Genomic DNA, 72,089 nt, shown 5'->3' on the forward strand with positions numbered 1-72,089 from the left:
GGCAGTCACACATACAGCCCGAAGCTAATTGGCTGGCAGCCTTAATTGACAGAATTAACAGATGGTTGTAGAATGGCCACCTCCCAGCTTCCCCATGCTGAAGGTCACCTGACTGCCCTCACCCTGCTTCCCATCATTATAATTTGGCCAGGCCCATATAGGCGTCAGCATGAGGTGGGTGGAACACTGTACCAGCGGTGCTTGAGCCTCGGGCTAGGGGCCTGGGGCTTCTAAATCACAATTAATTCTTTACACTCTGTTGCCTGTACCTCATGTTACCAGGCAGGGCTAAAATACTGTTGACATCTGATTTGCTTGGTCTACATTCATTCTGAGCACTCAGGCTCCAAAAGTCCATTTACTAGAGGTCAGGCTAAATTCAGATCCCTGGGTGGATTCATACTCAGATCACTCACTAGGAGTCTTCAAATCCATCTACCAGAGCTTCAGCTAACTTCCATTCCCCTCGGCACAACCTGTAGGCTTTTGGCTATAGAGGAGTTAACTGATATTGGCTCTTATTCCTGATCACTATTCTATCTGGTATCCTTTTTTTGCTGGGGTGTATTTGGGATGGTTGGGCTCCTCTATATTAGAATTACCAACATATGTTAAAATGTATACTATGAACATGACCTCCATTTGCTATTCAAATTTCATCCAAACTTTATAGAAATAGACTAAATTTTAAAAAAGAAATAGACTAAATAATTGATTTCCCCACTTTGTTTAATGGCCTTGTGTTTAAATACACACACACACACACACACACACACACACACACACTATTGAAGGGGAAAATCGTTGTGGAGAAGGGGACCACTTTCCTTATTAAAACCAGCAACATCTGCCGCCAACAGGCAGATGGGGATATGAACCCAGAAATGGCAGCACTTTTACCACCTCCTAAGGCTGTTTCCAGGAAAAATTCTCAGCCATTATCTGGGGGTGGCTCCTGGGGAAAAGGGACCAGCTATCCCCACCAACTGCCAACCAGCTCCTATTCCCAGGGCAGGAAAGACAGCTTAGTTGAAGCAGTAAGGCACCCTGAGAAAAGACAAGAGGCAGTATGTGCCAGGTCAAACCACCACCACCAAGACCACCATTTCCCCTCAGTTCCTGATACAACCTAGCCCAGGACCCTAAACCCAAGAACCCTGGGAACAGCAATTCTTTCAGTCCAGTGTCTGCAGTCATCCTGGGAAGCAATCTCTGGGAAGATGCAGCCTGATAACTGCTCCTGAAAGTGTTCTTGCCATAGCTATTGAAGACCAAGAAAGGAAAGTTCTTCCTACCAAAGACTTTGGCACTGTCAAATGGATTGAAATTAGAAATTGTTATGATTTTATTAGTGGAAATGACATTAAAGAAAAAGGCATGACCATCTGCTTTGCCACTGCACTTGAAGGATTGACTTTTCCATCTGACTTGTAGCTGAAACCTTCCATATGTGTTGTCTCTTCCATTAAAAGGTGAGCTCTTGGAGAGCAGGGACCATCTTGCTTTTGTATTTGTATCCACAGCACTTGGCCACAGTGCTCTGCAGAGTACATTTTTTTTTTTTGGACCATATGAAGGGCAGTGTGGCCAAAGATCTTTGACAAAGTCATTGAAAAAGTTAACAAAAGTATCAACATATATTTACAACTTCCCATAGCACCTGATAAATAGTTCATTTATTATATTTGGCCAATATACCACTTTGCCTCTAAATATATCTTTTTAAGGGTTAAAAAAGGAGGAGGTCTGAATGTGTAATATTATCTTTGTAGGACTCCTGATGTGGAATCTGTTTTAATCAATGGAGATTAGCTGATGACTAGCTAATGTATAATTTCAGAGGGTAGTCTGGGACCTTGAGAGGTGAGGTGACTTGCTGGGGGTCCCAGAGGCAAGTTAGTCTGTATCACAGCCAAGATCTGGATGCAATGACCACCTTCTGTCTACTCTGAGATGCCTTTATTAAGCACTTTGAATTAATAATTAATTATAGTTCTAGTTAATTGGAAATATATTCTGAGCTACAAACTCTCTGTCCCAGAGTTATAGCAGTCTTTGGTGGCAATTCTGGGAAATCTTTAGAACAGGAACAGGAGCTCCAGGTGACAACGATTTGCATCTTCTCTGCAATTTATAAACATAGAAAGTTGCTTAGAGCCTAACTTCTTAAACTGTGGGTCATGACCACATATGGGGTCATGCAACTAATGTAGGGGTTGCAAAAAATTTGGCAACAATAAAAGTATACCTATTTTACATACCTATATACCTGGGGTCACGTAAAAATTTCTCAGGCAAAAAGGGGCCATGAGTGGAAAAAATTTAAGAAGTCCCGGCTTAGAGCGCTGAGAGATCTTAACAATGTCTTTTTTTTAACCTTAATTTTGACCACTTAACATCATTGTTACAAAACTCTTCATTTTAAAGCTTAGAGAAGAAAAGTTAGGTCTAAGTACAAATACATTTTTTCTGCTAAGCAATCTTATTAACACAAGAAAATCCTTGAATATCAAAGAAAATATATCCTTTAACCCAGTGACTAAAAAAAGCCATATGTTCTAGAAATAGCAGCCAAAAGGAAAATAGTACATAATTACAATTACAACTGCTGAGGCATTAAGTTCATTCTGATCAGAATAATAAAGAAAAACAAGTGTATAGCTGAAACTTTTACTCCAAGTAAAAGTCTATCAATTCTTTGAAATTTCCCTTGATCTCTTCATTTCCCCAAACTTTTATCTTCCTTTTTTAAATTCTGCAGAGTTTCAGTGGGAAATTCTCTGTGATGAGGTGATCATCCTGAAGCAGGACCACAATATTAACTTCAAATTCTATAAAAAAGAAAATTTAAAGACTTGTATATTTACTGTCATTCTTTTATGAAAACAAATATAAAAATCTTTGTCAGAATCAGCTGGTTCTTAATAGAAGACCTGACTAATGTGACAGTGTAGTCGTTGTTATTTTCTTGTTTTTGTGTTTAATCTATCATACCCAAGCTTAATCTTTCAGTAAAAACAAAATTCCTATTTTTATTATTCTTTTATAATGACTTCTGGATAAATTTCTATCTCATTTAAGGAGAGACAGTTATTATAACTCAAAAAATATACTCCCTCATCTTTTTACTCTAACAAAAGAAAAAAATTTGTAACATTGGATTCACTTGCATTTTTTTGTTAATTCTGTTTTGTCTTCTGAACATTAATTTGCCATTTCTTTCTGCCCTACTCCCTTTACAACTAGCTTGCAATGGTCTGGGTGGAAATTTGAAACTTCCCATTTACAAATGAGAAAAAGCAATTTCAGTAGCATAACACAATGTAATTTTTCTTCCCTAGAAAATACACTTACATGTAAACAACTTTTATTTAGGCTCTCTTCTTTTTACTTTAAGGAAAAGGAGACCTTACTAGCTCTTTAGATGCTCTAGTTAAAACCTTTCAGATTACAGTGAAATAATATGGTAGAAAATGAACCCATAGTTGCTTCTTACACTGGAAGGAAAAGAAGGGAATTAGAGTCTTAAAAACATAAAAGAAATGTACAATCCAATCCAATATGCTTGAAGGCACTGTAAAATTCTGATCATTTCAATCTTTGAAGCTGGAATTAACCTGATTCTACATTAAGGAATCGTTTTGTGCCTGAAGCAATCAACACTTAATTCAGATACTGATAATACACTCACAGGCTCCCTAATATGGAGTACCCCGAATCTTCTAAAGTCACTCTTCTCTCCCACTAGAGCTAATGCTCCCCATTCTCCTCAGTCTACTTCACCTCTAACCAGACCCCAGATGTACTTCCTTTGTGTTTCAGCAGAAGCAGTGCTGCTTAGGCTAATAAAATCAGTGTTTTTTCCCTAAACATGACATTAAATTTAACCATAATTCTATACTAATCATGTTTCTCTGACCAAAAACCAAACTAAACCAAAGTAAAACTCACCAACCTGAATAAACAGATAATTTTGGGGGTGGGAGGAATTTACAAATTCTACAGCATGAAAACCTCTTATGCATATTTTTTTGCACTGGAAAATATGTAAGAATAAAAGAAATTAAGAAATTGCTTCAAAGCTTTAAATTGTGTTTCAATTTCAAGGAAATACAATTTTGAGTCCATTTTTTGTTGGCACTCAAAACTGAAAACCTACTTTATCATCATCAAACAAAGCTACTGTCATGACTCCATTACATTATGTTCTATTTATACAGCTCTTTTAAAAGTGAAAAGCATGACATAATTAATGATGAGACATTCTGATTAGATATATTTTGACAATGCATATAAAATTATGACCTTAATGAAAACATATTGGATTAGCTACCTCAAAGAATAAACTACTATTAATTGCTCAGTGAAAACAGCAGTAAGAACAATGCAGTAATATTTTCTTGTGACAGATTTAAGTATGCTTTCTACTTAGCATAAGAGGTAGAATTCCAAAGATGAAAGAAATACACCATTCCTTGGAAATTTTCAGTAAGTGTGGTGTGTCAGTTAAAGCCTAAATCTTCAATTATATCTTACTACTACCTCTTTGTCCAATTAAGTTATTAAATGACAGCCAAGTATAAAACATGACATTAAATGGTTAGTAATATAAAGGCAGCAATTCTAGCAACTTGAGGTTATGAATATATTAGTACTAAAGTTTGATAATTTTCTTGCACATGTAAGTTTTTTTTTTTTTTGGTGAGGCAATTGGGGTTAAGTGACTTGCCCAGGGTCACATAGCCAGTAAGTGTCAAGTGTCTGAGGCCAGATTTGAACTCAGGTCCTCCTGATTCCAGGGCCAGGGCTCTATCCACTGCGCCACCTAGGTGCCCCACACGTGTAAGTTATAAGATTTTGGTGAGGATATAGAATTAAAGAGCACAAATGAGGTTTTAATAAAGGGACAACTAAAGTATTGCAGTGATATGTATGAAATATTTGAAAACAAAGAACAACCTTCAGAATTTTGGGTAGATCCTCTCTGGAGGATTTATGGCAGGATATAGAAAATAGCAGCCAAAGAAGGCCCAGATAAATGTGATTTACATTTATGCAAACAATGACAATGAGATCATGGATCCATTGAAGAAAGAGTGACATAGATTATTAAAAGGTAAGAAGCTGCTGATAATAATAATTTGATATATCTATTGTGTATACATATGATCACAATAACCCTATTTTCTTTTTAAAAACATTCATACAAGCTTTGAAATTTTAGATACAAACTTACCAACTTTGAAATTGGTAGTTTCAAGGGTAGGGCAAGTGAAAAGTCTGGGAAATATCATATATATGGGAACAGACAGACTCCTGCAAACATCACCATCAGCAATTTGAATATTTTGAATTTCTGTAGCATCTCTGGCATATCCTTCTGCACAACCTTGAGAAAGGGGAAAATAATTTAACAAAAATAAAACTAGAAAGAAGAAATTGAACCTTTTAAGCAGTATGAAATCTTTAAATAAAATCCCATTTTTTCCTCTAATTTGTTTAACAAAATTCATGAAATGTAAATTTAAAACAGATAAAACAGATAAAACACCCCACCAAACCAAAGTTCTTCTGGATCAAAGGGTATGCACAATTAGTTTGTCCCATAGGTATAGCTCCAAAATGTTCTTCAGACTGGTTGGATCAGTTCAAAACTGCACCAATAGGGGCAGCTAGATGGCAGCTAGTGGATAGAGCACTGGCCCTGGAGTCAGGAGGACCTGAGTTCAAAACCGCCCTCAGACACTTAACACTTACTAGCTGTGTGACCCTGGGCAAGTCACTTAAGCCCAATTGCCTCACTAAAAAAAACAAAAAACAAAAAAACAAACAAAAAAACCTGCACCAATAGTATTGCTCAGTACAGCAGTGTCTCAACTTTCCCACATCCTCTCCAAAATTTATCATTTTCCTTTTTTGTCATATTAGTCAATTTAATAGGTATGAAGTGGTACCTCAGAGTTGTTTTAATTTGTATTTCTCTGATCAGTAGTGATTTAGGGAATTTTTTCATATGACTATAGCTAGCTTTGATTTTTTCATATGAAAAGTGGCTGTTTATATCCTTTGACTACTTATCAACTGAGGAATGGCTTGTAGTCTTATAAATTTGACTCAGTTCTCTATTTGAGAAGTGAGGCATTTATACTTGCTGTAAAGATTGTTTCCCAAGCTTTCTGCTTTCTTTCTAATCTTGATTGCATTGTTTGTGCAAACTTTTTAATTTAATATAATCAAAATTATCCATTTTATATTTTGTAATTCTTTCTTTTGTTTGGTCATAAATTCTTCCCTTCTCCATAGATCTGACAAGTAAACTATTCCTTGTTCTCTTAATTTGCTTATGCCTATCACCCTTTATGTCTAAATCATGTACCCATTTTGACCTTATTTTGATATATAGTGTAAGATGTTGGTTTACACCTAGTTGCTGCCATATTGTTTTTCAGTTTTCCCAGCAATTTTTGTCAGCTAATGAGCTCTTATCCCAGAAGCTAGTGATTTGGATTTATCAAACTTTAGGTCACTATGATCATTTACCACTGTGTCTTGTGTAGCTAATGTATTCCACTGATATACCACTCTATTTCTGTTTTTTCTTTTCTTTTTTTTTTTTTTAGTGAGGCAATTGGGGTTAAGTGACTTGCCCAGGGTCACACAGCTAGTAAGTGTTAAGTGTCCTGACTCCAGGGCTGGTGTTCTATGCACTGCGCCACCTAGCTGCCCCCCACTCTATTTCTTAGTCAGTACCAGATGGTTTTAATGATTTTATTTTATAATATAGTTTTGAGATCTGGTAGAACCCTCAGGCCACCTTCCTTTGTATTTTCTTCATTAATTCCTTTGACATTCTTGATCTTTTGTTCTTCTAGATTATTTTTTCTAGCTCTGTAAAACATTTTTTTGGCAGTTTGATTGGTGTGGCACTAAATAAATAAATTAATTTAAGCAGAATTGTCATTTTTATTATATTGGCTCAATCTAAGCATGAGTAACTGATATTTTTCCAATTGTTTAGATCTGATTTTATTTGTATGAAAAGTGTTCTGTAATTGTGTTCATATAGTATCTAGGTTTGTCTTGGCAGGTAGACTCCCAAGTCTTTCATATTTTCTACAGTTATTTTAAATGAAATTTCTTGCCACTGGGCTTTGTTGAAAATATATAGAAATGCTGATGATTTATGTAGGTTTATTTTATATCCTAAAACTTTTCTAAAATTGTTATTTCTTTTTCTTTTCTTTTTTTTTTTTTGTGAGGCAATTGGGGTTAAGTGACTTGCCCAGGGTCACACAGCTAGTAAGTGTTAAGTGTCTGAGGCCAGATTTGAACTCAGGTCCTCCTGAATCCAGGGCCAGTGCTCTATCCACTGCACCACCTAGCTGTCCCTAAAATTGTTATTTCAAGTAGTTTTTTATTTGAATCGCTAAGCATACCATCATATCACCTGCAGAGAGTGATCATTTTGTTTCTTCTTTGCCTTCAATTTGTTTTTCTTCTCTTATTGCTATAACTAACATTTTTAGTACAATATTGAATAATAGTAGTGATAATGGACATCCTTGCTTCACCCTTCAACTTAATGGGAAGGTTTTTTGCTTATCCTTTTCACAAATAAGGCTTGCTGATAGTTTTAGATAGACATTACTTATCATTTTAAGGAAATCTCCATTGATTCCTGTGCTCTCTAATGTTTCTTAAGAGGAATGGGTGCTGTACTTTGTGAAAAACTTTTGTCTGCACATATTGAGATAATCATATGATTGCTATTAGTTTTACTTGATATGGTCAATTATCTTGATAGTATTCCTAATTAACTGAACCAGCTCTGCATTCCTAGTATAAATCCCACCTGGGTCATAGTGTATTATCCTGGTGATGAGTTGCAGTACTCTCCTTGATGGTATTTTATCTAAAATTTTTGCACGAGTATTCATTAGGGAAATTGATATATAGTTTTCTTTTTCTGTTTTAGCTCTTCCTGGTTGTAAAAGGAATTTGGTAGAACTCCACCTATTTTTCAAAATTATAAATATAGTATTGGAATTACTTGTTCTTTAAATGTTTGGTAGAATTCACTTGTGAATCCATCTGACCTTGGGGATTTTTTCTTAGGAAGTTCATTGATGGCTTTTTCAATTTCTTTTTCTAAAATGGAGTTATTTAAGTATTTTATATCCTTTTCTGTTAATCTGGGCAATTTACATTTTTGTAAATATTCAACTTTGCTTAGATTGTCAGATTTATTGGCATACAATTGGGTAAAATATTTCCTAATAATTACTTTAATTTCCTCTTTATTGGTTGTGAATTCACTCTTTTAATTTTTGATACCGGAAAGCTGGTTTTCGTCTTTCTTTTTTTAATCAAATTAGCCAATCATTTATCTATCTTATTAGGTTTCTCCCTGCCCCCATCCCCAAAGCTCCTAGTTTTATTTATTAGCTTAATAGTTTTCTTAATTTCAATTTTGTTAATCTCACCTTTGGTTTTCAGGATTTCTTATTTAGCATTTAATTGGGGATTTAAAATTTGTTCTTTTTTTAGTTTCATACCCAATTGATTGATTTTTTCTTCATTTTACTGAAGTAAGAATTTAGAGAAATAAAATTTCCCCTAAGTACTGCCTTGGCTATATTCCATAAATTTTGGTATGTTGTTCCATTGTCATTCTCTTTAATGAAATTATTGATTGTTTCTATGATTTGCTCTTTGACCCACTTATTTTTTAGGATTAGATTTAGTTTCCAATTAATTTTTAATCTGTCTTTCCACTGCCCTTTGTTGAATGTAATTTTTATTCCATTATGATCCAAAAAGAATGCACTTAATATTTCTGCCTTTCTACGTTTGATTTTAAGGTTTTTATCCCCTAATACATGGTCAATTTTTGTGTAGGTGTCATTTATTTTTGAGAAAAAGATACATTATTTTCTATCCCCATTCAAATTTCTCCTGATGTCTGCCATATCTAGCTTTTATAAAATTCCATTCATCTCATTAACTTCTTTCTTGTTTATTTTGTGGTTAGTTCTGAAAGGGGAAAGTTGAGAACCCCCAAAAGTATGGTTTGACTGTCTATTTCTTCCTGTAACTCACTTAACTTCTATAAGAATTTAGATACTATATCACTTGGGGCATATATGTTTAGTGTTAATATTACTTCATTGTCTACAGTACCTTTTAGCAAGATGTAGTTTCTTTCCTTATCTCTTAATTAAGTCTATTTTTGCTTTTGATTTGTCTGACATCATGATTGCTATCCCTGCTTTAAAAAAAAAAAAAGTCAGCTGAAGCATAATGGAGTCTGTTCCAACCCCTTACCTTTACTCCGTGTTTCTTTGCTTCAAGTGTGTTTCTTATAAACCTGTTGTAGGATTTTAGCTTTTAATCCACTTTGCTATCTACTTCCTTTTTCTGAGAGAATTCATTCCACTCACATTGTTAAGATTACTGTGTACTTCTCTCCATTCTATTTTTCCTCCCATTTATCCTTCCCTCTCTCCTTTTACCCTTTCCCTGTTCAACACAGTTTTGCTTCACCACCACCTCCAAACTGCCCTTCCTTCTGTTAGTGCCTATGCTTAATCCCACCTCCTTCTCTGTAGGGTAAGATAGATTTCTATACCCAACTGATTCTGTTATTCCCTCTTTGAGCCAATTACAATAAGAGTAAGGTTCAAATGAGACCCTCTCTCTACCCTCCCCCCACTATCTTCCCCTAATGTAACAGGTCTTTCACACCTCTTCATGAGAGATAATTTACTACCTCGACTACCTCTTCCTTCTTTCTGCTCCACTTTAATTTATTACCCCTTTAATTACTATTATTTGGTTATCCCTTTTATGATGATGATATCATCCCCTCAAAAATCACCTTATATCTACATTCTTTATGTATACTTCTAACTGCACTAATAGTGATATAATTCTTAAGAATTATAAGTATCATCTTACCATGTAAGGGATGTAAACAGTTTAGCCTTATTGAAATCCTTATGTTTTCTCATTTCTTTTTACCTTTTTATTGAGTCTCGAAAATTGAAAATCAGTTTGTTTTGGTGTTGTTTTTGAGCTTTGGTCTTTTCATTAGGAAAGCTTAAAAGCCTTCTATTTCATTGAATGACCATTTTTTCCCCTGAAGGATTATGCTCAATTTTGCTGGGTAGGTGATTCTTGGTTATAATCCTACCTTTTTGATGTTCTGGAATATCATATTCCACACCTTCTGATCCTTTAATGTTGAAGCTACTAAATTCTGTGTAATTCTGACTGTGCCCCCAAGCTATGTGAATTGGCTGCTAGCAATTCACATTTTCTCCTTGACCTGAAGGGTTCAGAAATTTGGCTATAGACTTCTTGGGAGTTTTCATTTGAGGATCTCTCAGGTGGGGATCAGTGGATTCTTTCAATGTCTATTTTACCCTGATTCTAGGTTATCAGGGTAGTTGTCTTTGATGATTTCTTGAAGTATTACATCCAGGTCCTTTTTTGGAGTATGGCTTTCAGGTAGTCCAATAATTTTAAAATTATCTCTCCTGGGTTTATTTTCCAGGTGAGTTATTTTTCCAATGAGAAATTAAACATTTTCTTCCATTTTTTCATTAAAAATTTTTTTTTGATTGATTTGTGATGTCTCATGAAATCATTAGCTTCCACTTCTTCAATTCTAGTTTTTGTTTGTTTTGTTTTGTGTTTTTTTGCAGGGCAATGAGGGTTAAGTGACTTGCCCAAGGTCACACAGCTAGTAAGTGTCAAGTGTCTGAAGCCAGATTAGAACTCAGGTCCTCCTGAATCCAGGGCCAGTGCTTTATCCACGGTGCCACCTAGCTGACCCCCAATTCTACTTTTTAAGGAGTCACTTTCTTCAGTTAGCTTTTTTGCCTCCTTTTCCATTTGGTCAATTCTACTTTTTAGGGAGTCATCTTCTTCAGTAAATTTTTGTATATCTTTTTCCATTTTTGTGCTTTTCTTTTTATTAAGCTATTGACTTTTTTTCATGATTCTTGTGCATCACTTATTTCTTTTCTCATTTTTTCTTCTACCTCTCTTATTTGATTTTTAAACTGTTTTTTTTTTTGAGGTCTTCCAGTTCTTTTGGAGCCTGAGACCAATTTACATTTTTCTTTAAAGATCTGCAAGTAGGTGTTTTAACACTGTTGTCCTCTTCTGAGTTTGTGTCTTGATCTTCCCTGTCAGTATAATAATTTTCTATGGTCAGGTTCTATTTTTAGTTTTTTGCTCATCTTTTCCACCCTATTTTATTACTTTTAAAATTAAGCTCTTAACTCTTCTTAGCAATACAATGGTCCAAGATAATTCCAACGGGCTAATGACAAAATGTTCTCCACATTCAGAAAAAAGAACTGTGGCATCTAGAAGCAGATTGAATCATACTGTTTCTACTTTTTTTGGTTTTGTTTTTTCTTTTTTGAGGTTTTTCCCTTTTGTTCTGATTCTTCTTTCACAACATGACCAATGCAGAAATATGTTTAATGTGATTGTACATATATAACCTATATCAGATTACTTTGCAGGGGAGGGAAGGGGGGAAGGGAGAAAAATTTGGAACTAGGAATCTTATAAAAACAAATGTTGAAAACGATCTCTACATGTAACTAGAAAATAATAAAATGCTTTTATGATAAAAAAAAACAACAACATTAAGTTAAGCTCTGCTTCTAGGGTGGAAGGGGCATTGTCCTAAGCTTCTTGTGCTGGGGTTGCAGGAGTCTGGTGGCTTGCCTGATGCTGCTCTGAGGCCTGTAGGGAAGCCTGGTGCTCTGCTGGGGCTGTGGGGGAAGGGAAGGGGCAGCAGGAAGCGGGGAGGGGGGATGGTATTAAATGTACCCAAATCCTCCCATTTCTGCAAAAAACAAAGTGAGATGCCTTCTTTTATCTCCTCTTTGCTGCCAAGCTTGGTCACTGGAATTTCACATCATTCAGTTTTGATTGTTTTCATTATTTCCACTTTCATTGTTATAGCCATTGTGTTCATTATTTTCCTGTATGCTTACTTCACTTTGTATCAATTCATATAAATTCTCTTCCAGTGCTTCCTGGTATACATCACATTCATAATTTTTTTTTTTCTTTTGGTGAGGCAATTGGGGTTAAGTGACTTGCCTAGGGTCACACAGCTAGTAAGTATTAAGTGTCTGAGGCCGGATTTAAACTCAGGTCCTCCTGAATCCAGGGCCGGTGCTCTATCTATTGTGCCACCTAGCTGCCCCCATTCATAATTTTTTTAATAGCATAATGATATTCCATTCTAGACACATCACAATTTGTTTAGCTATTTCCCAAATGAAGGGCACCTACTCTGTTTCCCATTCTTTGCTGCTACAAATATTTTGATGTACAAAGGGCCTTTCTTTTTATCACTGACTTCTCTGGAGAAAATCCTTAGCACTGGTATTGCTGTATCAAAGGGTGTAAACATTTCAGTCAGTTTCTTAGCACAATTCCTAACTATTTTTCAGAATGGTTGGACTAATTCAGAACCCCATTAATAGATTTATCCTTTCACTTTTTACATGTAAGAAAATAATGGGCTTTGCCAATGCCCAAAAGCCCCAGGTTGACTGGATTGACTGACTTCGCTGATTAACATACTTAAAGTTAATTCAATTGAAACCACACCTGCCTGGCCTTCAAGTCTAGTGAACCAATGGATTTGGGTGATGCTAGCCAATTAGCTTGAAGCAGGGGGGAAGGACTTCCTCTCCTCGGGATGTGGAAGAAGGATCCTGGGGCAGTTTGTTGCTCGAACAGGCTGGTGGTGGAGGACTTGAGAACTCTAGGCTAGATAGGTTTTTTCCTTGGTTTATTAACTTTTAAATATAAAAGACTATCTAACAAGAAGGAGCACTCAAATAAGAATGTAGACACTTACCACAAGTTTCCACTCGTACCAACTGCAACTCTATGTTTTTAATGGCAGCTTCTGAGTACTCAACCACCAGCTCCCCTGTTAGTGGCTGTGTAATAATACAGTTGGTTGAATTGAGATGTCCTCTGATTAGAAATTTGGGGAGGGAAGCTCTCTAAGGGAAAATGAAAATAAATAAAAAATGGAGGAAATATAATAAGAAATTCTTTATCTGATATAATCTTTAAAAGGAACCTGAAGATCTTCTGGCCAATGTGGCTGCTTATATAGAAGCATAATGCCCACCTCCCACATTCTTCTTTGCTTTGCAACAGACAGAATGATCAAGAAATACAAAGAGAAACCCCACAGAACCTATAATACCCCAGAACTGCATAAAAATTAGCTAGAGGCCCACAAACAATAGAAAAAGGGGCTACTTAATGAAACAAATACCAACAAAAAAACCCCCTAGCTAATAAATTGATCATGCTTGGATCTTTGCCGCCACAGTCTACTTTTATTTCCATTGTGACAGTACGGTAGCTTATATTGATTTTAGTGAATGAATGGATTGTGGTTGGATTTTGCTTTTGGAACTATTCAATCAAGTATGATTAATTTCTCTTTTTTTGGTGGGTCAATGAGGGTTAAGTGGCTTGCTCAGGGTCACATAGCTAGTTAGTGTCAAGTGTCTGAGGTCAGATTTGAACTCAGTTCCTCCCGAATCTAGGGTCAGTGCTTTATCCAATGCGCCACCTAGCTGCCTCCAAAGATGACTAAGTCTTAACAAAATAGTATTAAAAATCAATTTTCAACTTCACAGTTTGTAATATCAAACAATTATTAAAAACTGCTGTTATAGAGAAATGGAATTACTTTTTTCTTACACCTTGATATGGCACACAGGAAGACATTTCAGTTAGACAAATTCATAATATGTAATTAAAAGAACACTCATTTGCCAAGACGGCAGAGGAAAGGCAGTGACTTGCCTGAAATCTCCCCAAGCCCTGCCCAAATACCTTCAAATAATGCGATAAGACAATTCCTGGAGCAGCAGAACCCACAAAAACAGAGCGTGAAATAATTTTCTAGCCAAAGACAACTTAGAAGGTCAGCAGGAAAGGTCTGTTGTACCAGGATGAGAGTGGAGCACAGCCCAGTGCAAGCTGGACCAGCACAGACCCAGCCCTAGCCCTAGCAAACCAGGAGCAGGCCTTGGGAGCCTCTGAATCAGCAACAAAATCCCAGAGCTCCCAGGTTAAGGAGAAAATATTTCAAGCAGCCAGAAAGACGCAATTCAAGTATTGTGGAGCCACAGTCAGGATAACACAAGATTTAGCAGCTTCTACATTAAAGGATCAGAGGGCTTGGAATATGATATTCTGGAGGGCAAAGGAATTGGGATTACAACTAAGAATCACCTACCCAGCAAAGCTGAATATAATCCTGCAGGGGAAAAATGGGAACTCAATGAATAGAGGACTTTAATTCTTAAACATAAAAAGGCAAAACAGGAAAAAGAAATCATAAGGGATATTAAAAGGTTAAACTGTTTACATTCCTACATGGAAAGATGACACTTGTAACTCATAACAACTTTCTCATTAAGAAGGCACCTGGGTAGAGTATATTTAAACAGAGGGCACAGGTGTGAATTGAATATGAAGGGATGATATCTTTAAAAAAATAAAATTAAGGGGTGAGAGGGGAATGCACTGAGAGAAAGGGAAAGGGAGAGGTGGAACAGGGTGAAGTATCTCACATAAAGGAAGCAAGAAAAAACTTATACAGTGGAGGGGAAGATGGGAGAGGTCCTGAGGAATGAGTGAACATTACTCTCTTCAGAACTGCCTCAAAGAGGGAATAATATACACACTCAATTGGGTGTAGAAATCTATAGGGAAGTAGATGGGGAAGTGGATAAGAGGGTGTGTGTGATAAAAGGGAGGGCAGATTGCAGGAGGGAGCAGTCAGAAGCAAAACACGTTTGAGGAGATAGAGAATAAATTAAATGTCATGGGGAGGGAATAGGATGGAGGGAAATTCAGTTAGTAATAGTAACTGTGAAAAAAATTTTGAAGCAGTTTGTCTGATAAAGGCCTCATTTCTCAAACACATAGAGAACTGAGTCAAATTTGTTAAAATAAGAGCCATTTGGGGGCAGCTAGGTGGCGCAGTGGATAAAGCACCGGCCCTGGATTCAGGAGTACAAGTTCAAATCCAGTCTCAGATACTTGACACTTACTAGCTGTGTGGTCCTGGGCAAGTCACTTAACCCTCATTGCCCCGCAAAAAAAAAAAAAAAGAGCCATTTCCCAACTGATAAATTAGCAAACGATATGAACAGTTTTCAGATGAAATAATCAAAACTATCTATAGCCACATTAAAAAAAATACTCTACCTCATTACTGATCAGAAAGATGCAAGTCAAAACAATTCTGGGGTACTACTTCATACCTAATGGATTGATAAGAGGACAGCAGAGGAAAATGACAAGTTTTGTAGGGGATATGAGAAAAATGAGACATTAATGAACTGTTGGTGGAGTTGTAAACGGATTCAAGCATTCTGTAGAGCAATTTAGAACTATGGCCAAAGGGCTATAAAACCCTGCATACTCTTTGACCTAGTAATACCACTACCAGGTTGGTATCCAAAAGGAGATAAAAAACAAAAAGTTAAAGGACCTTTATGTACAAAAAATATTTATGGCAGTCCTTTTTTAGTGAAAAGAATTCAAAATTGAGGAGATGCCCATCAACTGGGGAATGGCTGAACAAATTGCGGGATGAGATTATGATGGAACGCTATTGTGCTATAAGAAATGGTGAGTAGGGTGCTCTCAAAAAACACTCACCTCCTTAACATTCTGCAAAGTTTCAGGTGTAATTGTAAAATCCACAGGACTTGGAGTTGATTTACCCTTCTGAGGCTAAAATGGGAAAGTAAAGGCAAATAATATTAGTTTAGAACATAAGGAATTCTGTAAACAATAGTCTTCTTTATATGAAAACAAGGTGAGTAAATAATCTTAACATTATTGTGAATGTATCTATTTTTAATTTATTCCGTAAAGAGTCACCTATTCACAAATCTAAACCTGTTTTTCTTAAGAAATCTCACCTTTACAATTATATTAGTAATGACCGTGCCCAAACTACCAATTAGCTTCCAAATCTGAGCTTGTCCTCAATTGCCTTTTTCATTAGATTATAAACTGCTTGTAGACAAGGGACTGTAGTATGCCTCTTTTTCTATGCTCAACATTTAGTATAGTCCCTACCACATAATAGGTGCTTAGTAAATGTTTATTAACTAACTGGCAGCAGACAGAACACTGCAATGGGAGGCAGGAAGACCTCAGTTCAAATACAGCTTCAAATACTTACAAGTTTTATTACTCTGGGCAAGATACTTAGTTAATCTCTGCCTCTAATTCCTCATCTGTAAAATGGGAATAATAGTATCTATCACTCAGGGTTGTTGTGAGGAAAAAATGAGATAATAATAATGATGATGTTCATGATAATAGTAACAATAGTAACTAACATTTATGTATCTCCTACGTGTCAGGCACTGTTCTAAGCACATTATAATTATTATCTCATTTGATCCTGACAATAAATCTATGCAATGGGTGCAGTTCACAACAGACCTAATGACCAATAAATCCAATGAGAACCTACAGTGACTTCTTCCATCCTACAGCTGCAAGAAGTGTCGACCCAATATCAATAGGAAAGGGGGACTACGAGCAAAAGTAGCAGCAGCCCGGAGTAATCTCCTAGTGAGATCAAAAACACCAAGTAGCTTATAATGCTGTGTCCAGAAGACTGAACAGATCCTCCTGAAAAAGTCTTAGGGTGGGAGCAACAGGTCAGATCAAGTCACTCCAGGCCAGGAGATCTACGGTGCCTGAAGTCCCGAAAGGCAGAAGAGTCCCTGAACCCTCTGGACCTCAAAGATCTAGGGAACCCTAAATTTAGAAGTTGGAGGTCATCCCAGTAACCCAGGTGATCCACAGCAAGACTAAACAGGACCAAAGCACCTTGCCCCAAAACTCAGTAGTAGGTATATTCTGGTCTTGGTAGAAAGCCCTAATTTGGGAACTAAAGAGGCAGAGATGAGTAAATCACAAAGAAAAGACTAACCAGTCTTAAACATCACAAATTTAGAGACTTATAAAAAGGAGAGAATAACTAACAGCAAGTAGAGACTCAAAGGAAAAAAGGAATTTTCAAGGATTACATGAATATCTGGAAGAAATGAAGCAAAGATTTTTTTTAAAAAAATGAAACAGTAGATAAAGCACTGGCTCTGGATTCAGGAGGACGTGAGTTCAAATCTGACTACTTGACACTTACTAGCTGTGTGACCCTGGGCAAATCACTTAACCCCAAAAAAACCCCAAATACTATGGAGGAAAGAATTAGACAAATAAATAACTTAGAAAAGAGAATGGGAAATTTATCATAGAAATGAACTCCCTAAAAACTAGAACAGTACAAAGAAAAATCAAGGGCAACATGAAACAACAAGAAACATTAGAACAAAATGAACAAAGTGTGATATAAACACACACGTGTGTGTATATGTACATATTGTGGGGACTAATTTTTAATTGGGCAGTGTTAGCTAAGCGGCTCGCCGCAATATTGGGGCAAGGAAGGAGACCAGCAGCCTCCCTCAAAACAGAACAGGATTTATTTTAACAAGAACGAACTTAAAAAAAAAAAAAAAACCACAAACAGGATCAGTAGGATCAAGGGAAAGGAAATAAAATGGGGAAAGGGAAATCATACAACTTGAAAAAATACCACCGCCCAGGAATCAGCTGAGAATACCCAGCCTCACTCCTGTCACCTTCCAGCTTCCAGCTAGAATGGTAAATTCTCCTCCCCAATCCCAGAAAACCCCACACAGCCCCCAGCCAATTGGATGGCTGCTCTGACAGTCACATGACTGCCCTCACTAGGCTTCCAATCATTATAATTTTGCCAGGCCCATGTAGGTGTCAGCAAATAGTGATGACATGAGGTACCAGCACCATGGCAATGGCTATAACCAGTGGGTAGAGCACCATGTAGTTTGCAGAGCCCCAGGCCAGTGCGCACCAAGGCATAAAAATCTCAAATAACAATTAATTCTTTACAATATATACATATCTATATATGCGTGTGTGTATATGTATATGTGTGTATATATATACATACACGAACATGTAAAGGAATATCACTGTGCCATAAGAAATGATTAAAGACTATTTCAGAGAATCCTAGAGTTAGCATGAACTGATATAGAGTGAAGTGAGAAGAACCAGGAAAATAATTTATGTAAATATAACATTGTAAAGACATTAAAAGGTTTAAGAACTTTGATCAAAGCATTAACCAATCATTTTTTCTGGAGGACCTATGATTAGGCATGTTACCCACCTCCTGACAGAGAGGTGACATGGACACAAAGTGCAAAAGGAGGCATACAATTTAGGACATTATGATGACTGTATGGATCTGTTTTGCTTGATGGTGCTTATTTGTTACAATGGTTTTTTCCTCCCCTTTCTCTTTGTTGATTAGCGGGGTAGGGTCAAGGAAAGTGATGTTATCAATACTGATTTCCTTCAAGAGAGGGACACTGTAATATATTTTTAAATACCCAGAAGAGAGAAAGTTCAAAAGTAAACAACACAGTTTTGAAAGTGGCATGTGGAATTTATTGTTTTTTAAAGTAAAAGTTTTGAAATGAAGATTCATGGTTTCATATGGAATTTGTATTTTTTTCTTCTGCTCTGTTTATGCAAATACTCTTTTTTGGTGTTTAAGTTCACAGAAAAAAATTGAAAGTTAAAAAAAGTACAAGTGAAGAGAAGAAAGTTAAGAAGGAAAAATAGATAATTTTGAAAGTATGTGTAAAATTTATTGTATACTTTTTTATAAAGCAAGCTGGTATGAAATAGATTCATAGTTTCATAAAAAATCTGTTCTGTGTATGGAAATTTCTTTTACTGGTGTTTAAGTTTAGATTAAAAATAAAAATAACGATGGAAGAACAGGAGGGAGTAGACAAGGAATTCTGAAAGTAATATGTGGATAGTTGTAATGAGTTTTGTTTTTCCTACTTTGTCAATGGATTGGGGAGAGGGAAGTAAAAAGGAGAAAATTCATAACTGAAAATCATATTAAGTTTTTAATAAAAGTATTACTTTTAAGAAAAAATCTAGTGGCGAAATGGTGATTCAAAGTTTCATAGAAAATTCATTCTTGTGTTCTGATGTGTAAATAGAAATGCTCTTTTTTGGTGTTAAAGCTCAGAATTTTAAAATTAAGCTGAAAACCCTCATACACAGTACTCAGAGAATAAAAAAACAAAAATATAATTAGGAGTCACTAAACGTGGTGGCCATTGAACAACATTTTTGACAAAAGAAATTAATTTATAATCTCTTAATTGGTGACTACCCCTTCTATATCACTAAATTTCAGGAAAGCCCTAGCCATGCTTCATTTCACTCCCTCCTCACTGATAAATTCATAATCCTCCACCTCCCTTCTTGCCAACCCCAGTACATATTCTCTCTTCAACCTATTTTGGAACTGTGTTCTTCTCTGACCTTTCAACTAAGGGGTGGAGTGTGTTAGGAACAATATCTTAACCCCTCCTCTCAATTCCCCCTTGCATGTTACGCTTCTATTTTAATAGACTTGATAGCTTGAGTTAGAGCAAGGAAGCTCCACCCCTCAGCTGAAAGGTTTTCAAGTTCTTTCAGAGCAGAGGTGTCAAACTCATGCCTCCCTCCAAACCCTTGAATAAGTCTGAACCAGATTAAAAGATAACTGGGGGGGGGGGGGGTGCCGCAGCTAGGTGGTGCAGTGGATAAAGCACTGGCCTTGGATTCAGGAGTACCTGAGTTCAAATCCAGCCTCAGACACTTGACACTTAACTAGCTGTGTGACCCTGGGCAAGTCACTTAACCCTCATTGCCCCGCAAAAAAAAAAACCAAAACACAAACCAAACAAACAAACAAAAAAAGATAATTGAGGGGCAGCTAGGTGGTGGGTGCAGTGGATAAAGCACCAGCCTGGATTCAGGAGGACCTGAGTTCAAATCTGGCCTCAGACACTTGATACTTACTAGCTGTGAGACCCTGGGTAAATCACTTAACCCTCACTGCCCCACCAAAAAAAAAAAGGTAATTGGGAAATGTTTTTAAAAATAAGTAAAAATACAACAGAATATAATGTTAGTTTATGGTTTTCTAAGTCTATATCCAAGCCCTAAAGGTCTGTTTCTACTTGAGTTTGACCCCATTAGTTTAGAGGACCTTCCACTACTTATGGGCACTTGGGTGGCACAGTAGTAGATTAGCACCAGGAACATCATGGCTATAGCAAAGATGATGAAATTTCCTGTACAATCACCAATATATATCACAGGACAGGAAGAATTGTGCTCTCATAACATTCCCAGGATGGGGAGAAAGGAAATACAAAATTTTTGCCTTACAAGAATACTCTGGGGGCAGCTAGGTGGCATAGTGGATAAAGCAATAGCCCTGGATTCAGGAGGACCCGAGTTCAAATCCAGCCTCAGACACTTGACACTTACTAGCTGTGTGACCCTGGGCAAGTTAACCTAACCCTCATTGCCCCACAAACAAAACAAAAACAAAAACAAGAAAGAATACTCTGAGGGCTTGTCCCCTTTCTTCTGTGGAAGTTCACTAAGCATTAGGGAAAAGAAGAGAATGGCAAGTACAAAGGAGCTGGCCTGGAAGGTAATTCAGGAGTTAAGGGACTGGAGGTCACAGTGCAGATGAAGAATAGGATTTGGTAAGGGAAAGGGAAGAAAAGGTGAAAAGCTGGTAAAATAGGGTCAGAGAAGGGGTTTTGGGAAGATCAAGGTAAGATAAATGCAAGGGGGGGAGAAGGGAGGGTCATATCAGCCTCTGTCTTGGTCTCTCACCTTAGCATACACATAAAGATTACATATACATATTTTATTACTATAAAATGTAACATGTAGCCCCATCTGCCCCAGTAAAATATAAGCTCTTTGGGGACATTATTTGTATTCTTTTCTTTTTATATCTTTTGCGCTTCGCTCATAAAGTCCTACTCTAATGTCTTACTGTAAGGTAGAGGCAGAAATATCCAAATACCCTCATGCTTTAAATACTTAAGTCCTTGTGTCTTAAATACAAGGGATGGGCACTGGCCCTATGAGTTCATTAGAACAGAGAGCTCATGAATGAGAAAATTCTAATAATACCTTTTCTGGTCTGTTCTTTATCCACAACACCATGATGCTCCTCACAGAGTAAACAAAAGTGTTGAACTGAATGACTATAATAAGAAAGTTTCTATCTTCAAAAGTTAATGAAGTTACACCCCCCCACCCCGGACATATCTTACAGTAGAATGAATGATGAATTCACATATCTTCGTCAAGTCCTTGGCCAAAAGAGAGCGTCTCAGGTCACACCGGAGGGTATACTGTAGGAAACAAAATTGGAAGAAAATGCTGCTTTAGGGAAATTTATTTTCAACTTCACTATGTCAGTTTAAAGCCATTTTCTTTTAAAATTTCATACAAATTTTTATGTGCTTGTTTTTCCTTTAATAGTTTTACAAATACTAACAAAATACTTTAATAGAATTTCAATACATAATGACAATGATTTCTTATTTAGCCCGTGTTCTTTCTACCTTCCTTGTCCAGTGTTTTAATATATCAGAAGTCAATTTAGATATTTTTCTACTAATTCTGCTTTCTTCACATTATATGATAAATGCCTTCTATATTTTTTCGTATTCTTCATGTTTACAATTCACAAAAGAATGATCATATCTCATTTAACTTAGTGGTACTGTGGAAAGAGTGCTCGATTTGGAATTAAAGGACCTGGGTTTAAATCTCAGCTCTGTCATTTACTACTTATGTTACCTTGGGAAAGTGACTTAAAATCTTTTGGCCTGAGTTTCTTCACCAACAAAATAATAAAGTCAACAAATACTTATTAAGTACTTACTATGTACTAGGCACAGTACAAAGAGCTGAGAATATAAATAAATACAAGAAAAAAAGAAAGGCATTCTCTGCAGGGGAGATGGAGAAGTCTAGAGTCAGGAGAAAAGCTGGAATAGTGAAGAAACATATATAGTTGGCATGGACCCTTCCTCAAAGTGTAGGCTAAAGGAGGAACTCACAATCGGAATGGGGCCTCAGGAGCAAAGGGATCTTTCAGGGTAAGAAGGCTGCTGGGGTAGGATAAAAAGTATAGAGTTGGACTTAGAGGACTTCTAAGGTTCCTTATAGCTCTCAATCTATGATCATGATATACACAAAATTTTGCTTAAACATTTTCCTACCATTAGATAGCTTTGTTGTTTCTGGTTTCTAATTATTACATCTAAGCAGCTATAAATACTTTTGACAATTTTCAGTTGCTATTTTCTTGATGATGCTCTTAGGATGCATTCTCCCCAAAAGGAACTTTGACTGGGTCAAAGGGCATGATTATTTTCATTAATTTATCAGATGCTGCCAAATTATTTTCTAAAAATATCTCACAAATTTGTAGAACCACCCAAAAAGCACGTATTTGGCCATTTCTTCATATCCCCAACAATTTTGTCATTTTTGCCATTTGGCCATGTGGTAGCATCTTAGTTTTGTCTTGATGTCCATCTCTTTGGATATTAGAGAGGTTTAACTTTGGGAAGAGGAGTAATTATTTGCAATTCAAGATAAACACTAAAGATGACAACATGAAATTGATTCCAGTTAACAAATTATATAAAAGTCAAGTCAACAAGCATTTATTAAGTGTTTACTATGTGCCAGACACTTTGCTAAAGTGTTGATCATAAAAAATTAACATAAAATTTAGAAGACTTAATTCTCAAGATAAGACTATTACCTCCTAGATAAAATACACTATTTTAACATAAATCTTTATTCACTCTAATAGACAACTTAGCTAATAATAATGTTAAACTTGCAATTTCATAGACCTTGTACTTTCTAGTTTCATGGAAAAATCAAGCCAAAACAAATAGCTAACAGGTCTTAGAAATTACTTTTGCAATTCTAGCCATAAAGAAAGACAGAAGAGTGTGTGAGAAAATAATTATTAATAATGAATTTCTAGGAGAAACCCAAACCTGTTAGCGTTAGCTGCTCTCTCCCTCTCACCAGAAACCAGCCTGGGATGAGCCTTCACCTTAACAAAAGGAATGCAGATTGATCCTTCTGATTAGCTAGGGGAAGAAGCACACCTAGATGGTTGGAATTTGATCTTTAGACCACCCCCCAAGTCAAGTCAATCAATGGAACTGAATGATGCTGACCAAATTAGCTTTGATCAGTGTGTGGCAACATGCCTCTATCAAAAAGAGGATAAAAGTCAGGAACACGGGGCAGCTAGGTGGCGCAGTAGATGGAGCACTGGCCCTGGATTCAGGAGGACCTGAGTTCAAATCCAGCCCAAGACACTTGACACTTACTAGCTGTGTGACCCTGGGCAAGTCACTTAACCCCAACTGCCTCACCAAAAAAAAAAAAAGTCAGGAACACAGGAGACTCCTGGCCAGCACCATCTTAGACCTCACTTTTGGGCTGGACTTGAGGTCTGTTGGGGAGTGCTTTCCTCTTAGGCCAGAGTAGGTAATGTAGGGGTTCTGAACTCTGCTGGAGGCCATGTGCTCTCTTAGAGACAATATGGCAATGGGGTTTTTTTGGCTTGTGTTAAATGCCACATGGTCAATTCTTTGCTAACATTTAATATACTTTAATAATAAATGCTTATTGCCTAAACTGGTGAAATAGCCCGTAATTTATAAGTGGCAATGTTTTAGAAAAAACCTAGTCTGGCCCCCAATAATTTAGCTAGAAACAGTTAACCCCCTAATAATTTAAATAACTAAAATGGAAAGGCATTCTCACATAAATTCAATAGATCAACTGGATCTCTGATCCTGTCAACTTACTAGTTTCTTCCAATGATACACATCCCAAGCCAACCATGCCTACCCTTCTTGGATGAATCTTCAAAAAATTTGCGGGCGGTGTGGGGGGTGTAGGTGGTTGGGGGTTCTATGCAATGAACTGAAAGCCTTTTACACTTTCTTCCAATGTCTTAAGAGTGTCAGTAGAACACTCTGCCTGTCCACCTGCTAGCCCTCATTTTTGCCATGTGACCAGTACATCTTCTTTTCCTAGTATTCAGTTCTTTCTGATTCTTGTTCTTATTAGGAGTTCCCCATTTAGCTTTATGTTGTGGCCTGTTCACAATCAACATATGAACTTCTCTGCTGTTTAATGATACTTATTTGCTTCCATAAAACAATATTTTAAGTTTTAGAATTGAAAAAAATTAGCCTTTGCTTTTGTAGGAGGTTTGAGAGTCAATGAAAGACCTTTGCAATCTCTCAAGAGTAATATAGCCTGCTCTCTTCCTCCTGCTCAACTTTATGCTCAACTTGTTGTCCATCTGTATTGTCCATCCCAAATACATAAGGAATTTTTACTTTACATAAGTGGCCCGCTCTGCAAACCTCTATATAAAGGATGATTTTTACATATGCTTTGCCTTGGACTTGGGAAAGGGAAAGAGGGAAACAAGAAGGGGGGCGCATTTCTGTGAAGGGAGGAGGCCAGCAGGAGTGGCCTGGGACAGAGAAGTGAGAACAGGAGGCAGGCTCCCATGTGCCTGACTAGAACCAAGATGAAGACTACGGGAGTGGGAGGTTTGGAGAGAAGGACCAAGACATGTGGGAACCAGACATGGACACAGACAGGATAGGACAGTGCAGGGGCAGGGACAGACAAGGTACCAAGCACAGAGGATGAAAGACAGACACATGGGGGTCCAGACACAAAGGAGGGTGAGCAGTGTGGGGCAAAAGTGTTCTCTCTCAGCTCCAGGAGTTCTCAAACCAAGTCCCTCTGCCCATGTTGGCTAGTGGTGGCTGTGAAATCTCTGCATGTGTCTGTCCTTCTGCTTTCATTTAGAAGGGTTTGTTGGGAGCAGCTAGGTGGCACAGTGGATAGAGCACCGGCCCTGGAGTCAGGAGTACTTGAGTTCAAATCCGGCCTCAGACATTTAACACTTACTAGCTGTGTGACCCTGGGCAAGTCACTTAACCCCAATTGCCTCACTTTAAAAAAAAAAAAAGAAGGGTTTGTTGGGGTTTTTTGGGGGGAGGAATACATATTTCTTTCAGAATTCTTTACATAAAGTTGAATCTCCATAATGAGAATTAATGTCAAGTGAGAACTTTCTATATTACTGAACAATATCTATAGGGCATCCATTTTTTTTTTTTGGTGGGGCAATGGGGGTTAAGTGATTTGCCCAGGTTCACACAGCTAGTATGTGTCAAGTGTCTGAGGTCGCATTTGAACTCAGGTACTCCTGAATCCAGGGCTGGTGCTTTATCCACTGCCTCGTAGTTGCTCTATAGGGCATCCATTTTAATTCAATTCAGTAACAATTTATTAATGTGCCAGGCATTGTGTTAAGCACTGGGGACACAAATGAGACAATCATCAAGGAGCTTACAATTTAAAAACAAAAGACAAAACACAAAAGGAAGTTGATAAGGGATAGGATGGAGCTGGGGGGGGGGGGGAAAGGAGGAGAGAAGGGGTTACCTAGTACAGGTGCATCTTGTTTCTTAGGACTGAAACCAGAGTTTCCTCAAAATGTATTCTTCATTCCCTCTTTTTCTGTTTTTCTTATGATCATCAAGACATAAAGAGAAGCACTCCTGGCACTTGTCTAATTATAATACCTCTAAGACCCCTGCTGATGATAAGGTTTCAGTAGACATGTGTATATCATCCCTCCCGTGTCTGAATGTAAACAGTTTATTTGTGTTTGCCTTTTTCTCTTAACTCCTGCTTGTGCATTTCAGAGTTTCTACACAGTTATGGTCTTTTCAACAGAAATAATTAGAATTTCTCTATCTCATTAATGGCACATTTTTCCCCTAGAGCATTCAGTTTTGCTGAGTAAGTATCTGTTCCTTTATCATGGTGGCTGGTAAATCATGTGTTTGATTTGATTATTTAGTTCTGTCTGTTGTTCATCAGTACTCGAATTCTTCCATTCTGGTTGCTTATAGCATTTTTACTTTGACCTAAAAGATCCTGACTTGGACAATGTTGTTACTGGGAGTTTTCATTCTTTCAGAAAGTGACTGTAGATTCTTTCTAATTCCACTCTGTACTATGGTTCAAAGAGATGTGTGCAGTATTTTTGAGATTTCTTAAAACATAATGCTGAGGTTCTGTTTTTGGTCGCTACTTTTGGGTAATTCCATGAGTCTTAAATTTTTTGTCCTCAATCTGCTTTCTAGATCAGTTGTTTTTGCTGAGATATATTAACATTTTCTTTAATTTTTTCAGTATTTTTGACCATGCTTTAATATTTATGTCTCATGGTTAGCTAATCTCAGCAATACAATGATTCAAGACAATTCCAAAGGATTCGTGATGAAAAATGCTATCCACATCCAGAGAAAGAACTGATGGAGTCTGAATGCAGATCGAAGCATACTCTTTTTCACTTTACTTTTTTTTCATAGATCTTTGTTTTTTGTCTATTTCTTCTTTCACTACATGACTAATATGTGAATATGTTTTTATGATTACATATATATAACCTATATGAAATTGCTTACTGTCTTAGGGAGGGGGGAGGTAAAAGAGAATGAAAAATTGGGACTCAAAAAATTTTTTTAAATAAATGTTAAAAATTGTCTTCACATGTAATTGATAATAAAATATTTTTTAAAATGTATGTCTCAGGGCAGCTAGGTGGCACAGTGGATAGAGCACCAGCCCTGGAGTCAGGAGGACCTGAGTTCAAATCCAGCCTCAGACACTTGACACTTACTAGCTGTGTGACCCTGGGCAAGTCACCTAACCCCAATTGCCTCACCAAAAAAAAAAATGTATGTCTCATAGAATCATTGGCTTCTATTTGGTCCAATTTTAATGTTCAGGGACTTAATTGCTTGGGTGAGGCTTTGCATCTCTTGTGCCAAACTGCTAATCACTTTTCCAATTCTTTTTTTGATACCTCTTATTTTTTTCTCAAGCATTCTCATTTCATTTAAAAAAAATTTTTTTTAGCTTTTTGCTTTTTTAACTCTCACTTTATCTCTTATAAGAATTCTAGTTTAATTTGTGCTGAAGCTGTATTGTTCTCTGAGATTTTTCTTATAGATATTTAAGAGTCATTCTCTTCTTCTGAATTTCTGTTTTGAGCTTCTCTGCTACTTATAATAGCTCTTTATGGTAGGGTTCTTTTTTAGTTTGTCTGTTTGCTTATTCTTTCAGCCTACTTCCTGAGGTGGGATTTCAGGTTAGGGTTAAGCTCTGTAGTCCTTTTGAAGGGAAGGTCTGAACTGGTCCTGCTGTTTCTGTCTTTGGAAACTGAATAGTTTGTTCCTCTGGGTTCTCAGAGACATCTTAGGCTGAGGCCCTGCAAACTTTCTTTCTTTTTTTTTTTCCCCTGAACAAACATTTATTTTATTTTCCATTTACATGTAAGGGTAGTTTTCAACATTCATTTTCATAAGATTTAGAGTTCCAAATTTTTCTCCCTCCCTCCCTCCCTTTCCTCCCCCCACCACAAGATTGCAATCAGGTTATATATGTACAATCCACAAGTGTTCTTTTTATCAGTTTTTTCTATAGCAGTGCATAGTATGCTTCCTCATTAGTTCCTTGGGATTGTCTTGGATCATTGTACTGCTGAGAGCAGCTAAGTCATTCACAATTACTCATTGAACAATACTGCTGTCACTACGCACAATGTCCTCTCAGCTCTGCTCACTTCACTATACATTGATGTTCATTAGTCTTTCAAGGTTTTTCGGGGATCATCCTGTTTGTCATTTCCTGTAGCACAAGTCCATTCCACTACAATCATATAACACAGCTTTTTCCATCATTCCTCAATTGATGGACATTCCCTTGATTCTCAATTCTTAGCCTCCACTAAGAGTTGCTATAAGTATTTTTTGTATAATTTCCCCCCTTTTTTCTTTTTCATGATTACTATTGTTAACTGTTTCCCTTCCATCCTATTCCCTTCCCCATGATATTTATTCTATTATCCATCTTCTTTCATCCTATCACTCTTCAAATGGGATTTGCTTCTGTCTGTCCCCTCCCCCATTCTGCCCTTCCTTCTTTTGCTCCTTTCTTTTTATCCCCTTCCCCTCCTATTTTCCTGCAGGGTTATAGAGATTACTCTACCCAATAGAGTGTGTACATCAGTCCCTCCTGGAGCCAGATTGAGGTTTTTGAGCCAATTTTAATGAGTGTTAGGCTTATTTACTGCCCAGATTAGATTACTCCACCCAGTTGGGTGTGTCTATTAGTCCCTCCCTGAGGCAGCTCTGATGAGTTTAAGATCTTTGAGCCTTTTCTGATGTGTAAAATTCATTTACTGCCCTGCTCCTCTCCTATCTCTTCCCCCACTCCATAAGCCTTTTCCTGTTACTTTCATGTAGGATTTTGCTTCTGCCCTTCCCCCTCCCCCAATGAATTCCCTTCACCCTTCAATTTAACTCTAAAGATGTTATCATCTAGCTAAGTGACACAGTGGACAAAGCATCACCCCTGGACCCAGGGGAATCCCAGCCAAAACCTGGCCTCAGACACATGACAGTCGCCCACAGTATGACCCCAGGTATGTCCCCCAGCTCCAATTTTTTTTTTTAATGGTTCTCTAGGGTCTTGTATTTGAAAGTCAAATTTGCCATTCAGTTCAGGTCTTTTCATCACAAATATCTGAAAGTCTTCTTTTTCATTAAAGTCCCATTTTTTCCGCTAAAAGATAATGCTGAGTTTTGCTGGGTAGGCAATTCTTGGTTGTAATCCCATTTCCTTTGCCCTTTGGAATATCATATTCTATGCCCTCCAGTCCTTTAATGTAGAAGCTGCTAGATCTTGTGCTATCCTGACTGGGGCTCCACAGTACTTGAATTCTTTCTTTTTGGCAGCTTGCAATATTTTCTCCTTGATCTGAGAGCTCTGGAATTTGGCTATAATATTTCTAGGAGTTTTCTTTTGGGGATCTCTTTCTGGAGGTGATCGGTGCATTCTTTCAATTTCTATTTTAGCTTCTTCTTCTAGAATTTCAGGGCAATTTTCCCTGAGAATATCTTGGAAGATGGTATCTAAACTCTTTCCTTGATCATGGTTTTCAGGTAGACCAATAATTTTCAAATTATCTCTCCTGGACCTATTTTCCAGGTCAGCAGTTTTTCCCAGAAGAAAATTCACATTTCCCTCTATTTTTTATTCATTTGGATTTGCTTTACTGTGTCTTGGTTTCTCATAAAGTCACTGGCTTCCATTTGTTCAATCCTAATTCTTAGGCAATTATTTTCATCAGAGAGCTTTGTACCTCCTTTTCCATTTGACTTTTTAAGGGGGGGCAGCTAGATGGCGCAGTGGTTAAAGCACCGGCCCTGGATTCAGGAGTACCTGAGTTCAAATCCGGCCTCAGACACTTGACACTTACTAGCTGTGTGACCCTGGGCAAGTCACTTAACCCCCCATTGCCTGCAAAAAAAACCCCCAAAACCCCCCCCAAAAAAAAACCCATTTGACTTTTTAAACTGTTGACTTTTTTCTCATGTCTTTCCTGCATCAGCCTCATTTCTCTTTCCATTTTTTCTTCTACCGTTCTAATTTTATCTTCGAAGTCCTTTTTGAGCACCTCTATGGCCTGAGACCAATTCGTATTTTTCTTGGAAGCTTTAGATATAGGGGCCCTGATGTTGACATCTTCCTCTGAGGGTGCCCCTTGGTCTTTCTTGTTACTGAAGAAACTTTCTATGGTCCTCAGCTTTCTCTGTCAGCTCATCTTGCCTTTCTTTTACTAGACTTTTAGCTCCTTAAAGTGGGGCACTGTTTCCAGGCTACAGTATCCCAAGCTTAAGAAGTCCCAGGTGGTATGATTTAAGGAGAATCAGGTTCTTCCCTCGCCCAGGCTGTTTCCTGGTCCTAGATGACCCCAGACCAATTTGCCAATCAACCAGCTTTGTGTGTTGTGGTTGTTAGATCCAAGGAGCCTGTGCCCCTCCCCCACCTGGGCCACTTCTACTCAAGCCTACCACCTGGTTCTCAGTAGGGGTGTAAAACCCAAGTTCTGCCTTAGCACCAGCATAAACCCCTGTAGTCTCTCCCCTGCCCAGGGCTCAGCCCACTCACCAGACTGTGAGCTTAGTTCCAGATGACACTGGTGCTTCAGCTGACTCAGAGGCTCTGGGGGTCTCCTTCTATGGTGAGGACTTCCTGAGACTGGATCTGTGTCAGGGTGACTGTGGGGTTGGGCCCATCTCCTGTATCAGCACAGCAGCTCCCTCCTTGTGACCTTCCAAGCTGTTCTTGGTTAAAAGATGATTTCAGCACATTCTTCTGTGAGTTTTGCTGCTCCGGGCATTTTCCTATGACCTTATTTGGATGTGTTTTGGAGCCATCTTGTCATGAGTTCGGGAGCTCACTGCCTTTCCTCGCAAACTTTCAAATCACAGCACTTTCTGTGCCCTCAAAGTGGTCTGATGCAGGGCGAAGTCTGACCAAACTCCCCTGGTCTAAGCTTTCTAAGTTCCTGGTGTTGGTTTGGATCCGAACAACAGAGAATGCTGTTGGACTCAGGCCCAATCTGTCAGTTGGAAAGCTCTGATAGTTCAAAGTGACAGAACTATAGATTCCCCTTTGGCCTGAGATTTCTACACTACTTATTTATTCCTCAGTAGGCTTTGGACTAGGCCAGAAGGTAGAAGTGAGGTCCTGTTCTGCTCCTGGAGGAGGAGAGGAGAGGTCTGAGTCGGAGTCATGCTGTTACTGCTTACTCCTTTCTAGGTAAATTGTCCTGAGCCTCCCGACCCAGGAACACCACCCCAGGCATAAGTCTCCTCCTTACTTTACATTGTCTCAGTGACCTAGACCTGAGTAATGGGTGCTAAAGCTGCTCTTCAGTCCAAGTCCGTGCACCATCCATGTACAGGGATTTCCTCTTGCTCTGGTGCCACAGACTATCTCTGGGCACTAGAGCATTCCATATGCATTGTACTCATAACAGGCCCCATCCCCAGTGTCTGCAGACCTCTCTGTCTCTCTATGATGACCTTGGCTAGACAAGTAATTCAGGGTGATTTTTTCCCATGATTTCCCCATCAGGCTTCAGTCTGGTGCATTTTCTTGATATATTGCTTCCCAGTACTCCACCCTCCAGATTGCTACCCCTTTGCCACTCAATAAAGGGCATAAACATAAAGCAGTTACCTTTAGCTTTCAAGCATACAGATATGTTTAAGCATGAGAGAAGTATGTAAAACACAGGTGCCTTTGTTCCAAACCAATAAAAAACTAATGCACAGTATCAGAGTGGATAGAAAAAATGGTTATTGGCAAAAGGGAAAAAAAATCAACAAGTAATCAGATGCCAGAAATGAAGAAAAAACCTTTTTTTTTAAAAGTCTGTAGTATGGCTTACATTAATAGTGAATAGTAGGACAGCTAGGCGGTGAAGTGGATAAAGCACTGGGCCTGGATTCGGGAGAACCTGTGTTCAAATCCAACCTCAGACAGTTCACAGTTACTAGCTGTGTGCCTGTGGGCAAGTCACTTAACCCTCATTGCCCTGCCCCCCCAAAAGTGAATAGCTGTATTTTGAAATTAGAGTAAAATGAGAAATTAATGTTATATACATTAAGAAACAGGGGAAAGAAAACAGAACCAGTTGATATGTTAAATGAATTTTCCCAATTGTTTTTCAGAAGAAAAGCTGTGAATAAACTATTTAAAAGTAAAGAAAAATCTCACCTGAATGTTGACAAATACACCATGATAGGTCTCATATAAAACTTTGTTGCCCTTCACATGCAGAGGGAACTCAAAAGGAATTTCCGTTTTGCCACTGGGAAATTTTCCTGGCTTCACAATTTCTATTGAACTGCTAATAACTTGGATAGGCTGAAAAACAAAGTCAATTGAATCATTCTATCAACATTTTCTTTATTTTAAAATAAAAAAGAACTTTGAAATGATCAATTTACAAAAGGCCCATTAAAATGCCAGTATCCCCTTAGCATTTAGAGAATATGATCTAGTCTTTGATGAACAGCTGGCCAATTCAATTCTATGAACCTAGTTAGGACGAAGGGACAAGCACAAAGGGTCCCTCACCTTTTTTTTCTATTTCAAGGTAGCTATTGAACAATGTCTCTGTTCTTTTCTGACAGAATATGGGTTTTTTTTTTTGGGGGGGGGTGAGGCAATTGGGGTTAAGTGACTTGCCCAAGGTCACACAGCTAGTAAGTGTCAAGTTTCTGAGGCCAGATTTGAACTCAGGTCCTCTTGACTCCAGGGCTGGTGCTCTATCCACTGCACCACCTAGTTGCCCCAACAGCATATGTTATTACAGAAAAAATACAGGTGTTGGATTTGGTTCTGTATTCTCTGATCTGAAGTCTTTGGAAGGCTAGTTATTGCAAAAGGAGTCAAAGAAATACAGCTTTCAGAATGACCAACTGTTTCAGTCACTGCCCTGTGGCTATCAACTTCTACACATGCAATTTTGATCTGTTACCTCCAGAAAGGAGAGAGGTGATCAGCAGGTATAACTATATTTAGCATGAGGTATTTATTGTGGGATTGAGAGTGAATAAACAAATTTTCATTAGGCACTAGTTTAAAAAAAAAAGTCTACAAATTCTTGTGAATTATGTTTTTAAGACCCGAAGAAGAAAAATGATGAAAATTTAGAGAGCAGAGGAAGTCATTAAAGAACTGAGTTATTAATGATATACTGATATAATGATCTGGACTATAGGATTCATAGGTGGAAGGAACCTTAGAGATCAGTCAGTCAATAAGACTAGGTAAATCCTCTTATTTTAGAGATGAAGAAACTAAGACCCACAAAGATTAAAAGAACTTGTCCATGGTCACAAATCTGAATCCAGGTCAATTAATCAATTAATAAGCATTTAGTAAATTTCTATTATGACACCATACCAAGCACCATGAATTCAAAGACAAAAAAGATAGTCCTTGTCCTCAGGAAGATGATATGAGATCAGGGGAAACATAAACATATAAGTATGCACAAAATATATACAAAATAAATATAAGTGTAAGAGAGGAGTATTTGACTCCTACTTTCCCAGCTCAGTTGATATGATTAATAATGAGCAGCTAGGTAGCACAGTGGACAAAGAGTTGGGCCTGAGCTCAGGAAGACCTTGAGTTCAAATACAGCCTCAGACACTTACTAGCTGTGTGACCCTAGACAAGTCATTTAACTTATCTCTTTTACTTTCCACAAAAGTAAAATGGGGATAATAATAGCACCTACCCCACAGGATTGTTGTGGGGAGATCAAATGAGATCACATTTGTAAACTGCTTAGGATAGTGGCCAGCACATATTAGGCACTATATAAATGCTTATTCCCTTCCCCTCCCCATAGAATATAGTCACAGGTAAGTGCTGATGTGCTAACAAAGTGTTAACACCTTGTTATCTCTTTTATTAAATATGAATATTTATCTCAGATTAAGTCAGAAGGGGCAATAAGACTGGTTGGACTAAAAACTGAATGTGTCTTTGGGGGCTTTAAACCATGGAAAAAGCAGCTGGAGAGTTCTGAGCAGCCAAACATTATAAGATCATAGAATCAGAGCTGAAAAGACCTTTACAGGCCATCAAACTCAACTCTCATTTTATAGATAAGGAACCCAGCGAACAAAATGATTAAGTGACTTGTCCAAGGTCACAAAGGCAGACAGAATTTGTACATATGTCTTCCTGAATCCAGTACTCTATTTACTAAGTCAATGATCTGCCTCTAAGACAGTGCCAGACTGCAAAGAATCTAGCTTTGCACCTCTTAGGCGAAGCCGAGAGAAAACACTTGCCTCCAACAGAAAACACCTCATCCAGCAGTCAGTTCAAGAGAGTCTGAAGAACACCTGAGGTTTCAGAAACATGATACAGCCAGGCATGGATAGAGACACAGACTTGCTTCAAGGATCATGACTTCTGCAGCAGAGAAGAGTTGGCTATGTACTCATAAGAATTACAATGCCCTGCTGGAGTAGACCCTGGGACACCAATTGAGCAACTTGCTCAGCAGAGGCACTACACCCAGTAGGGAGCACAGTGAGGAGGCCATAAGTGAAAAAGGACTTTGAGGCCTGAAGTGCCAAAGGAATGAGCTATCTTGGCCACATGTTCTCTACGTGTCTGATTCACTATTACCATAATATAAGAATTCAGAAAAAGATTTGGTAATTAAGCAGATCCTCAGATTTTAAATTCCCCTTTTGTAACCTTTTCTTCATAGATACCACTAAAAACTCTTCATGCAAATTAACTTTTGAACAATAATTCTTTTTTTAAAAAATTTCTTAAATTTATTTAGAATTTTCCCCAAGTTATAAGTATAAAGGAATTTTCACATTGATTTTTAAAACTCTGTTTGAACAATAATTCTTAAAAGCATTTACTTTACTCCTTAAAGTTTTTGTACAATGATCAATAAAAGTAAATTGTAAAAGAGCACATTAAAAAATGTACAGGGAATCTCATTATAAATTCATACAAATGGTAATAGAGGTGCATGTTGGATACAAGCAGGCTGCAACATGCAAACAATAAAGAACTCTAAACGAGAACAGGAGCAAAAGATGACATCAAAGAATTGTGACAAGAATGGAGGATGACAACCATTTAGAACACTTTACCTTTATCTCACCAAAGTGAGGAAGGCCTCCAGTACTGATGTCCTATAGAGAAGGTTTGGAAGATTGTGGACAAGAGATGCAAGGATGGGCATGCATGCATGCGTGGATCTACTGATAGAGGGAATTCTCAAATCATCTGATAATTTTTCAATGTAATCAAATGAACAGAAAACTTATTTTTCTTTTTTTTTTTTAGCATTTCCTCTTATTGTCAATATTCAAACAACTATATTAACTAGTAGTTGATTTTCTTTTTTTTTTGGTGAGGCAATTGGGGTTAAGTGACTTGCCCAGGGTCACACAGCTAGTAAATGTTAAGTGTCTGAAGCCGGATTTGAACTCAGGTCCTCCTGAATCCAGGGCCGGTGCTTTATCCACTGCGCCATCTAGCTGCCCCAACTAGTAGTTAATTTAAAAAAAATTATTATTTCCAAGGACGCACACGTACAAAAATATTTATAGCAGCTCTCTTTGTGGTGGCAAAGAAATAGAAATTGAGGGAATGCCCATCAATTGGGGAATGGCTAAACAATTTGTCATATATGAATGTAATGGAATACTATTGTGCTGTAAGAAACAATGAGCTGGAGGATTTCAGAGAAACTTGGAGGGACTTACATGAACTGATGCTAACTGAGATGAGCAGGACCAAGAGAACACTGTATACAGTAACAGGAACATTGTGTGATGATCAACTGTAATAGACTTGGCTCTTAGCAGTGCAATGATCCAAAACAATTTCAAAGAATTCATGATAAAAAATGTTCCTCACATCCAGAAAAAAGAACTGTGGATTCTGAATGCAGATTGAATGATACTGTTTCTACTTTTTGACTGTTTTTTTTTTTCTTTTTTGAGGTTTTCCCCTTGTGTTCTGATTCTTCTTTCACAATATGACTAATGCAGAAATGTTTAATGTGATTGTACATATATAACCTATATCAGATTGTTTTCTGTCTTGAGGAGGGGGGAGGGAAGGGAGGGTAGGAGAAAAATTTGGAACTAAAAATCCTATGAAAACAAATATTGAAAACTATCTTTACATGTAACTGGAAAATAATAAAATACTTTTATGATTAAAAAGAATTGTTTAACTTTAGGAAAAGTGCTAACCATGTCTAAGCCACAGGTACAACTTTATGGAAAAGGCCATTCATAGACTTTCTTAAATGGGTGAGATTAGTACATTTTTGGTTTCCCAATGTTTTACTAATCACAAAAAATATACACGTAGTTGCAGTAACATTGCAAAGGCATTTAGACCAAATACTTTGCTGTTTCTTGAAGTAAGCTGGTGACAGAAACTGTAGGAATTATTAAATCAGTTTCTGCTTATGAAAGTCCCCCACAATAATGGAAAATGACTATACTATTCTACTTGTAGTATCGAAAAGACCATTGTGATTTTTTTTTTAACATTACCCCAATCATTCAAAATGTAAGCATTCTTACCTTAACAGAGTTACAGAAAGCTTCAAACATACCAACACTTTTGGCACTGAGCTGCAGGTTCACCAGTCCTTCCATTGTTAATAAAATTCCCTGGTGTTGTACAGCGTCTTTGCTAGATATAACCACCACACCAGAGAGCACTTCCTACAAAGAGAAAAAAAGAGTCACAATGTAAATTAACTAGGCTGCAATCACCTTGACTCATTTTTGCCAAAAATAAAGTTCTAAAAAACAAATCCAACCTATCCACACACCTTTTCACAGGCCTGAAGTATCTCAATAAATGTCTGCTATTATAGCAACAACAAATCTAAACAAGTCCTTCTATCTAAGTATAAAGTGGAAATGCAGTTGGCATCTATTAGTAGGTTATTCTGCCCAGTGGTGAGTGAGCAAAAAGTAAGTACCATTGGGCTCACTGAATGATTAGAATGATACTCAGTAACTGTTTAGTCTGCCTTCCCCTTAATCTGTTCAGAGATATTTATTTACCGATAAGGTGTTTTCATAAATATCATGGGATAGGAATGAAACGTTCACTTCTTATTTACTAAATGATTGTAAACTCAAGTTTTTCACTGAAATAAACTTACATTGTTTTTATTTTTTTAAAAAGAGATAAAAAAATAGGAAAAAGACCCATATGTACAAAAACATAATAGCTCTTTTCAAAATGGCAAAGAATTGGAAACTAAGAGGATGCTCTTCAATTGTGGGATGATTAAAAAAAGTTATGATACATAAATATAATGGAAAATAGTTCTGCTATAACCCAGGAAAACTTGTATGAGCTGATGCAGAGTAAAATGAGCAGAACCAGGAAAACAATCTATAAAATAACAGCATTGCAAAGACAAACAACTTTGAAATAATTAGAAACTCTGATCAACAAACTGACCAATCACAATTCCTGAGGACTTTTGATGAAAACATGCAATCCATCTCCAAATAGAGAGCTGGTAGACTCAGTGTAAATTGAAGAATTTTTTTTTTTTTTGACATGGCTATGTGGGAATTTGTTTTACTTGACTATATGTTTGTTTTTTGGCAGGGCAATGAGGGTTAAGTGACTTGCCCAGGGTCACACAGCTAGTGAGTGTCAAGTGTCGGAGGCCGAATTTGAACTCAGGTCCTCTTGAATCTAAGGCCAATGCTTTATCCACTGCACCACCTAGCTGCACCCACTTTGTTGCCTTTTAGGAAAAACTAGCTTAATACTGGAGAAGGCTGAAGACAAGGGAAACCCTATTAGTACTGGTCCTATTATATTGACAAAATGGATTAGAAAGCAGAATCCAACGATGTTGTTTGTAAAAAGAACACTTAAAACAAAGATTCACACAGGTTAAAATGAGAGGCTTGAGTAGAATCTATTACACCTTGGGTAAATCCAAAAATGCAGAGGTGCCAATCACAATCTTAGTCAAGGCAACGTTAAAATTAGACATGGTTAAAACAGTAGGGAAACTACATTATGATTAAAGGCACCATAAATAATGAAATATCAACACCAAATGTATATGCACCCAATGGCATAGTATCTAAATACCTAAAACAGGAATTCTTAACCTTTGTTTTATATAATGGATCTCTCTGTAAGTCTGGTAAAGCCTAAGGACCCCATCACAGAATTATGTTTTTAAATGTAAAAAAATCAAACAATAAAAATGTATTAAGCATTACTTGTGCCTGGTACTGTGCTAATAAAATACATATTATTACAAAGGAAATAAATTACATTGATTTTTAATTAAAATTTTATTTTTTTCTCCTTCTCAATCCCCCACCATTGAAAAGAAAAAGAAAACTCTTATAAGAAATAGGCATAGTCAATCAAGCAAAATAAATCCCTGCACCAATCATTTATCTTTCTGTACACTAAGTCATCACCTCTCTATCTGCACTGAAATACAATTTTTTTAAAGTTAAGAACTGCTTAAAGAAACATCTAATTGAAACAGAGGAGTTAAATAAATAGCAAAATAATAATCGCTGAGGATATGTATGTACTTGTTTCAGATTTAAATAAATCTAACCAAAAGAGAAATAAGAAATTAAAATTAAATTTGAAATATGAAGAGAATTTTGTAAAAGTTTAATGATAGAATAGGTGACTACTAAATGGAAATCACAATGGGAATATGTGGGAATCATATTTGCCCAGAACCATTACAAAAACTGATGATGATCATAAAAGATAAATCTATATAATTTAAAAGCTTTTTCATATGCAAAATAATATAATTAGAAGAACTTGACAGGAAGCAATTGGGAAATTTTCTCAAATTTTTGGAAATTTCACACCAAGTTTCATTGATAAAGCACTAATATTCAGGACAAATAAAAAATGAATACAACTAAATAAGGACAAGAGACATTTCCTAGTAGATAAGTGGTCAAAGGATTGCAAACTATTAATGACTACATGAAAGAATGCTGCAAATATCTACTAAGTGCCAAAACAATTCTGTTTTCTTTGCATACAAAGCAAATTGGAAAAGATGACAAAAGATGTAAATTGTCAGTGTTTGGAGAGTTATGAAAAGACAGGCACATTTGTGGGACTATGAATTAGTCTTACCCTTCTGAGGAGCAACTGGAAATTATTCAAAGAGAGTAATTATAATGTCCATACTCTTTGACCCAATGATTTCAAAGCTAATTATATACCCTAATAAATTCAATGACAAAAGATCTCATATACAACAAAATCTATATAGTTACATTTTTTGTAGTGGCAAAGAACTGGAAACAAAGTATATGCCAACAGATTGAGGAATAGACAAACTAACTGTGGCACATAAATATAATGGAATATTACTATACTGTAAGAAAATCAATCTACAAGTATTTATTAAGTACCTACTATGTGTCAGGCACTGTGGATTTAATCCACAGTAAAAATAATCCCCTATTCTAATGGAGGAGTCAAATATGTGTATGTGTGTGTATGCACACACATACACATATATTGTGTTTATATATACATATAAATATACACCACATAAATAGAAAGTCAACACAAATATATATTTCTAAATGCAAGATAATCTGGGAAGGAGGGCAACAGCATTTGAAGGGGATGGTAACAGACTGTGAGGAAGCTTGAATATCTTTAATAAAGACAAGGACTGTATGAGGTAGAGATAAAGAGGGAATGTATTCTACGCATGTGGAACACTTAGTGCAGAAGTACAGAGATGGGAGATACCATGTGCCAAGCACCATATTAAGCACTTGGGGGTACAAAAAAGAGGCAAAAGCTTATGGAGATTATGATATATAAATGTAAATATTATTGTGCTGTAAGAAATGACAAGGGGGGCTGTTTCAGAGAAACCTAGGAAGATGTATGAACTGGAACAGAATCCAAAAACAGTTTATGCAATAACAACATTGTAAAAAGAAAAAACTTGGAATAAAGCCTGCCATCCATCTTCCCATAAAGAGAATTACCTGATGAACTCAAGATTTAGAACGAGACGTAGTTTTGGACATGGGCAATGAGGAAATTTGTTTTGCTTGACTATGTATGTTTGTTACAAAGGGTAGGGGTAGGTGAGGAGAGAAAATAAATGCTTGTTAACTAAAAATGAAAGTTTAATACAAAAATAAAATAGTTCCTAAAACAACAATCCCTGGTTGCCAACTGTTGAGTTGGTTGGACTCCTTGTTGTGCAAGTTGAGCCTGACACTCATCTTGACCAACGAAAGAGAGAGAGAGAGAGAGAGAGAGCAAGCGAGAGAGAGAGCAAGCGAGCGAGAGCGAGCACGCGAGCCAGTCAAAGACTGCCTGACCCAGGCAAGGGTTCAGAAAGGGACATTCAAAGTAAAAAGGACTCTGTACTGTACCCCCAAACCAAGTTTAAGTGACAGCAGAGGATGGAACTCAGAAGGAATATATTTTATGCATAGTAATTAAACCAGTCTTGTAGTATACAGATACAACCTTGAGATACACCTGGGGGCTCTACCAGTAAAGCTTGAGGTAAACAAGACCATAATGCTGATGATAAAGATTGTGATCATGCATACATGCAACTAATACAGGTACTGGGTCAGATAGGTCAGCAGGCCACAGGAGAAGGCAGACTTTCCAATTAGGAATCAGACTATCTTATAATGTCACAGGTAAACCTAGTGAAATTGTTACACATATAGTCAGATAAGTATGCTAATGCTTAGCTACATAATATGTACCTTGCATTCACTGATGCATATTTAAGCACATTTATATATGTTTGTTTTATTATTCTCTTTTAATGCATATTTACTTTGGGTATTTAACTGTTTAAAGTTAGCTATGTATGTGTACAGCATATTTTGCAATTTTGTAGGCCTACTGATAGCATAACTGCTTTATGTTATACATATTTGCTTCTGTTTTGATATGAAGTACTGATGTGTTTATGTGTCTGTCATGTATTCTTCAAGTTATTTAGACCTATAATCAGTGATACAGTCTGAAAAGCAATGCTTTGCACTGCTTTGTCAGTATTGCTGATGTCTAATGGCTATGCTTGGCTCTCTATGGTGATTACTTGGGATGTTGGACTAATTATCTATGTTCTGTTATATACTGATGAAAACAAACTTATGGTAAGACAGTCATCAGATGTGGACAAACTAAATCCTAGCATTTTGAAGGAAATGGCAGATGAGAATACTGAGCTACTGTGTTAATGACTTATACAAGATCCTGGAAGAAATAAGAGGATCATATCACAGCCAATTTTCTAAAAATGCAGGAGGGTCAATCTGTAAACTATAGGCCCCTGAACTTAACTTTCATTCCAGAAAAAAATTTCACACTATAATACTAAAGGGCTTGTTTGTGAACACTCAGAACAGAGAGATCATTAAAAGTCAGCATAGTTTCATCAAGGATAAATTATACCACACACATTTCCTTTTCTGACAGGATAAACTAAATGGTGGCTAAGTAGAAGGCCATATTTAAACTTCACAAAATTTTTCATACTGTCTATTCATATGGACAAAATGGAGATAGAGATTAGATAAAATACTAGATCTTAGTTTCTTTTTTTTTTATGGTCTAAGGTAAGATTTATTTAAGCCTTCTCAATCACAAGCAAAATGATAAAAGGTCAGCATATTTGTTACTATGTGATGGAAGTTAACTTAAGGTCCCATATAATTTTCTGATCCACATACAGAGGAAAGGATGGTCCATCAGCTGCTGTGGTCCCCCAGTGCTTGATTAGTATGGTCCAAGTTTTCTTTACTCGTCCTCATAACTGGTTGGGAGAGGATTGCTATGATGGTTATGAAACAGAGTATGGTTTCCATCCATTAGTTTCAAGAGTGAGAATTAAGAGGTCATTTATGAGTTAATGTCAACTTATCGGCTCTGTCTTTTTTTTGGGGGGGGGGGGGCAATAAGTGTTGAATGACTTGCCCAGGGTCACACAGCTCATAAGTGTCAAGTGTCTGAGGCCGGATTTGGAGTCAGGTCCTCCTGAATCCAGGGCCGGTGCTTTACCCACTGTGCCACCTAGCTGACCCCTGCTCTGTCATTTATTACTGCCTTGTATTAATCAACCAATCAACAAGCAATTTATTAAACACTTACCATGTGCCAGGCATTGCACTAGATACTAGTATTACAAGACAAAAATGAAACCGTCTTTGCCCTCAAGAAGCTATTGGGAAAATAGCACTATGGGGAGGAATGCTTGTGTGTGTGTGTGTGTGTGTGTGTGTGTGTGTGTACATGAAAAATATATACAAAACAAATAAAAAGCAACTGAGAAGGGCACTAGCAGCTGGAAGGAATTAAAAAAGGTCAAGTGGAGGTGTCATTTGATGTGACTTTTGAAAGAATTTTAGGGTTCTGAGTCTAAAGAAACAAAGTGAATTCTACACATGGGAGTCAGCTTGTATAAAGGTAAAGTGATGGAATGTTTTCTATGAGTACATGGAATCATAAGATCTTAAGGGGAAAGGAACCTCAGAATCCATCTACTCCAACATCCTCATTTTATAGATGAGGGACTTTAGAATCAAACAGGTTAAGTGACTTGCCCAAGTTCACATAGATAATAAATATCAGAAGCAGTACAGGCCAGTTTAAATGATTCAAAATCAATGGACACCACAATTTTATGATGTCTTTGCAGAGATTTCCTAAAGCTAATATTTTTTAAGAAATATGAGCCACAGCAGAGGCTAGGTTATTTCAGGTTCCCAAAGTCAGGAAACATTTTCAAGTGGTTTTGTAGATCTTTAAACACAGGCAACTGATTCAAAATTAATTTCTCAGCATACCTAAGATCACATTACCTTTTGGAAATGGCAAATTATGGGGCCTGCCTCACTTTAGAGTTTTACCCCTGATAGGAGTGACTGAAAATTAATTTTGTATTATTTTAATCCAAATTCCTTTATTCTGCATGAAAGCATTAGATCTTACATACTCGTTAAACTCACGACCCAGAATTCTGTGGTGGCAACAAAGTATGTGTTTTCTCTAGTCGATCTCAAAGAGTTATGGGTGATATTCAGGTGTTTTAAGTTTTATTATTCTCTTATCATTTAATTTTCTCTATGTCCTTAACTTGAGTTCAGGCCTTGTGAAATATCAGATAGCTACAAGGGAATCTCGAAATAGCACACTTCAATTTTAAAATCTAATAATTAGTTTTGCAGCTAAAATGATTAATTGTAGTCTATCTCAATTTTAATTAACACAATAGTTATCAGTAGTTGAATCTAATTTCTATCTACTTGACCAACTACTTCAACTGAAACATATGTCATAAAATCAGCGGGCAGGGGGCAGCTAGGTGGCACAGTGGATAAAGCACTGGCCCTGGATTCAGGAGTACCTGAGTTCAAATCCGGCCTCAGACACTTGACACTTACTAGCTGTGTGACCCTGGGCAAGTGACTTAACCCCCATTTGCCCTGCAAAAAAAAAAAAAAAATCAGTGGGCAGGCATCCAAAGACTCCCCCTATGGAAAACTGTATTTTTCATTTTTTAAGAATTTAGTATATAATGGGATTTTTCTCTATTGTATTATTCAAGAAGACATTGCTACTTTATGAGTAGTGATAAGAACCTACCCTAAATTATAACTAACCAGATTAATATTTGTTTTTCGAGGTAAACTTCCCGTTGGTTTCCAATTAAGTTTTTTGATGCCCAAATATGGAAAAGGCGAAAACATCCCCATGAGTTTGTATGTTTGCTTCAGTACATCTGCTCTCTTTCTGGTTAGCTCTGGTCTAGAATACTTGAGAAGGCGCTAGGTGGCGCCACAGTGCACAGAGCGCCAGGCCGGGAATCAGGAAGATGAGTCTGAGTTCAAAACTGGACTCAGACACTTACTGGCTGGATGACCCTGGGCAAGTCACTTTAAACCTGTTTCCTCCTCTGTAATATGAGCTGGAATAGAAAATGGCAAACCACTGTTAAAGAAAAAACCCAAAAGAGGTCACGATGAGTCGGACACGACTTCACTACAAAACTTGACATTCTTGCCATCCTAGGGATGGATTCTCGATAAATTAACAATCAGACAGAATCCCTCCCATCCCCACTACGCTGCCACAAACAATGCAGAGATGGTCCAAAGTAGTGAAATCCAACACTCTTCTGGTACAAAACCCGGAATAGGTGTGCAGCCCGAGCATGACTTCCCACACTTCCCCTCCCCAAGGGCCTTCCAGCCCTAGGGGACAAGCCCCCACTTACCCCGGCGTAATATACTTTATTGGCTCTTTTGATCTTGATGTCCAGGACGGTCCCCATGGTTAAGCAGCAGAAGCAACCGGGTCACTTCCAGCCTGGGGCTTCTTAGCGACCTCTCCGGCCTCCTCCCCTTACTCCATCATAGTCTTCTTCCCAGCAGCCATGGAGTCACGTGACAGCACCTCAGGTCACGGGACAGATTCCCCTACTCTTCCTCTTTCTCTTCCCCTTCTGCATGGCGCGCCTCTCGGCCAGTACACGAAGCCCTAAGGAGCGCTGTGTGCGCGCTCTCCCTCACCCCGCCTCGTCCGCCGGATCCAGGGGACTCGGGCGTGAAGCTAGAGGCCCGGGAGCGCGCTTCCCCGTCGCCAGAGCAACGAGAGAAGCCGCCAGCTCCGGAAATGGAGGAAGTAGGGTGGGCAGTCGAGAAGGAAGCCCCGCCTTCCTTCTCTCTCTTCCGGGTCTAGAGAGGAAAGAGGCTCAAGGAATTGCTGAGGACTTGATTAAGAAAGCTGAAGGACGCCCTCTGGTGTGTGATGGGAGCACCCAGGAGGACACCCGACCTCCTGTAGACTCCCAATGTTCCTAACAGCTGCTTCTTTACTAATAGTGCCGCCCCCGCAGCTCCCCGCCCCCGCCCCCTCCCCCTCCCCCGCCCTTCTCCAACTGCCGTTGCTGGAGGAGTTTTCCCTCTCAAGATTTTGCGTAAACCACTCTGTAAAAATAAACGCTACGTGTTATTACGGAAGAGGCTCCTCCCAGTTTGAACTTATCCGTGACTAACTTTTTTTTTTTTAACGTAATAAATATTTTTATGTATAGTTTTGGGTTCCAATTTTTATCCTTTCCTCCCAACCTTCTCCCTCCCTGGGGCGGCAAGCAATCATATGATTATATGTATAATTATGTACCATGTTTGCCATTTTGTACAAGAAAACTTGACTAAAAGAAAAAAATGCAAGAAAATGAAAAATAGCCGGCTTCAGTCGGCTCCATCAATATCAGTTCTTTCTTTGGAGGTGGATAGTATGTTTCATCAATAGTCCTTTCGGATTGTCTTGGATTCATTGTATTGTTGAGAACAGTCAAGTCATTCACAGTTCTTCATCAAACAATATTGCTGCGTGACTTTATTAATACAATAGAAATTTTATGGCTTCATACATAGATGAATATAGTTGGGCTACTTTTAAATCATCTTGTTATACATTATCAAATTGTGTGTTCTAAATTGTAAAAGGACAAATAAATGTGGCCTATTAATTTTTAAATAAGCATTTAAGGCAGCTAGATGGTATACAGTGGGCAGACTTAAAACCAGGAAGATCTAAATTCAAATCCTACATACATTTAAAATTCTAGCTATTATTAACTTGTTATCATTATTACTATTACTGTTATTGAATGTTACTTTCTTAAGTAATTTTATATATCTTAATGTATTGAAAAGCAAAGAAACTATCTTTAACTTGTTATAATCAATCAAGCAGTCAATGTGCTGGACAATAAGGGTTAAAAAACAAATAGGAACAGTTCCTGCCTTCAAGTCAATCAGAAGAAATAATATGTAAACATAAAAGTTGACAAAGATATATAAAATGGGAGAGACACTAGCATTGTTGGAAGAGGGAGGATGTGGAAAACAGGTTGGATGAGGGAAATTTAGGAGGTAGTTCTCGAAGATGACTTAAAAGAAGCTTTTTGGTGTTGTTTAATTGTTTTATGTCCCACTCTTTGTGACCCCTTTTGGGGTTGTCTTGGCAAAGATACTGGAATGGTTTGCCATTTCCTTCTCCAGCTCATTGTACAGATGAGAAACAACCAAGTTAAATGACTTGTCCAGAGTCAAACAGCTAGTAAGTGTCTGAAGCTGCATTTGAACTCAAAGATGAGTCTTCCTGATTCCAAGCCCAGTGCTCTATCCACTGTACCACCTAGCTGCCTTGGAACTATGCCCAAAGGGCTATAGAACTGTGCATACCTTTGATCCAGCAATACTACTTCTAGGTTTATATCCCAAAGACATCTCAAAAAAGAGAAAAAGACCTATTTGTACAAAATATTTATAGCAGCTCTTTTTGTGGTGGCTAAGAATCAGAAATGAAAGGAATGCCCATCCATTAGGGATTGGATAAACAAGCTGTGGTGTATGATGGCGATAGAATATTATTGTACTATAAGAAATGACAAGCAGGATGATTTCAGAAAGGCCTGGAAAGACTTGTATGAACTGATGTATAGTGAAGTGAGCAGAACCAAGAGAACATTGTGCACAGTGACAACAATATTGTTTGATGAAGCTGGGGATAGCTAGGTGGCACAGTAGATAAAGCACCTGCTCTGGATTCAAAAGAACTTGAGTTCAAATATGGCCTCAGACATATGACACTTACTAGCTGTGTGAGCCTGGGCAAATCACTTAACCCTTATTGCCCCACCTATATATACATACATACATACATACATACATACATACATACATATATAGATGTATGTATATATAATATACACATGCACACATATATACACATATATGTATATAGTTTGATGAAGAACTGTGAATGACTTAACTATTCTCAATAATACAATGATCTAAAATAATTCCAAAGGACAACTGATGAAGCATACTATCCACCTCCAAAGAAAGAACTTCTATTGATTGAACACAAATTGAAGCATGCTATTTTTCACTTTCATTTTTTTCTTTTATTCAAATTTTCTTATACAAAATGACTAATATGGCAATATTTTACATTATTGTACATGTATAACCCTACCTGCTTAGCACCTCAGGGAAGAGGGAGGTGAGGGAGGGAAGGAGGGATAAAATTTGGAACTCAAAACTTTAAATAAAAATGTTTATGAGAGAGAGAGAGAGAGATTAGAGTTTCTAAAAGGAGGAAGTGAGGTGAAGTTCAGAAATAGGAGGCAGCTTGTGCAAAGATGTTGGAGATGGAACTTTGTATAAGAGGAACTGCAAACAAACCAGTTTGTAATTTGTAGTTTCACTCATACTAAAGTGAGTGAAGAGGAATGGTATGTAAATGAGGCTGGAAAGGTAGACTGAAATCTGGTTTTAAAGAGCTTTAAACATCAAATTGAGGAGTCTGTAATTGATTCTAGAAGTTACATATAGCTACTGAAACTTTTCCAGCAGAAGAATGAAAATCTTGGTCAGCCCTAAGCTTTAAAATATCACTTTGCAAATATGAGTACTTTTCCCCAAAAAACTAAAATTTCTAAAGTTCTATATGGGCCTTTAACTTTTCTTGTTTATTGTTCTGTTAGATTTATCAGTTCTGAAATGTGTCCATTGAGCTCTCTATTATGATTATGATATTATTATAATTTCTCTAATTATTATAATTTCCCTATAATTCAATTAATTTTTCCCTTAAAAACTATGCCACTAGCAAAAAAAAAGCAAAAACAAAAAAGAACTATGCCACTTGATGCATATATTTTAAATATTGATATTATTTCACAATGGTGCCTTTCAAAATAATGTAGTTACCCTGTTTTATTTCTTTTAACCATTTCTATTTCTACTTTGGGGGCATCTGAGATCATGCTTGTGTTAAGGGCTAAAATTCTAGCTAAACTATCTAAAATATCTAATGAGTGGTCGCCAATAAATTATAAGCTTTAGCAAGAGTTAGACTTTTTATTAAGGAGAATAAGAATTTGGTAAAGAGAAAGGCCTAGATTCCTATCTATTAAAGGGAGAGCACATTTCTAGCTCCGCTCTCCACCAGAGTCCTGAGGAAAGAGCGTGAGCCCAAGCGCCAGTTTCTTCCTTCCTCCTCCCACTAGCCCGCATCACTTCCTGACGCCAAAGAAAAGACTCCTGGTCTTGCCCTCAAAGACCTTCACTTCATGGGCGGAACTCTTCTACAGTAAGTCTCCAGCAGGTGGCGTCATTCCAATCGTTACACTTGTTACCCTAGGCTTTTCTGAATTCAGGTGTGGCATAATAAATTCTGTTCCATCCCCTTATTTTGATTCTTTGTGAATCTTTATGCTTCAAGGTGTTGCTTCTAAGCAAAAAATTGTTGATTTCATTTTTCCAATTCATTATGCTATCTTTTATTTTATGGGTGAGTTCACCCCACTCACACTCACTGTTATTATCATTAATTGTGTATTTCCCTCCATCACATCTTCATATTTTTTCCTCTCTTTGCACCATACTCCCCCTTACAAAAAAAATGTAATGAAAGAGAAGGAACATGATTGATATCATTAATCTAAAATTCAAATAGTTTGTTTTCATTACATTACCCCACTTTTTCCCTTCCTACAGATCCCAAACACTGCTTTTTGCCCTTTTCCCTGCCTTCTAATTCCCCCTTCAGGATCCACCCCCGGAAGCTGAAGTTTGATTTACTTGGTATTATTCCCTCTCTGGAAAAGATACAAAACTTCCCTTTTAATACCTTATTCACACATTTTTCCCTGTTGAATTTGAACCATTTGTACATCAAACTCTGTGTGTGTGTGTGTGTTGCCAACCCCTTATCCTGTTGGGATAAGAGTGAGGTTCAGTTAATAAGATGCTCCATTCTATCCCTTCCTTCATATTTGCATATTATTTTCACATACTCCAGTTGAAAATAATAGAATCAACCCTTTTTTCTTCTTTCCTACTCTAGCATATTTTTTTCACCCTCTCTTTTTTTGTCTTCTCTTGAATCCATCAGAACATAACAAATCCACCCCCGATATTTGTTTTATGTGTCTCCCTGTATGGCCTTTGAAGGCATTAAAGTTCTGATGAAATACTTGGTTCTTCTCGTATTAGAATGTTAGAACTTCCATAAGTTTTCAGGTTTCTCTTGACTATTGTGTTTGCATTTCAAAGATTCTTTTTAACTCTGATCTTTTCATGTAGAATGCTTGAAAATATTCTATTCCATTTGTGACAAGGTCCTTAGAATGTTTTAGAAGGCCTTCCACTATTTAAATGCTTATAGTGCTTTTACTGCATAGTCCTCCTGTTATGGATGATGCTAAGGAAAAAGGGAAGAAAGAGAAAAAACAAAACAAAAACGTGAAGAGCAAAACTCAGAAATAAGAGGCCTTCCCTACCCAATTCTGAAGGCCTAAGTCTCAAGTCTCGAATCTCACTATGGTGCATGTGGTGAATGAAGCCCAATCTTTGCAGTTCACTGTATGTCTCTGAATGTATCTAGTGAAATCACCACACAGAAGGTAACACTTCCAATACGGTTGCAGATTTTTTTCTCCTGATGTGAGGTAATGATGATGAGCAGGAGCAGCTCCAGTAACATCAGGGTGACAGCTGGGACTCTGCTGACACACTCAACAATTCATCATACATCAGACTCATCTGTAGGAAAGTGGTTAAGACGTCATAAACCTCTTTTATGCAACCTGTCCCAATCCCTAAATTAATGCTCTAATAAGGCTCTCTCTATACTGCCATCCACTCAGTATTCCCTGGCTCACATACATACCAAAACCTCCTTCTCCCTGAGAGCCACAAGGAAATCATACAAAATCTTGATCCATAGAAGCTTCTGAAAGGCTGCCCCCTTCTTCCACAAGGGCTAAATATGGACATTCCAACATGCCCATACAGTGACTCAGAATTACCACTTAAATCAGCTAAGGAATCCCCCTTTCATCCATGACAATACACATCCACCATAGTTACATAGTGACAGTTTCATCTCTCCTTTGCTATTAGAAAGCAAGGCGGGGGTGCAGCTAGGTAGAACAGTGGATAAAGCACCAGCTCTGGATTCAGGAGGACCTGAGTTCAAATCCAGCCTCAGACACTTGACACTTACTAGTTGTGTGACCTTGGGCAAGTCACTTAATCCCCCTTGCCCTGGGGAAAAAAAAAAAAGAAAGCAAGAGGACTGCCAACAATACTACCTCTTGATACCTTAAGCCTTTCTGGAAAAGAGTTGCCTTAGCCATTCCAAAAAAAAAGGAAGTATTTGAACTGAAGGGAACCTGAGCCACTTCACCTGGGTTTATGAGCCATTTGAGGGGTCAAGGACCTTGATGTCAATATAGTGCTGCACTGGAAAGGAATAAGGAAGAACCAGAGAAGGTCAGCCAGGACTATGTCTAAAAGAAGTCCATTCTTATCAGGTAACTTCCTTGTAACAAGATCCCAGGAATGAGTGGACCAGAGAACTCTTCCTAGAGTGATAGATTCATCACAGACATGGCTTCTGTGATGTTGGACCCCTGACCTAGGCAATCAAATGCATAATGAAGCAGCTGTTGATTAGCAGAGGCAAACTTCTTGTCCTGTTGGGAACTGATTAAAGGCCTCTTTGGTTAGGTGGGTGCTCTGACAGGCACAAGGAGCCCAGTTATATGGGAATAACCACCTTGTGCCTTAATTAGAGGAATCACATCACCATTCTGATGTCTAAACTAGCACTGTGGACCTACTCCCAAATATCTGCTCTTCTTGTAATGGACCTAACTGGGTCATTTAGTATATTCGGTCTGACAATACAACATTCTATGCAGTAGGAGGTATAAGCAAAATTCTTCCATTTGTCCTGACCCCAAAGAGAAGAATCTTTGATTACCTAGTTCTTTAGATTTTAGAGAACAAACTAATCAATCACCTACCATTTATCAAGTGCCTACCATATACCAGACACCATGCTAAGCACTCAGGATACAAAGAAAGGCAAAAAAACTGAAAAATTGTGAGCTCTCAAAAAGCTCAAGATCTGATGGGAGAGACAGTATGCAATCAGCTATGTACCAACAAGATATAGAGGATACACTGCAGGCACTTTCAGAAGTAAGGCACTAAGCTTAGGAAGGACTGAAAAAGGCTTCTTCTAGATTGCTACTTTAGCTGAGATTTAAAGGAAGCCAAGGAAGCTAGGAGGTAGAGATGAGAAGATAATTCTAGTCATGGAAGATAGCCAATGAAAACACCTTAAGTTAAGAGATCCAAAGGAAAAAGAAACAGACTTATGTCATTAGAACATAGGGTACATGGTAGGGGCCAGGGGAGAGTAAGAAGGAAACTGTAAGAAGACTTGAAAGATGAGGCAGCTAGGTGGCACAATGGATAGAGCACTGGCCCTGGATTCAGGAGGAGCTGTGTTCAAATCCAGCCTCAGACACTTGACATTTACTAGCTGTGTGGCCCTGGGCAAGTCACTTAACCCTCTTTGCCCTGAAAAATAGATAGATAGATAGATAGATAGATAGATAGATAGATAGATAGATAGATAGATAGATAGACAGATAGATAGATAGACAGATAGATAGATAGATAGATAAGATTTTTATTTAATCCTGGAATAGGGAGCCACTAGAGTTTATTGATTATAGGAATTAATAAGGTCAGACCTGAGCTATAGAAAGATCAATTTATCAGCTAAATGAAAGATGAATTGGGATGGGAAGAAAGTTGATACAGGGTGACAGAAAAATTGTTAATATAATGACAGAAAATTATTAATACCAAATATAATATTAGCTGCCACACCCTTAAATGATCCTAGTAATATCATAATTTCATTAATGTACTTTTATTCCTATTCTTAAGATATTTACTCTTGATTAGGTTGAGCTGAACCATACCCTAGTCCCCACCTTGGGATTTTACCTTGTAGAGAAACCTAGCTTGAGCTGGATATCATCTCCCTGATGCCCTTTTCCATCCTGTTCATTGATATTTATGTCAAGTTAGGGCATGAAGGGTAAATTAACCAGAATGAGTGGTAAATTAGCCAGATCACCTTGGGCAACTGGGATCTCATGACCAGACCTTGCTACCTAATGTGACACCCCGGCCCCCCCCCCCCGGCTTTTCTCCTAAAAGTATAAGAACCTTTCTTTTACTGTGAGTCTGTGGCTGGGACATCCCCCAGGTTGGCAGTTTTGCTACCCTGTTATCTCAGTTAAAGACTCTTTATTCCTCCACTCATGAGTGATTTATTTCAGGACTTGAAATTAAATGGCAGCAGCAGTGGTGGGATTTGCATCTTCCAGGGGCCCCTGAATGAACTTCTAGATGCCCTGATATCAGTATGGGGCCCTTCTGTCCCATACTTTATTTGAGAATTGGTCAAAGGACCCTGGGTAATCAATTTAGGGTTCACTTTACCTAGCCCCCCAAAGGAACTGCAATCAGTCAGATGTCTTCACTATATGGTTTGGATACTTTCAAGTCTTTGGAACATTGGCAATCATTGACAAAATCTGATCTCCAAAACTACTGGCTCCAAAAGGGTTCATTTGATAGAAATTAAAATTGAAAGAAATAAATTAAAAGATAAACAATAATATGTGCTAACCATGAAGGAAATATTCAGTAGAATGAATATAGTTTGGGATATGGTTAAAATGTAAAGGAAAAATGGGTAGTCTAAGTAATGGGTTTGGAAGACTTAGAAAGAAAAATAATAAAAGGTTGAAGGAATATATGGAAGAGATATAAGAAGGTTTAGGTTTTCAAACCATAAGAAAGATGTATTAAAAAAAACTGAAGAGGTTTTAAGCATGTTGAGAGGGCTTGAGGAAGTTTGAATTTAAGTAGCAATATTGAAAACCATAGTAGTAATGAAAAATTTGAAGCTCGATTTGAAAGCCAATAGAGAAAGTTGTAGCTTAGGGGAAATTTGATAAGCAGTGAGTTCCTAAGTGTGATAATTGGGGTAGATTACCATCAACTTTTAAATCTTTGGCAGTAGAGTAGCTGGAAATAGTGAATCCCATAATATGAAATGCTTAGAATAAATATCCCTTGTATAAAATATAATATGAAATAATTTAAATTATTAATTAAGATTCTTTAAGATACCATTGTGAAAATAGATCCAAGTATAATTGAAATTATTCTGGTCTCATTTTAAGTGAAATGCATTCCTCCTAGAATTGATTATACTATATGGATCCGGAAACTTGTTAGCTATGTGGTTTGTTGTTGTTGTTGTTGTTGTTGTTGTTTTTCGGGGCAGTTGGGGTTAAGTGACTTGCCCAGGGTCACACAGCTAGTAAGTGATAAGTGTCTAAGGCCGGATTTGAACTCAGGTCCTCCTGAATCCAGGACCAGTGTTCTATCCACTGTGCCACCTAGCTGCCCTAGCTATGTGGTTTTGAGAGAAGTGTTTATTTTAATTTTTTTAATTTAGTATTTCATTTTTTACCAATTACTTGTAAAAACAATTTTCAACATTCATTTTAAAAACTGGGTTCCAAATTTTCTTCCTTCCTCCCCAACCCCCTCATTGACAAAGCAAGCAATTTTATATAGGTTATACATGTGTAGTCATGAAAAACATGTTTTCATATTGGATGTGTTGTAAAAGAAAATATAGACCAAAATAAAACCCCAAGAAAAATAAATATAATTAAAAAGTATACTTCAATCTGTATTCAGAATCCATCAGTTCTTTCTCTGGGGATGGATAGCATTCTTCATCATAAGTCCTTCAGAGTTGTCTTAGATCATTGTGTTGCTGAGACTAGCTGAGTCATTCATAGTTGATCATTTTACAATATTGCCCTTACTGTATATAATATCTTCTCCTGGTTCCACTCATTTCACTTTGCATCAGTTCATGTAAGACTTCCCAGGTTTTTCTGAGAGCATCAAGTTCATAATTTCTTACATCACAGTAGTATTCCATCACAATCATATACTATAAATTGTTCAGTTGTTCAGCAATTCCCCAATTGATGGGCATACCCATAATTTCTAATTCTTTTCCACCAGAAAAGAGCTGTGATCAATATTTAGACATAATTCCAAATTGCTCTCCAGAATTGTTGAATCAGTTCACAACTCCACCAATAGTGTGTTAGTATCTCAATTTTCCCACATCCCCTCCAACATTTGTCATTTTCCTTTTCTGTCCTATTAGCAATTTAATAGGTGTGAGGTAGTTTTAATTTAATTTAATAATCATTTTAATTTGCATTTTCCCAATCAATAGTGATATAGAACTTTTTTTTTCATATGGCTATAGACAGCTTTGATTACTTCATATGAAAACCGACTTCATATTTTTTCATCATTCGTCAATTGGGGAATAGCTTTTATTTTTATAAATTTCACTCATTTCTCTATATACTTTATCAGAGAAACTTACTTCAAATATTTTCAGTTATGATTCCTAACTGTATTTCCCTCCATCTTAATTCCCCCGTTATCCTATTCTCTCTCCTTTCATTCTGTCCATTTTCAAAAGTGTTTTGCTATTAACTTTTACCTCCCCCAATTTGCCCTCCCTTTTATCATCCCCTCTCCTTCTATTATCACCTTCCCCTCCTACTTTCCTGTAGAGTATAAAAGATTTCCATACTGAATTGAGTATGTATGTTTTTCCCTCTTTGAGCCAATTCTGATGAGTGTAAAGTTCAAGAATTCCCCACCACTTCCCCTATCTTCCCTTGCAATGTAAAAACTCTTTTTCAGCTCTTTTATGTGAGATACTTTACTCCCATTCTACCTTTCCCTTTCTCTTTCTCCCAGTGCATTCCTCTTTCTCACCCCTTAATATTATTTTTAAAAAATATTATCCCATCATATTCAACTCACACCTGTGCCCTCCTTCTAACTCCCCCAATAATGAAAAAAGTTCTTGAGTTACACGTATCATTTTCCCATGCAGGTATTAATGTAAATAGTTTAACCTTATTAAGTCCCTTATGATTTTCCTTTCCTGTTTACCTTTTTATACTTCCCTTGAGTCTTATATTTGAAAGTGAAGTTTTCTATTCATCTCTGGTCTTTTCATTAGGAATTTTTGAAAGCCCTCTATTTCATTGAATATCCATCCCCCCCCCAAAGGATTATACTAATTTTTACTGGGTTTCTTGGTTGTGATCTTAGCTCCTTTGCCCTCTGGAATATCATATTCCAAGCCCTCTGATCCTTTAATGTAGAAACTGACTGTGGATCCACAATACTTGAATTGTTTCTTTCTGTCTGCTTGCAATATTTTCTCCTTGACCTGGGAGCTCTGAAATTTGGCTACAATATTCATTTTGTCATCTCTTCCAGGAAGTGATTGGTAGATTCTTTCAATTTCTATTTTACTCTCTGGTTCTAGGATATCAGGGCAGTTTTCCTTGACAATTTCTTGAAAGATGATGTCTAGGCTCTTTATTTGATCATGGCTTTCAGGAAGTCCAGTAATTTTAAAAATACCTCTCTTGGCTTTGTTTTCCATGTCAGCTCTTTTTCTAATGAGATATTTCACATTGTCTTCTATTTTTTTCAATCTTGGTATCATTTTATTGTTTCTTGATGTCTCATAAAGTCATTAGCTTCCACTTGCTCAATTCTAATTTTTAAGGAATTATTTTCTTCAGTGAAGTTTTGTACTCCCTTTTCTATTTGGCCAATTCTTTTTTTAAGTTATTTTCTTTGGTGAAATTTTGTGCCTCTTTTTCCATTTGGCCAATTCTGCTTTTCAAAGCATTCTTCTCATTGGATTTTTGTGCCTCTTTTTAAAGAGCTGTTGACTCTTTTTCCATGATTTTCTTGCATCACTCTCATTTCTCTTCCCAATTATTCCTCTGCCTCTCTTGACTTTTAAAATCTTTTTTAAGCTCTTCCATAGCCAGAGACCAATTCATATTTTTCTTTGAGGCTGTGGATGTAGGAGTTTTGACTTTGCTATTTTCTTCTGAGTGTGTGTTTTGATCTTCCTTGTCACTATAGTAACTTTCTATATTCAGGATTTTTTCTGCTGTTTGCTCATTTTTCAGCCTATTTCTGTTGTTTTTTTGTTTTGTTTTGTTTTGTTTTTTATACTTCCATCTGAATTGATACCATCAGTTCTTTCTCTGTTGATGGATTGCATTTTTCATAAGTCTTTCAGAGATTTCTTGGATAATTGCTTTGCTAAAAATAGCTAAGTCATTTGCAGCAGATGATCATACAATATTGCTGTTACTTTGTACACAGTACACTTTACTTTGCATCAGTTCATGTAAGCCTTTCCAGGTTTTTCTGATAGCATCCTGCTCATCTTTTTTTTTATAGTAAACTACATTTATATAAGACTTTAAAGGGAGATTTCCTTGCAAAACACCCATGAGGTTGATTAGTGCAACAACAATAATAGCTTATATTTATATAGTACCTTATCCCTGACAAAGAATTTTCTTCACTATAGCCCATAAAAATAAGTACCATCATCATCCTCATCCTCATCTTAAATTGCTCTTGCCTCTGCTTCCCCAATTACTATTGCTGTTTCCCTCCATCCTGTTTGCTCCCCATAATATTTACTCCATTTTCTATCTTCTTTTACCCTTTCCCTCCTCCAATCTGCCCTCCCTTCCTTCACCCCTCCCCCCTTATCCCCTACCCTCCCACTTCCCCACAGGGCAAGGTATATTACTATACCCATTTTAGTGTGCATGTTATTCCTTCTTTGAGCCAATTAGGATGAGAATAAGCAGCCTATTTCTTAACTTTTAACTCTATGCTAAAGTGGGGCTCTGTTTCTCAAGTGAAGAGGGCACTATCCCAAGTTTCAGGGTGTTTGTGCACCTGTTTTCAGTGATAATTCTGGGGACCTATAAGTTTTAAGTTCTTCCAAGGTGGTATGATATTAAGGAGAGGTGTGTTTGCTACTCTCCTGACTTGTGCTCTAGTCTGTGAGTTACCACGAACACTCTTTTCCACCCTGGAACTATGACCAGTGTTTCAACTCCATGTGGCTATAAGCTTTGGTGTTCTAGTGCTCCTCCTCACCCTGGATCTGAGACCCAGGACTGTAACCTATATCCAAGGATGAGCAATGTAATAGAGTCCTGCCCCTGGTACTAGCAAAAGAACCCCTGTAATCTCCTTCTGATCAGCTGTTTGACCCCCTTGCCATCTGTAGACTGAGAGGTCCAGAAACTGTCACTGTTGCCACTGATTCGATTATCCCCAAAGCCTGACTGGGGCCTGGATGTGCTGGACTGCCCTCCACTCTCACCTTGATTAAATAGACCTTTCCTGCTGACCTTCTAAATTGTCTTGGCCTAACAGATTATTTCACCTCATCCTTTTGTGAGTTCTGCTGCTCCAGAATTTGTTTTGAGGTATTATTTAAAGTTTATCAGAGGGGTTTTAGGGAAACCTCAGGTAAGTGCCTGCCTTTTCTCTGCCATGCCCCCCCCCAATTAAATCATTTTTCACATAATTAAATAGCTTATGTTAGAGGAAGGATCTGAATACAAGTCTTCCTAATATGTTGCATGATGGAAAGAGTGCTAACTTTGGGGTTATAGATCCCAGTTCAAATCCTAGCTTTGTTACTCCCTACCTATGTAAACTTGGGCAAGTTATCTAATCTCTCTCCTTAACTGTATAATGAGACAGGTTAGGGCCAGATAACATTTAAGATTCCTTTCAGCTCAAATGTATGAACCTTTGACTCCAAGTTCATCATTCTATCCACTATATCATCCTGCTCTCCTGTAGTCCATTCCCAAAGAACAAATGAATATCTAAACCTAAAATGTCTAAAGCAAATTTTGATTCATTTTTAGAAGATCTCCTGGAATGGAAACTCTATATCTTCTACTGGTAGTCCATTATATCTTTGAGATTTCACTTATCCCCCAGGGTTGTTTAGTACCAGTGGCTACTTGCACCTAAAACAAAGGTGAACAAACAATACAAAACAGAAACAAATACTCTCTGGGCCATTCCTCTGAGTCAGGGTAAAAGGAGAGCAAAAGGGAAGAGTCCATCCTTTCTTACCTGTGCAGTCCATGAAGCCTGCACTGTGGGTGAATTAGAATATTCACCACCCTTTATCTGGTATTGGAAAGAGTGAGTTCCATCTGATATTTGTCTCTCCCCCCATCTTCATGTTTTATACTCTTTATATCTAGGTATTTTACTGAGCAACTTTCTGTTCCCAGTATATGTTCTAGATGCTGTGGGGAATATAACAGTTTGGCATGGAGCCTTCCATCAAAGGGCTTTTAATCTAACTGTGGGAGACAATAGTAATATATGAGTATGAGTCATATAGGAGTTCAGAAGAATGGAGGATTAATGAGGGTTAGCATGGTCAGGAAAGTATTCATGAAACAGGTGGGACCTAAGCAGGACCATAGAGAATAAGTAAGATTTGAAAAAGTAGAAAGGAATAGAAGGATTACAGGTAAGGAGAACTTTATGAGTTAAGATCAGAATAAGTATCATGTTCATGAAACAGTAAGGAGACTTATCTAACTATAGCAGAAGTATGTGTTTGGAAATAATGAGAAGTCAAACTAGAATATAGCTTAGAACCAGATTTTTGAAGGCCTTGAATGCCAGGAGTTTATACTTTATCTTGTAGATCATAGAGAGTCATTGAAGGCTTTCGATATCAAAAGGAACATTATCAAAATAGGTCTTAAAGGAGATTTTATCTGGCAGCAGTACATGGGAGAGATTGGAGGAATGGGAGACTGAAATTTAAATGCTTAGCTCTTGCAATTATAGAGGAATAAAACAATTAGACAAGAGAGAATCAGTGATTAAGAATGGATGGGGGGCAGCTAGGTGGCACAGTGGATAAAGCACTGGCTTTGGATTCAGGAGGACCTGAGTTCAAATCCAGCCTCAGACACTTAACACTTACTAGCTGTGTGACCCTGGGCAAGTCACTTAACCCCCATTGTCCTACAAAAATAAACAAACAAATGAATGGATGAGGATGAATACATACAAAATATATTTTATAATTTTATCTTATTTTTATGGATGCTTTTTATTTTTATATTATGTTAATTTTTAACATATCCTTCCTATACTTCCAGCCAAGATGGCTGAATGGGAAACAGACTACCCAGAGTCCAACAAAACCTTAAAGTTTTCCCCAGACACAATAATGCTTAATAAAGCCAATAAGAAGCCACAATAAATTGTTTTCTCTATCCCAGAACTGCCTCAGGACAGTTTGCCTGGGGACAAAAGGAGAGTTTGAAGGGAAGAAAGAAAATAGAGGTTAAAGGAATACAATATAGTAGAAAAGGAGGAAGAAAGAAGTGGAACTTGTTACTTCTCATAATTCCCATGCATGAGAAAAAGAGTATAAAACTTGAAGATGGGGGGAGAGACAAATATCAGATGAAACTCACTCTTCTCAATACCAGATAAAGGGTGGTGAATATTCCAGTTCATCCACAGTGCAGGCTTCATGGACTGCACAGGTAAGAAAGGATGGACTTTTCCCTTTTGCTCTCCTTTTACCCTGACTCAGAGGAATGGGCCAGAGAGCTTCTGTTTTGTATTGTTTGTCCACCTTGGTTTTAGGTGCAAGTAGCCACTGGGACTAAACAACCCTGGGGGATAAGTGAAATCTTACCTATTTAGAAAGCAGTGGGACTATAGTAGTCTGCATTATAGCTATAATCTCAAAATGTTTTTCAGGTGGCATATTTCAGCTTCAAGTAAAGTTTTGCTTATTTAATGTCTTTTTCTTACTAAAAAGGAAATTCTTTTTGCTTATCCAGTATGTTCTATGATTAAGTTATCCATGGAAGCTAGATATTCAAGAAAAAAGTCAATAAATTGAGTCTCTAACTGTGATGTTTTTAAATTTTTTGACATTTTGGGATTAAACTTCCTTTTAGTAATTAAAAAAAAAAAAGACACATACATGAGCTGGTGCAGTTTGTTGATTTTGTCAACAAGTGGTGGCAGCCAAGAGGGTGAATAATTACTGAGAGGAAATAGTCACAAGCAAAACAAACTTCCTCATTGTGAGGAAAAATGATCCTCTTCTCAATAATTCTCTGGAATTCAGCAGCATGTGACAAAGGCTCATTGATTGTCATTCTCTCAAGAATGGGCAACCCAGTTTGCAGCTGGTAGGTGCTAAAAATGGGGGGCTTGCAGGGTCTGTTTTAAACCCTAGTCCCTAACTCGAATGGACCATTCCCTTTTTCATCACTGGTCCCATTACTCAAGGGTTGCATTCTACACACAAAAACTAACCAGAACACAGAATTCCCGAACCTAATTTCCATAATTATTGACCTAATTGAGACCAGCTCAGTGCTCCTAGAACCATGTGATTTTGTTTGCCAGAGGGGCAGGAGGGAATCTGAGACCTTTGTCCTAAACCAGGTCTAGAGGAGTGTGATTTGAATGGTGACTATTATATTCTTATTGAGAGGAGACCATCCCCATTTCCTCACAATCCCTTCTCTTTATTTCTAACTATTGGGCTCCTCTCATTCCATTTATTGAATAAATCCTCTGCCTCTTGGTCTAAATCTGTGAATATTAGTATTTGATTGTTTGCCTCTACCTTCCCAAATGGAGTAACCTTTGTGAGGGAAGTCTCTATTAGCCTCTGAATTAGCCCGGAAGGAAGGGGATATTACAGCATCCTATCACTGATAAAACCCCTGCTACTATGATGAGAGATTGGTAAGGATAGAAGCAACAAAACTTTTCCATTTACCAAACCAGGATTCCATTCGTCCCATCCAGGTAGTATCAACCCCTGAGTTTTCTGCTAATTCCTCAGCCAGTGTATTTCTCTAGTTATTGAACCACCAGGGGCAGTATTATTTGGGATAAAGGTACAACATTGGGCACCCAGCATGACACACACTCCCCCTTTTTCTGCCAACAGCTTATCAAGGGCCATCCTGTTTCCCCAAGCCATTTTGCTAATTACAGCCAGTTGTTCAGAAATACCCTGTACAGCATCCCTTCAAGACTGGTTTTATTCCTTGGAAAATTCTATCCTCATATTTTCAGTAACCACCCCCAGTTATAACACAAGGAACAAATCTCAATGACTACCAAGACTACAACATCAAGCATGGTTAACAGCATTAGCTAATATCAAGTCTCTTTGTAATTTCAGTAACACACTCCCAGTGTCTATTCAGTTAGTAATTTCTTTGTGGATCTCAGATGTCCCATATAACTGTCTGGTCTCTGGAATTACTTTTCTTGGAGTAATATGGAAGATGTCTTATCTCCAGGGCACCTCTTCAGTAGATTTACTTCTCAGGTTTCAAATTGTGTGTAGAGACTCCTCAGATGTCCCTATTAAAATCTCAATACAATATAGATCTCAATGCAAATTGGTACAGTCTCTCAAATACTACTCCCCCAATAACAATTCTATTTGGTAAAAGCTACCTCAAATCTTATGGTTTTGATCTTACTTAACAAAAAGATGTGATGATTAAAATCTAAATGTGTGGTCGCCTTAAATTAGAAGCTTTAGCACCAGTCTTTGGGCATTAAGCATTTATTAAAGCATACTAGGTATTAAAAAAAAAAAAGAGAGCGAACACGTGGAGTTAAGAAAAGGCCTATTTAGCCCAGAGTTCCAGTCTGGTCTGGTTCTTCCTCAAGTCCTCCACCACAAGCCTGCTTCAACCACGAACTGCCCCTCAAACTGAGTGTGGAAGATTTTTATAGGTCTGGAGCAGAGGCAGTCCTTACACATTGCTTCAAGTTAGTTGGTTAGGGTCATCCAAATCCATTGGTTCGGGGGCAGCTAGGTGGCGCAGTGGTAAAGCACCGACCCTGGATTCAGGAGTACCTGAGTTCAAATCCAGCCTCAGACACTTGACACTTACTAGCTGTGTGACCCTGGGCAAGTCACTTAACCCTCATTGCCATGCAAAAAAACAAAAAAACAAAAAACAAATCCATTGGTTCACTGGACGTGAAGGTGGTCTCATGTTGAGTTCAAAGTCCTTAGCTTCTGAGAACAATACCTTCTTTTTTTTTTTTTTTTTTTTTGCGGGGCAATGGGGGTTAAGTGACTTGCCCAGGGTCACACAGCTAGTAAGTGTCAAGTGTCTGAGGCCGGATTTGAACTCAGGTACTCCTGAATCCAGGGCCGGTGCTCTATCCACTGTGCCACCTAGCCGCCCCCAGAACAATACCTTCTTAAGGGCCAGCCAGGCCTGGTTACAATCTAATTAACTTTAAGTAGGCTAATCAGCAAAGTCAATCACTCTCACTTAATTAAATCAGTTTAGATTAATCTCCAGGTGGGCCTTTGAGTATCTGCCAAATCCCATTATTTTCTCACAAAGAGGAATATCAAAATCAAGGTCTCATAGTTTACCTGAACCTTAAAGAATCTATAACATGAGAGCCCCCATATTGTTTATAGTTTTATCTAATTCTATCTTTAACAAACATTATTAACAACAGGCCAAAGGGTTACCACTACTTTGATACCTGCAGGATATAATGTAAGTGTTTCAAAATACCACAGAAAGCAGGACTCTTAAATCTTTCCAAATTACATATATATCTATTTGACCTTATTTCTTCAAAAATTCTTACTCAGATCTAATCCTCACATAAAACTTAGGTTACAGAACACCTTTATAAGAAGATGACCACAAATGAACTTACATAAAAGTTACCAAGTTAACTTCAATTGTAGTAAAAAAGTTAGGATGACACTTAAGCAATTAATTTCAAAACAGTACATGTCAAATAAGTTGTCCATAAACCATGTCTGTATTATAGGACATGTTCTACAGACAGATGTTATTTCCACATTATATAATAAACTTAAATAGAATTGACTTTTCATCAGGTGTAATAAAACATTCTGTAAGTTATTCTCCTCTAAGAAAACTGGTTGCCTACAAATTCTTTTATTCAAAAAAAGCTTAAAATGTTCCTGATTCAGTTTTAAAATGCATAACTAATAACAGACAGATGACAAGGCTAAATGCTTATACATTCTAGTTGTTTAGTATCTGAAAAGGACTAGAATTTCTAAGCCAAATGGCTTTAATCTTATACCCACATCTTACCCAGATATTAGAGTAGTAACATAGGCATGAAGAGACAATATTGTGTTCATGCTGATCAAGTGACATGATTATAGGAATTTGCCATAAAAGAAGAGAGGCATAACTCTCAGGGAATAATATTTCCCCAAACTCCATATGTCCACTCCAGGCAGAAGTTCTGCAGACCATCAATGTAGTGTGCCAGACTTAAAATCAACCAGGTGGGAGAGTTTACATTCCATGTGTAATATTTGGGGAAACTAAGTCAGGAAATGCCTACCTCACCAAAAAGTCAGTCTCCCAGCCTTTCCCAAGAGAACTCCACCTGCAGTGTATACATGTGAAAACCCCATAGGGTTTCTGGCATCCTGGGTCCTTGATGGTCATAACTGGAGACAGACTCAGAATAATAATAGTTGATAGTCCCATAATGTCTTTTTTTTGGGGGGGGGGGCAGGGCAATGAAGGCCAAGTGACTTACCCAGGGTTACACAGCTAGTGTCAAGTGTATGAGGCTGGATTTGAATTCAGGTCCTCCTGAATCCAGGGCTGGTGCTTTATCCACTGCGACATCTAGCTGCCCCCCCCAATGTCTTAAATAGCAAGTTCCAATAATCTGTACTAAAAATGAACTCACTTCTAAAGGATCATATATCCTATGTAGCAAGCATTAACTATGCTTGTACCCATGTTAAATTTATGCTTTTCATCCCTGAGTTAGCACTACATAAATGAATCTGCCTTGAAATGCTCAATAACAAGCAATGGTTGAAATAACTGTAAACCATCCCAAGTTGCATACTGAGAAAAAACTAGAAAATGTCCCACTCAACCACAGAGGGTACTACCCTCAGAATTCCTTTAAATCTTTGAGAGAACTCAGCTACTCTACATGTGTTCCTACACATGTTCTAATTCCAAATAATAATCACAGGGAGGTAGACTCCTATTTCCTATTAAGGTAATATAAGACAATTCATAAGTTACCAATGTATCTTATACATATCAAATTCGAGCACTAATTTAACTATTGCTTAATACCAATAAATTTAGATCAAAACAGTAAGACCTTTCTCACAGCTTAGTGCGGTAATTTAGAAGCTCTAGTATTAATTTAACAACTAATTGATTCAATATTGCAATAACAAATCTCCACTTTGTCTATCCTAATAGAAATTGCTTTTTCACCATAGCTTATACAATTGTTTATGAAATTATACATTATAAGAAAATCTAGAAAGATAATACCTTAAAGCTTTAGGAATTTTTAAAATTTGAAACAAAACTCATCAATTACTAATCAGGTGTTTTCAATTAAGTTGCATGTTTTTTTGCTTTTTTGTTATGGGCCTAGAGTACCCCAGAAATTTTCTGGGGCAAATCAAAAGGATCCTCTCCTTGAGAAACCAAACCAAATGATAGACACATCCAAAGAGACAAGCAGTACCCTATACGGACTGAGTTAACCTTAGGTGGACCACCACCCTTCACTCCAGCCTCCCCCACCCCTCAGGGAGACAAGACCAGGTGTGCCTGCTGCCTCCATGGCATCAGGGGGAGAGAGATGGCCCAAGAGATCTAGAGTCACCCCTCACCCAACTTCCCCCAGCCACCACCAGTGGGGGATGGTCCTCCCCGACAGGAGAACTCTTCACAGTCAGATGATGACCCCACTGGACCACCACCATCTGTCCTCCACAAAAGTATCTGCCCACCTCCTGCTTAGGGAGAAAGGTATCCCAGAGAGCCACGCCTCTGTTCCATACCCTCTCCCCATGAGAAGAAGTCCAAGGATCTCTCTCCTGGCTTCCCTTCCCCAACCCCCAAATAAACTATTATTTTATTCCAATTGGATTTGTGTGCAAGAGGGTATAATTCTTCAAAGAGGAATCCCTAAGAACCCCTATACCAAACTCCCACCAATTTTCCCCATTACATTTTTGCTGTATACACAGAAAATAATTTATATAACACTTGCCCTATGCTAAGCACTTCACAGTCATGTAATCCTCACAACTCTGGGAGGTAAGCTTTATTACAGAAAAGTAAACTAAAACAGATAGAACTGGCTTGGGGTCACACAACTAGTAGGTTTCTTAACCCCAAATCTTTTTAATTTTAAGTCCTAAATTACCATAATAATCCTGATAGAAGAGCACACATTCAGACTACGTTATTTCTTTTAGGGCAGATTTTGGTTTAATTCAAATCAGCTGTGGATGTATAATAATTAATGGTAACATTTTAATTTCTATGGCATAATACTCTGAATTTTTGACAGAAAAATATTATCATTCATAAATTCATATAACACCTTTGCAAAAATTTGTTTCCTCCTTTTCTCTAAGGAGGTAGGACCTCCCATCATACCCTTGAAACTTATAAGATAACAAGTTAAAGTTAAAATGTGCTGGCTTTCTTTCTTCCTTACAGCAGCTTTTTGGTCCCAAGACTCTGTGGCTTGCAGGCAAAGAGTTTAGTTGAATGCTGAAAGGGTGTGGCCTGTTTCAATTTGGATAGCACAAGGAGATATTTCAGATTCTATATAGTAAGCACATTAACCAATAACCAATCTTTACCATATCCAATACTTCTTTCTAGAGATTTATCCTGAAAGATGGCTAGACTCGATTAAGTAGATGATTATCTAACCTTTACTAGTTGGAAATTGAAGACAGAGTTTAAAAGTAAAAGGTTATTACTATGCCCACTTCACAGAAAACCATTGTTACAATCAATTAAATTCATAACCTGAAAGAATTTAAAGGATCTACATTATGACAATATCTCTAATACAATGAACTATTAAACTGTTGGGCACTTTTGCTTTACATATTACAAATCACCTGAGGTAAGTAACTTAAAACTATAGAGTATCATCATAATAAATTTCACTTAAAATGAAATCAGAATTAGTTCAATTACACCTGAATCTATTTCCCAAATGATATTCTATAGAACCTCAATTGATAATTTCATTTTAATATTAATTCACCCAAGAACCATTTATTCCAAGCATTTCATATTTTAACAGATTTTATTTTACTTTATTTTGTAGGAATTCCCAAATTTCTTAACTAGATGGCCCAATCAAATTCACAGACCTTTTTGGACGATTTCCTTTCTTTTGCTGGCTTAAATTAATATTTTAATGCTACATTCAGTTTTCTAATTAGTTTGCAAGACAATGCCCCTCCTCTACTTCCTTAACCTAGCCACATTTTGGGGGAGGGGAGGGGGGTAGTTTTGTCAAACAATCAGACAAATTTTTCCTTCTAAATTCCAAGGACAAACTTACATTTTCAACAGGAACTTGAACTCATGAGACAATCTCACACATTTACACAGAGACAAGACAATATAGACACACATGAAACAATCCTATAATTTCTTTTTCAACCCAATTTAGACTGGTCAAAGGAACTCCAATAGGCCAATTTGGTTTGCCATTATCTTTAGTTAATTCTAATCATTTTGGTTTTTTTAGTGAGGCAATTGGGGTTAAGTGACTTGCCCAGGGTCACACAACTAGTAAGTGTTAAGTGTCTGAGGCCACATTTGAACTCAGGTACTCTTGACTCCAGGGCCGGTGCTCTATCCACTGTGCCACCTAGCTGCCCTCAATTCTAATCATTTTTAAACAATTTTTGTGCACATCAAAAAATATCTTTAAAAGATCAAAATCTTAGGCACTAGATGTCCACCACATCCCTCCCCCCGCCCATAGCGGAAACTACCACGAGGAAAGAAAGGGGGGAGGGATTTAGAACACATGGCATCCTCCATTCTGACTTTAGACCCCTGTAACCATTTTGGAAATTAAAAAGAATACACCAGACTATTATACCCAAATCAAAACTCATTCATCCCAAAATATTTTATCCCATTTCAATCACTTTCTGGTTCTTCCCAGATAATCACAGGTAAGCACTTAAAGGACAGAACACATTTTTTTCCTTTCAGGTTTTTCACTGTCAGTACAAACAGGGTTCAATTTCATTCTACTCATTTAATTTGTTCCCTAAAAGGACTGTTTTTTAAAGATTTCCAATAGACCACTTTTACTCAGTTCCTTCAAAACTATCCTTGGTGACTTTTCTAATTCTGGGGAACTCTCTATAATCTCCTAGATATCCCAAACTGCAGGCTTGAACTGCTTGGTTATAATACAAGCCTTCAGACTTGAACTGACTGGCCCCCATCAGACTTTTACCTCAAACCCCAGCTTTTTAACCACCCAGGAAGTACTCATCAGTCCTTTCCTTCCATGGGATCCAAGTGCACAGACTTAACGTGGCCTGAAATTTCCCCCAATCTGATAAATTCTCACCCCCTTTGTGAGCATGCTCCACCCTGTGTTTGGGACATCCCTGCTGAGTTCCTCTGGCTTCCTCAGGAGTTGGACCTCCCTGGGCTCCAACAATCCATTTGACCACTGCTAACAGTTCAGCAAGACATCTTGTCTAAAGAGAGGTGGAATGTGTGGGTCCCCCCTCCCTGTAGCTATCTTGGTGGGACCTCCAAATTGTGAGGAAAAATGATCCTCTTCTCAATAATTCTCTGGAACTCAGCAGCGTGTGACAAAGGTTGATTGTCATTCTCTCAAAAATGGGCAACCCAGTGTGCAGCTGGTGGGTGCTAAAAATGGGGGACTCGCAGGGTCTGTTTTAAACCATAGTCCTTAACGCGAATGGACCGTTCCCTTTTTCATCACTGGTCCCATTACTCAAGGGTTGCATTCTACACACAAAAACTAACCAGAACACAGTATTCCTGAACTTAATTTCCATAATTATTGACCTAATTGAGACCAGCTCAGTGCTCCTAGAACCATGTGATTTTGTTTGCCAGAGGGGCAGGAGGGAATCTGAAACTTTTGTCCTAAAACAGGTCTGGAAGACTGTGATTTGAATGGTGACTATTATATTCTTATTGAGAGGAGACCATCCCCATTTCCTCACACTCATCTTAAAGGAGGGAATTAAAAGAAAAAAGGATAATATCTAGAATATAAGAGGGGTGCTTATCAATTTGTGAATGGCTGAACAAATTTTTGTAAGCAAATGTAATGGAATATCATTACATCTATAAAACAAGACACTTGCAGGGAATCCTAGGTAGCATGATCAGATGTAGAAAGAGAAGTGAGCAGAGCCAGAAGAAAAATTTATAGAAGGATAATATTGTAAACAAAAACAACTTTGAACGACTTAAAGCTTATCAATGCAATGACCAACCATGTGTGCAGAAGTCTTATGACAAAGAATATTATCCATCTCCTGACACGGAGGTAATAGATTCAAGGTGGAGAAAGAAACAGTTTTCAACTTGGCCTCTATATGGATTTATTTTTCTTGCTTATTATTTTATTTGTTACAAAGGAATTGTTTATTTCTTTCAGTTTTTTGGAGGGGGGAATTGGGGAAGTTAGGGTAGAAATATTGACATTAAAAAAACAAGCAATATGAAATAGAGATTCATTCTTTTTTTTTAGAGAAATACTATACCTTTTATGAAGTTATTATGAAACATCAGGACTCCTATACACAAAGTAATTGAGGTATATATAAATTTAACATCTGTGTATTAATTTTACTTCTTACCTTGACTTTCTAAGAAATCTTTAGCTTCATTGATTTTGGCTGCTACATAAGGAAATCCTCCCTTGTCTGGGTTGTTTAAAAGCATGATTCATCAGTGAGCATCTCTAATTTTCCCCTTATTGGCTGTAGGATTTACTCCCAATATGAGTGCTGCTTCTTGCTTTGTAATATGGAGTTCAAACCCACCTCTATAAATAGCCACCACTGAAGGCACATTTGGGCAGACTTCGAATAGCTTGCTTTACTTGAGACTCCATACGCTGTATTGTTTGCAAAACATATTGGCCTGCAAATCCTGCAGCAGCAATCATTATTCCAACCACTACCATTGTGCTGGCCATGGCTCGGTCAGCCGGCGCTGCCCTGAGTCTGTGAAGGTGCAACTCATCTCAATCCAGAGGCCCCATGTCTGGCCTGGCTTGGTCCTAGGCCCCGGCCTTTGCTCCATATCTGCAGCCTCTGGTCAGGCCGAGTAAAGAGGAAGCACGCAAGCGCCTACAGAGATTCATTATTGCGTGTGCAATTTTCTTATTTTCTTCTGTAAATGGTGAAATGCTCTTTTTTTGTATTTAAGTTCAGAACAAAAAATAAAATAAAATATAGTATGTGGCACTTAGCATATTTATTCCAAAGTTATCTCAATCGTCTGTGTATTTTTTGGAACCTCCTGTTCTCTTCTGTTCTCATAAAACAAAACAAACTAAAAACAACCCTTCATGGAGACTTTATTTAAATCATTATTTCTACCCCATTCTCTTCCTGGGGTCAATCTCTTCAAAAAAATCAAAAGAATTTTTTTTTGCAGGGCAATGAGGGTTAGGTGCTTTATCCACTGCACCACTTAGCTGCTCCTTCAGAATAATTTTTTTAAAAAATCTGTCCCTTATAATCAATTAACATAGTCAGGAAAAATATATCCATACCTTTGGCCCTGTCCAAAAATGTATGACTCATTATTCACCTCTAGTCTATCATTTATTTGCCAAGAGGGAGAAGCATCTATCATCGTTTGGAGTAGTGGTTAGTTCTTGCAATGAACAGAGTTTTCTTTTTTGCTTTCTGTACAGTGTTGTGGTTTTATACATTGTTTACCTGGTTCTGTTCACTTCATAGTGCATTGGTTTGTACAAGTCCTCCCATGTTTTTCTAAATCTATATCTTTCATCAGGTTTTCTGTGGGATGAATATCCTTATTAAGAAACCATATCTTGGGGGCAGCTAGGTGGCATAGTGGATAAAGTACTGGCCCTGGATTCAGGAGGACCTAAGTTCAAATCCAGCCTCAGACACTTGACACTTACTAGCTGTGTGACCCTGAGCAAGTCACTTAACCCTCATTGCCCCACAAAAAAAAATCATAAAAAATAATAAAAATAAAAGAACCCATATCTCTTGGGTCTCTGCATTTTTATATGATTGTTGCTGGTGAGCAGTTTCCCAATGAAAGATATCCTCTTTGTATTTTTTTGTTTGTTTTTGGTCCATTGGAGCATTTTATTTGTATGTATGTTTTACACCCTTAGAAAAATAATCCCAGGATTTTTCCTCCTGTGTGTTTTCATCTTGCTTCTTCATGGTCCATGATGCTAGCTGAGGTTGTAAGCACAATGAACTTAAACTGACAGGATGGTAGCAGATTATTATGCCACTTTTTCAGATCTTTCAATTGAACACCAAATCTGGGTCTGATTTCACCACACTTGTTTAATCTGCCTGTGAGGTTCACAAAAATTTTTCATGCTCTGTGATCATCGATGATCTCAAATTCACCAATGTAACTGTGCTTCATCATCACAGTTAAGAACCTGATGATTATGGCCCATAATTATGGCCTAATGAGAACCTGGCATTTTCCTCATTTTTCTGCATTGTTGTTGTTTTTGAGAGCATCTGCCAGGACATTCTTGTGCACCATGGTGGTGGCACTGCAAGATGGTAGAACGAGCCCTTTTTGTATTTTTTAAAGGATTTTAATTTAACTCATATATATATATATGCACTTTCTTTTTTCAGGGCAATGACAGTTAAGTGACTTGCCCAGGGTCACACAGCTAGTAAGTGTCAAGTGTCTGAGGCCAGATTTTAATTCATGTCCTCCTGAATCCAGGGCTGGTGCTTTATCCACTGTGTCACCTCACTGCCCTCTATCTCTGTTATATGTTAAGATAACTTTTGTTTTATATATTGTGAGAGGATCATGCATAAAGTTGTATTGAAAATAAACATTATAAGCTTATTCAAAGGATCATAAATCAGGCATTCCATTACTAAGAAGCATGCAAGCAGGTGGCTCCCTCACTTTACAGTCCCACAGGTACATGAAGAAATAGTTATTCATATGAGTGAGGAAGACTACTGTAAGCTGCCAGATAGAGAAGAGAAGCTGGCCTCCTTTCCTCACCTGGTTGCCATGTGTCCCTGTTGCTTTTTTTTTTTCTTGACCTTATAAGAAAATAATGGGTTTTGCCAATGCCCAAAGGCCCAGCTCGAGGGGATTGATTTGGACTGATTGGATTGACTGATATTGACTGACTCCACTGGTTAACTCACTTAAAGTTAATTCAATTGAAGCCACACCTGCCTAGTCCCCAGGAGGGTGTGTTCTCAGAGCCTGTGGACTCTGACCTCAACATGGAACCACCCTCAAGTCCAGTGAACCAATGGATTTGGGGGATGCTAGCTTGAAGCAGTGTGGAAGGACTGCCTCTCCTTGGGATGCAGAGGGAGCTTCCATGCTCAGTTCGTCTCTTGAACAGGCTAGTGGTGGAGAAATTGAGGAAGAACCAGGCGAGGCTGGAATGCTAGGCTAGACAGACCTTTTCTTAACTTTCTGACCCAGGTGTTCTCTTTTTTCTAATAAACATTTAATGCCCCCAAACTGCTGCTAAAGCTTCTAATTTATAAGTAAATCCTAGTTAACTTTCCCTAAACTTGGGACAAGAATAAGGTGAACACACATTTAATTTTAAACATCATAATATGAAATGAATGAATATCCTGGTATGAGAGTCCCTGGTTAAGCAGTGAGACCTGTCAGAGGTGCTAGTGACAACCTGAGTCAGTAGCAAAATACACTGCAGCCTGACCATAGAGGAAGATTTTATAAAAGGATATAAAAGGATTTTATAAAAGACAATGCTCTGAGGACAACAGTAGCTTCTTGGATCATGGCGCCCCCATGACTGAGACAAACGCTGGTGATGGAGTCTAGAAAGTCACCAATTACTCAACCTGTCCAAAAGCTACATATAAAGGAATCTTTATGAAAAAGTCATGAAGGGAAAAAAGATTTTCTAGGGCCAAGAGTCAATAGGTATCCATTGACTATGCATGTTTTACCTCCATTATACTTTAAATTTAAATCCATTCTTTTATGTGACCTTCTGTGTGCAAGGGGACAGTGTTCTTCTAGATTTGAGGCAAAGAACATGTTTTGTTTCTATTGTTCTTGCTGCACCTTCTCAGCAAATACTCTTTTTCAGAAGTTTATAGAGTTCTGCTGATTGATTGATATTGACGGTAGCTTGTGAGTGATAGTATTAAGTCATATTCCCTTAGGGTTAGCCCTAGAGCTCTGAGGGGAGAAGTAGTATCCTTTAGGAACCAAATTTGCCAGTGAGTGCAAATTGAGCAAGTGACCCCCAGAGAGCTTCATACATATTCACATATTCTAATTTATTCAAACATTTTCTTTTTTTCTTTTTAATTATTTTCCAGACATTTTCTAATTTATGGTCACCCCCTTAGTTTCTAGTTGTTTGTTACAGCAAAAAGTGTTGCTATAAATATTTTTAGAAATATTGGTCCTCTTTCTTTTAATTCTTTGCGGTATTAAGTGTAGTTGTGATTTTACTGAGTCAGAGGGTATTCATAATTTAGCAATTTGGTGAGGGGGATATAATTCCAAATAGGTTTCC

At 37.6% G+C, this 72,089-nt stretch overlaps 1 protein-coding gene and 1 pseudogene across 2 annotated transcripts; both read right to left on the bottom strand.

Annotated features, from left to right (window-relative positions):
• Positions 1-1,317: 1,317 nt before the first annotated feature.
• VPS26C (VPS26 endosomal protein sorting factor C) lies at positions 1,318-44,246 on the bottom strand. Of its 2 annotated transcripts, XM_043996776.1 has the most exons (8): positions 43,829-44,246; positions 36,111-36,254; positions 31,735-31,884; positions 21,294-21,374; positions 15,736-15,810; positions 12,896-13,046; positions 5,237-5,389; positions 1,318-2,831 (listed from the first exon to the last, which is right to left on the bottom strand). In XM_043996776.1, exons 1-8 carry the CDS (start codon positions 43,883-43,885, stop codon positions 2,749-2,751), a joined length of 894 nt encoding a protein of 297 aa, XP_043852711.1. In that variant the 5' UTR covers positions 43,886-44,246; the 3' UTR covers positions 1,318-2,748. The 2 variants fall into 2 exon arrangements, with proteins under 2 accessions (XP_043852711.1, XP_043852712.1); XM_043996777.1 differs by lacking the exons at positions 36,111-36,254; positions 43,829-44,246 and adding an exon at positions 33,831-34,128.
• A 23,915-nt stretch (positions 44,247-68,161) lies between these two features.
• LOC122751798 lies at positions 68,162-68,513 on the bottom strand (annotated as a pseudogene).
• Positions 68,514-72,089: the final 3,576 nt, after the last annotated feature.

This window comes from Dromiciops gliroides, chromosome 3 (genome assembly GCF_019393635.1).
Source record: "Dromiciops gliroides isolate mDroGli1 chromosome 3, mDroGli1.pri, whole genome shotgun sequence".
Taxonomy (NCBI): Eukaryota; Metazoa; Chordata; class Mammalia; order Microbiotheria; family Microbiotheriidae; genus Dromiciops; species Dromiciops gliroides.

What these genes read in the sequence shown, in the direction of transcription:
- VPS26C (XM_043996776.1), bottom strand. Translation starts at nt 43,885, where the DNA reads ATGGGGACCGTCCTGGACATCAAGATCAAAAGAGCCAATAAAGTATAT. An exon ending in GGTACGAGTGGAAACTTGTG is followed by an intron (nt 5,390 to 12,895) that starts GTAAGTGTCTAC and finishes CCCTTTCTCAAG; the next exon opens with GTTGTGCAGAAGGATATGCC. An exon ending in AACTACCAATTTCAAAGTTG is followed by an intron (nt 2,832 to 5,236) that starts GTAAGTTTGTAT and finishes TCTTTTTTATAG; the next exon opens with AATTTGAAGTTAATATTGTG.